The sequence below is a fragment of the Physella acuta genome, unplaced genomic scaffold (genome assembly GCF_028476545.2).
Source record: "Physella acuta isolate Inbredline_101_S28 unplaced genomic scaffold, ASM2847654v3 ptg001664l, whole genome shotgun sequence".
NCBI lineage: Eukaryota > Metazoa > Mollusca > Gastropoda > Physidae > Physella > Physella acuta.
Genome location: NW_026733177.1, coordinates 96,427 through 168,515, shown reverse-complemented (window position 1 = coordinate 168,515; position 72,089 = coordinate 96,427). Strand labels below are relative to the sequence as shown.

General features: G+C 34.4%; 4 protein-coding genes across 4 annotated transcripts in view; all 4 read left to right on the top strand.

Annotated features, from left to right (window-relative positions):
- Positions 1 to 10,594, top strand: part of LOC131929710 (ras-related C3 botulinum toxin substrate 1) — a gene marked incomplete at its 5' end in the record, with an annotated part of 21,747 nt that extends 11,153 nt beyond the window's left edge. Inside the window, 3 exon segments of the mRNA XM_059286049.1 lie at positions 3,917 to 3,979; positions 5,413 to 5,517; positions 5,833 to 10,594. Of these exon segments, the coding sequence (XP_059142032.1) occupies positions 3,917 to 3,979; positions 5,413 to 5,517; positions 5,833 to 6,009 (345 nt within the window). The 3' untranslated portion in view covers positions 6,010 to 10,594.
- A 5,451-nt stretch (positions 10,595 to 16,045) lies between these two features.
- On the top strand, positions 16,046 to 29,431 carry LOC131929709 (craniofacial development protein 2-like). Its single transcript, XM_059286048.1, has 4 exons — positions 16,046 to 16,090; positions 20,980 to 21,100; positions 28,391 to 28,936; positions 29,037 to 29,431. Exons 1-4 carry the CDS (start codon positions 16,046 to 16,048, stop codon positions 29,429 to 29,431), a joined length of 1,107 nt encoding a protein of 368 aa, XP_059142031.1.
- Positions 25,691 to 47,616, top strand: LOC131929712 (ras-related C3 botulinum toxin substrate 1-like). Its single transcript, XM_059286052.1, has 6 exons — positions 25,691 to 25,718; positions 34,239 to 34,310; positions 34,536 to 34,653; positions 42,587 to 42,649; positions 43,880 to 43,984; positions 44,327 to 47,616. The coding sequence occupies exons 2-6, from the start codon at positions 34,258 to 34,260 to the stop codon at positions 44,501 to 44,503; spliced, it is 516 nt and encodes a 171-aa protein (XP_059142035.1). The 5' UTR covers positions 25,691 to 25,718; positions 34,239 to 34,257; the 3' UTR covers positions 44,504 to 47,616.
- Positions 47,617 to 50,378: 2,762 nt separating this feature from the next.
- LOC131929711 (ras-related C3 botulinum toxin substrate 1) lies at positions 50,379 to 67,914 on the top strand. Its single transcript, XM_059286051.1, has 7 exons — positions 50,379 to 50,515; positions 56,383 to 56,428; positions 59,492 to 59,563; positions 59,740 to 59,857; positions 63,645 to 63,707; positions 66,062 to 66,166; positions 66,704 to 67,914. Exons 2-7 carry the CDS (start codon positions 56,394 to 56,396, stop codon positions 66,878 to 66,880), a joined length of 570 nt encoding a protein of 189 aa, XP_059142034.1. The 5' UTR covers positions 50,379 to 50,515; positions 56,383 to 56,393; the 3' UTR covers positions 66,881 to 67,914.
- The last annotated feature ends 4,175 nt before the right edge of the window (positions 67,915 to 72,089 follow it).

Here is a 72,089-nt window from a genome sequence, read left to right as displayed (position 1 = left end):
TAAGTCATTGGAAGGTCAAGGATGTTCTACAGACAAGTCATGGGAAGGTCAAGGATATTCTACAGGCTTAAGTCATGGGAAGGTCAAGGATGTTCTACAGACTTAAGTCATTGGAAGGTCAAGGATATTCTACAGACTTAAGTCATGGGAAGGTCAAGGATGTTCTACAGACTTAAGTCATTGGAAGGTCAAGGATGTTCTACAGCCAAGTCATGGGAAGGTCAAGGATATTCTACAGACTTAAGTTATGAGAAGCTCAAGGATGTTCTACAGACTTAAGTCATTGGAAGGTCAAGGATATTCTACAGACTTAAGTCATTGGAAGGTCAAGGATGTTCTACAGACTTAAGTCATTGGAAGGTCAAGGATGTTCTACAGACAAGTCATGGGAAGGTCAAGGATATTCTACAGACTTAAGTCATTGGAAGGTCAAGGATGTTCTACAGACAAGTCATGGGAAGGTCAAGGATATTCTACAGACAAGTCATGGGAAGGTCAAGGATGTTCTACAGACTTAAGTCATTGGAAGGTCAAGGATGTTTTACAGACAAGTCATGGGAAGGTCAAGGATGTTCTACAGACTTAAGTCATTGGAAGGTCAAGGATGTTCTACAGACAAGTCATGGGAAGGTCAAGGATATTCTACAGGCTTAAGTCATGGGAAGGTCAAGGATGTTCTACATACTTAAGTCATTGGAAGGTCAAGGATGTTCTACAGACAAGTCATGGGAAGGTCAAGGATATTCTACAGACTTAAGTCATGGGAAGGTCAAGGATGTTCTACAGACTTAAGTCATTGGAAGGTCAAGGATGTTCTACAGACAAGTCATGGGAAGGTCAAGGATATTCTACAGACAAGTCATGGGAAGGTCAAGGATGTTCTACAGACTTAAGTCATTGGAAGGTCAAGGATGTTTTACAGACAAGTCATGGGAAGGTCAAGGATGTTCTACAGACTTAAGTCATTGGAAGGTCAAGGATGTTCTACAGACAAGTCATGGGAAGGTCAAGGATATTCTACAGACTTAAGTCATGGGAAGGTCAAGGATGTTCTACAGACTTAAGTCATTGGAAGGTCAAGGATGTTCTACAGACAAGTCGTGGGAAGGTCAATGATATTCTACAGATTTAAGTCATTGGAAGGTCAAGGATGTTCTACAGACAAGTCGTGGGAAGGTCAAGGATATTCTACAGACTTAAGTCATTGGAAGGTCAAGGATGTTCTACAGACAAGTCATGGGAAGGTCAAGGATGTTCTACAGACTTAAGTCATGGGAAGGCCAAAGATATTCTACAGACTTAAGTCAGGGTAGATCCAGGGACCTAACTAAGTCAGAGTCCACCCAGGGACTACTTAATTAATTACGGGTACACCCAGTGATTTAATTAAGTCAGGGTACACCCAGGGACTACTTAATTAAGTCAGGGTACACCCAGGGACTACTTAATTAATTACGGGTACACCCAGTGATTTAATTAAGTCAGGGTGCACCCAGGGACTACTTAATTAAGTCAGGGTACACCCAGCTACTTAATTAAGTCAGGGTACACCCAGTGATTTGATTAAGTCAAGGTACACCCAGTAACATCCTATAGACTTAAAGTCAAGGTAGTCTAAGGGTGCCCTATAATGTTTATCAGTTAATTAATTTTACATCCATAGACATCCTACACATTGAAACACCTAACTTTGAACTAACAATCCTCTTCTACTTCCTCACCATACCATTCCACAACTCATACATTATAAATACATTAAACAAGGAAGTAAATTACTGTCATTAGCCCCTTCTCTGTTATGATTTCACTCTTGTTATTTTCATTTCATTTTAAAACACTTACCAGTTGCACACACTGTTAGCCATTAAATACAGTACGCCATCTGTATTTGTGTTATAATAGATTTAAGATGCACTTACAGGAGGGCGTGTCTGGTCACTGAAAAACTGTAATTTCAACTACTTATCCCACTTTGTTGCAGGAAATAAATGAGATCAACTGATTTGAAAAGTTGCATTGTTTTGTACTTGGTAGATAGGATGGGGATATGTTAATGTTGACCATGTACATTAGATATGTTAAAAATGACCACATACATTAGATATGTTAAAATGACCACATACATTAGATATGTTAATGTTCATTGTGTACATTAGAAGGTCATAATGACCACATACATTAGATGTTAAGTTTGACTATGTACAATAGATATGTTAACTATAACCACATACATTAGATATGTTAATTATGATCAAATGCATTAGATATGTTAATAATGACTACATATAGTAGATATGTTAATAATGACTACATATAGTAGATATGTTAATCAATAATGTTAAGGTTTGCAATGTACATTAGATATGTTAATGATTACCACACACATTCTGTATGTCAATTTTGATCACATTCATTATGTAAGTTAATGTGAACCATGTATGTTATGTATGTTAATGTTGATCACATACACTTTATGGACAGAGTGGTCTAGCGGTAGAGAGGTAGACTGCTAACCCGTAAGTCTCGAGTTCGAATCCGGGTTCAAGTCAGTAGACTGTCCACCCAGCTCTGATGGGTACCTAACTCACGTTAGGGAAAGTAAAGGTGGCTGGGCATGATGCTGACCACACTATCTCTTCATATGCTGAGGTCACAGAAACAAGTGAGCTCTACTTCACTTGCCCTATAGACCGTCAAGTTTGAAAAAGGAACTTTACTTACATACACTTTATATGTTAATTTTGTCCATGTATGTTATGTATGCTTTTGTTGACCATGTAGATTATATATGTTAACTTGCACAATGTACAATCTATATGTCAATTTTGATCATATTCATTATATAAGTATAGGTGAACCATGTGTGTTATGTAATATATTGTTAATCACATACATTATACATATTTATATGGGTCCCCTGAAAACTGTGCAGCAGAAAAATGTGCAAATACAAATTAATTATACTAAAACACTTTAATTTTTGTCATATTTCATGGAAATATGTTTTATTATGTTACGAGGTAGTCCGTCTTTGTTAATATGTAAGAAAACTAAAATGGCCTTGTGCACTTTTTTTTTGTGCGCAGCTTTCCGTTGTGCAGTTTTTTGTAGGGCACCATTGTACATTATATATGTTATTAGGACCATGTATGTTATGAAATATTTGAAGGGCTTTTATTAGAGGCCTAAAGTAGGAAAATGAAAGCCTCCATATTGGGCATTTGCACCTGTATAAAAGAAAAACTATTTTATTATTTTTTTGTCAAGGACCTTGTTAGTAACAAAAGATGGGGGAGATTAACGTTAAATTTAAGTACTTAAAAATTAAAATTAAAAGTACCGTTACCATAACATTCCTAGATATATTTTTGAGAAATTATTTATAAATTAGGTTGTTACAAAATTAAAAGGTTATCTTCTCTTAGTTAAGGGCAAAGTTAGGTTTACCATTTTGTTTGTTTTAGATAAGCTGATAAATCAATAAATCCAATTTAAAGTATCAAATTAGTCATTGATCTACTTTTAGATTTATAAGAGAATATGTCACAGGTATATACCATGATATATAAGGGGACAATAACATATTTGTGAAACTTTTTTATTGTTGTATAAGGTTTTAAGTCCATTTTAAATCATGAGATTATATCATGGATAGTATTTTTAAAAATAGATTTCTTTTAATTACATGGATTTTTATAGAGTTTTCTTTTGATTTAAATTCATACTTTGTTCTTGGTGTTTACATTTTGTGTTAAAGTGATTTTTTTTCATACCTTATATCTGATTTGTTACTTTATGTGTGCAATACTTTATATATTTAAAAATTTCATTTTTAGTTTGCTATTTTTATATATTTTAAAACTACTGCTCAATTTGCACTAATTGGTTTGTATTTTTCTTCTCTCCAATGCTTTAGGACTGTTTCATTCTCTGTTTCTCATTGTGTAACAAAGCAAGCGCAGACAACATCAAGGCAAAGGTTAGGATAAGATTTTAGAATAACAATTTGTTTAACCTCAGATTTTTTTTTACATGCAATTATATTTTCTTTTATAAGTGTATAGTATAAGTTTATTAAGAATCTCATTTGTTATTAAAACAAAAATGGTGATGCAAGACGAGGCATGTTTGCTTCTGTTGGATTTAGCAGTTTTGTATTCTCTGAAGGAGATTGATTTGAAACAGAGGACACTTTGCACTTTGCCTATTGTACCATCAAGTTCGATTTTCACGTTTTATTTTTAGAGAATTGTCAAAATCTAGTGTTAAATAGATCCATCTGCAAGGGATCCTTTCATGATGGTGTATTTATGTGTGTTTAAAAATATCATCTCAGTTTAGCTCTACTTCAGTTGTAACATTTAGACCTTTATTAATAGCTCAGACTTAGCATGATGCTTGTAAAAATCCACTATTGTATCAAGGTGGGTTTGTGTGGAACCACTTTAAGAGTTAGGACTAGGGTCATGATAAGAACTAGGAAAAGAATTTTAAATGGATAGAGGGAAAAACTAGTTTTTAAAAATTGATTCAAAGGGGTAGCAGAAAGAACCTATTTATGAAAATTGACTTTAATGGTATGGGAAAAAATCTATTTTAAAAATTTACTTTAATAGGTAGGGGAAAGAACCTATTTATGAAAATTGACTTTAATAGGTAAGAGAAGAAAATCTATTTTCAAAAATTGACGTTAAAGGGGTAGGGGAAAGAATCTATTTATGAAAATTGACTAATGGGCAGGGGAAAGAACCCATTTGTAAAGATTGATACAGCTGTTTGGGGAAACTCTACATGTGAATATTGACTTGGAAAGATGGAGAGCAAAAAAATAAAAACATATTTTCAAGATAAAACATCAATGTTTAATAGTATATTTGCTAGCATTATAAATATATGGTGTAGTCTAAATAAAAATACTTAAAATTAAATTAATTAATCTTTGCATTAATAAGATTAAATCGAAAAGAAATTAATATGTATTAATAATGCCCATATAATAATGCCCATATAATAATGTCCATATATTAATAATGTCCATATAATAATGCCCATAAAAATGGGGAGCCCAAATTCATAAGGGGTTAAGTGCCTTCAAGTTTTACAAAAAAAAAAAAAGAATATGAAAATTGATCTTACATTTTAAATCACTTAAACACCTTTATGTGCGCCAAAATTCAGTCTATAGCTGGAACTGGTGAAGGTGAATTTAAAAAGGGGCTTAACTCATTTTTAAGAAAAGTGTACTTAACCCCTTTTATTTTTGGGCTTCTCAAATAATGTCCATATAATAAGCCCCTAATGTATCAAATATATTTTGTAACTTGTCTTCATATTAAAATTATTATACAGCATGAACACACAAAAATAATAATGTATCATTAAATGTTTGAAATTTGTGCTTTATCCCTCTAGTGGTACCCAGAAATTCACTATCACTGTCCCTATGCACCCATCATTCTAGTGGGCACGAAGCTAGATGTCAGGCAAGATAAGGCAAAGCAGACTGATGGTAAAAAGGTAAGAAATTATTTGTGTGATCTTTATTGTTTTTATAGCTTTAAACCCTGTGTTTGCTTGGAAACATTTAACTTTGATAACCATGGCATAGGCAACAAGGTATTACAACCCACCCCACATCTTTTGGACTCTTTTGAAATAGCAATGCCGTTATGTTAATTTACAAATGGTAAATGTGTTTGTGTCTGGGTCAAAGCATAATTTTTCCACGAATGTTATGCATAAAATGGTTTTCCATGAATGTTATGCATAAAATGCTCAATTTATTTTGTAGGTCTGTACTTATACTGACTGAAAATATATTTATCATCCAAGGTCGTGTCCAAATCAGAAGGGGAGAAAATCGGGAAATCTATCAAAGCCAACAGGTACCTAGAGTGCTCTGCCTTGACCCAAGAAGGACTAAAAGACATTTTTGAAGAAGTGGTTAGAGCTTATCTGTACAAAAAACCCAAGCACAAAAGTAACGGCAAAGGATGTGTTATGTTATAGTTTTGTTTTAAATTATTTATTTGATTCATCTCTCCAACTGTTTTTTTTTTTTAAATAATTTTATTTTACTGTAAACAAAAAGTTGCTGAGTTTCTTTCAACATTTTTTTTAGAATAGGCAGATTCTAAACATTTAAATAATTGGTAAGTGTATGAAGTCTTAAACGACATTTTAAAAATTTGATATTTCATTCATCACCCCAAACCTAATTATTCTTTTTTAAATCTAATAAAAATTAGATTTTTACTACCTGTTTTGCTGCTAGGGTTATGGTCGGGATTAGAGAAACAGTTGTATTAGGTTGCATTAGGTGTTTGATACTTGTAAACATTTTGTTTGCATTTTAATAAGTAAAATATTTTGAAAAAAAAAACAATTAATTTTCAGCAAAAATATTTTATTGTCTTAACTGCATGTTATTCTGCCTACAGAATTTACTTTTGATTTAGTTTTTGTTTAAATATGTTTTAAATATTTAAATACACCAACAGTATTTATTATTGAAATATGTGTATGAAACCAGATGAATGCTGATGTTTTTTGACAGACTGAATGTAATTGAATGTGTATACAAAAAAATTTCCACCGAGCATTTACTCTGACTTGCCTATTTGCCCATGTGTAAGATGTAAGCCTTATTTTCTTTGTACTGACTGCTCTTAGGTTCACAAATTTCAATGTTTATCTGGCAAACTGCTCTGTATATACTATTATGGAGTAAAACAATTTGATACAAATGACTTTTTTTTCATCATTTGATACATATAAATTTAATATTTTTAAAATTATAATTTCAATCCAATCAGACTAATTCATAAAATACTTGAATCATTGTTTATTGATGAATAATTTCGTTAATTTTTATAGAGATCTGTACTTTATTTTATGTATATATTTTTTAAACACACCTTTAAATTTGTATAGCAAATCATAAAAGGTAATTTTGATGGTTACCAACAAAATTTAAACCATAAAACACAATATTAAAAGATGAAGGTGGATTTTAAAATTCACTTAAGGTAAAATTGCCTGCGTTGATAACCATCTATATAAACACAAAATCAAAGTGACTTACTTTATTTTGCATGAATTCGTGACATTTTGGTACGTCAACTATGTTTATTTTACATGTTTAAAATAATTATTTTATTTTCTAAATTAACATTAAATTTAATTTGAGATAAGTATCACTTTTTGTGTAAAGTATCTTGCAGGCTAAGATTTTATGGTCCAAACTTTCTCTAGATATAAAGATGCAATAAATCGTGGTATAAGTATAAACATGTAAGTTTACAGATTCACTATTGATAATGGTGGTTGCAAATTCATCAAGTCATTTAGTCTTAGCTTGTTATATGGCTAGGTTCATGTGGTAAGATAGTCATTTCTTGGACACTTAAGCTACTGACACCTAGGCTAATGGGTTCTCCTGACACTTACGCTACTGATATCTAGGCCAAGGAGTTCTAATGACACCTAGGCTACTGAGTTCTTCTCTGAGCTATTCCCTCCAACTGCGCTCAGTTGTAAACCATCTTATGACCACCCCCTCCCCCCTTCTGGTCCCATGTGGTTGTCCAAATATGATGTCATACTCCTAGAGGAGAGGGGCATTGAACTCCAGTGACAGTGTATGTTGAGGAGCCCACTATTAAATACGAAAAAAAAAATCCTGTTTTTATTTGTAAAAAAACCCACCTATTTAGGGAGGGTAGTGTAAATTGTGACATCATTTACATAGGCTTTTGACTTTAGTGACAACCTGTGTGTGGAGTATCATAAATTGTGACATTAAATAAGGGACGCTTCTCACTTAAGTGACAATATTGGATACTGGAGAAAGAATGATGAGTTTGTTTTAAAATACATGACCTCATGTATGGGCAACCTATAAGCCGAGTGTTTTCCAAATGAATAGAATAATCAGCGGTGCCTTCTCTAGGTTACACAATTATACGATGGCCCACAAATTTCATCAATTTCTTGTATTCCTATTAAAAATTTACTGAGCTTCTTTTATAGCTTTTAATCAGAGAATCATAAATCATTTCGAATAAGTTGTTTGCCTTGTAAATCGTCAAATTAAATTTGTTATGCATTTAAGATGTGATCAATTCATAAAAATACTTTTTCACATAGTTCACTACTCTTTTTTATGTTAATTGATACGTTCTTTTCTTATATAATTCATCTAAAGTATTAATTGTGTTCACAAGAGCATATTGAGGACAATTAATCCTTGTGGAGTGAAAAGTAAAAAAGTAAAGTTCCCTTTCGAACATGACGATCTATAGGGCAAATGAAATAAAGTTCACTTGTTTCTGTGACCTCGGCATATGAAGAGATAGTGTGGTCAGCATTATGCGTTTATGCCGAGCCACCTTTACTTTCCCTAACATGAGTTAGGTACCCATTAGAGTTGGGTGGACTCAGGGATGGTCTACTGACTTGAACCCGGATTCGAACTCGAGACTAACGGGTTAGCAGTCCAGCTCTCTACTGCTAGAACACTCTATCCCAGTGGAGTTAAATAGTGCAGAAAATATGGACTAGTTTATAAGCCATCCCTACTAATTCATATCATTAACATCACAGATACTTCATCCCTAATCTTAAGGGCTGTAGTGCTCTCATTAACAATATTTACAAGTGATTATGGTATGCATGTGGTTTTTTACTAATGATAAGAATTGAAAATCTGATGGCTGTGAAAATGTAAAAAAATATGCTGCATTGAAGATTGTGTGGAAGATGAAATTAGGGTGAAACAGGAATGTTTTTTAATAGCGCTAAACATTGTTTTTAGTAGAACCAAAATGTTTTTTTTCTGGGGACCAAAATGTTTTTAATGGAGCCAAAATATTTTTAATGGGATCAAAATATTTTTATTGAGATCAAATTATTTTTTTTTTATTGTGACAAGATGTTCTTATTAGAAATATGTTTTATGTTGAATCAAAATAAATCTTTTGAGACCAAAATGTTTTTAGTGGAACCAAATTTTTTAAAACTGAAATCTGATTGTTTTTAATAAACAAAAGATTTTTTAGTGAGATAACAATATTTTAGTAAACCACAAAATTTAGTTTAGTGGGCCTGAAATGTTTTGGTGAAAACAAACTGTTTTCATTGATTTGGATATATTTTTAAAATTTTTGTCTGTTTAAAATTTAAGAAATAATTGTTTCTATGCTATTGATTTGCTCTGACAGTAATTAAAGCAATGAAAATAATTATTTCAAATATGTTATACACTTCCAAAATTTAAATGTTTAAACGGTTTTAAAAATTTAAACAATTTTAAAAAATTATTGCTGTATTTTACATTAGTTGTATGTATTATAACCTCAAACATTTGCTTTATCTTTCTCGAAAAAAAAACCAAGTATCATTATAAAAATGAATTAGGCCTTAAAAGTTTTTCCCCTTCGCTGCCTTGAATTTATGCAAAAATAAATCTTAAACCAAAGTATTTTTGAATATACTTTTGTGCTACATGAATAGATCGTATAGATAAAGACATCTCTGAGAGCATCACTGAAATGTGTAATTAAAATGGAATAAGCCACTACATGTGTAATTAATTCTTGTTACGTTATGTACTAAGTTTTTGCATAACTCACACCTCATTAAATTAAACCATGACAAAATTATCATTCAATTCATCAGCGTAGTTAAAATTACCGTACTTTAAAAAAACCTGATTGGATGTTAAGTTGAATGGGAAGATCAAGACCGCTATTACTTTTTATTGGAGCTAGAGCAATAGATCCTGCACAGTGGCAAAGTCTATAGACTTTAAGCTTAGTAGGCTACATGACTTGTATGCAGGGGTCGTCCATATATTTTGTTTGTTCTTAATTGTAATGTTGGAAGGGATTTCTCCAACATTATTAAGTATTACAAGTCAACTTGTTATGCACCACGTAGGTCGTTGAGTCCAATTTCAGCCTGTTTTTCTTTCTGGATTCGCTTCCTTAGCCTTTTTCTAACCAAGAACAAACTACAAGGCAGCAGTTGTTTGTTTTCGGAGTTGTCTCTCCTTGGTGGGTTGCTGTCCCCAGATATTGACGCTTATCTGCCCGGGGGCTCGAACTCCGGACTTTTCAGCTAAGCAACCATGTGCCCCAACCACACAGACCCCTAGTCCATATATGACCTCATATATTTTAGCCTGTTTTTATACTCCACCCCCACCTACACACACTCTTTATCCAGAGTTTCTTTCTGGCATCTCTTTGAAGAACGTCTACACCCCCCCCCACCCATGAAATGGGTACTTTTACAAATGTCTACCAGAAAGTATCAAGTGCACCCTCCCTTCCCCCAGGAGAAAAAAAGTCTTAAAGAAACACTGACATTATGTTTTTCATCATTTTAGTTCTTTAATGCACTTTAAAAACATCAAACACATGTGCTGTTGATATGTCAGATTTTATTAAATCCCCAACCCCTTACCTCTAAATAACACATCTTCATAAAAGTTTGATTCCAACCCCTTTGTAGTATGACTTCATCAATGGACGACCCTCGGTATTATATCATTCTTGAATTCTGGATGAGAAGAATTGTAACAGAAACAAAATATTTGTTACTTGTATATTTCTGAAATAATTATATTCCCTGCAGCATTCTAAAATGTATTGTTTGTAATTTGTTTTTTTACCACCGCATGGATTTGTCAATAAACTTACTCTAAATTATGCTGTTGTTGTTGTGTTTTATTTTTGCTGTACATTTAAAGGGATAAATGTATTTTTAACTTACTTGACATAGGTTACATGTCACATTTTTACAGCTTTTAAACAGCACATACATGTGTTTGTGTGATAAAAAATGTATAATATCATTCAAACACATACTTTAATTTTTCTCTACTTTTAGATGACAATTTTTCAAATCATAAACCAATTTTTTTTAACTTTGCAAAGAGCTTTCTAATATAAGTATCTGTAATCAGAATTAAAGCCGCAGCATTGCAATAAAAATTAAATTAATTATAGCAAATACATGGATACTATAGGTTTAAATGATAAATTATAGTACCCAGGATGCGATTTAAAATAGCTAGGTCAATCAAACACAAATAGTGAAAAATCTTATTTATGTAGAACTTTAATGCGATGCTTTATGCCCTGCAGGCAGTGGCGTAGGCATGGGGGGGGGGGGGGGGGGTTAGGGGGGGGGGGGTTATAACCCCCCATGTACCCCCAATATGACTACCTTTTTACGTTAAGCTACAGCTATTAGGTAGTCCAAACTGGCGAAAAAGTGCGTTTTAGGGTCAGTTTTTGCGGTTTTCAAAAATAAAATTTCACTTCTTCTAGTTGTCCTATAAGAATAAAAATTATATGCCAATAAAGTTTAAGCCTTTATCTGTCGTAATCTGGTATTTTTATATCTGTAACACATGTTTGAATGTGTTTTATATTTGTTTGAAAAGTATCAGTTACGTCACCAAATTTCACCGTTTTGCGTGTACCGATCGACCCCACACTGTTTCATTTGGTTGCGGCTTCGCGACGAAGCATCGTAGAAGCATAATCTTAATGTCATTTTAAAGAGCGAATTCTAGTCTATCGTTTGATGTATAAATTGAAAAAATAACTTGCTTATTTCATTTTAAAAATTCAGTTTTTAAAATTTAAATGACGATATATACACGAAAACAAACTAATTCTGTTTCAATCTTTACACCGATGTAAAGTTCACTTTTATAACTACTTTGTGTTGTAAATTCAAGTCTTTCTGATTTACGGTCGCGAAGCCGTACCCTCAATAAGCATATAACCCTCGAGTCAACTTTCAGCCCCGAGTCAGTTGCTCGCCGAACGGTTTTAAAGGTTGACGACCGATGATGCTAAACGGATTTTACCCCTGCTAGAGCCTTCAAACAAGTTGTAAGTATCATTTTTAAAGTTTCATTTCCATTTTAATAAATGAATTTTAAGTTTGAATGTCAGTTTGGTTTAATTAGCACACGTTATTAATGTAAATTTGAACCCTACTAGTCCACGGTTTTAGCGTGTGAACTACGCTTGTACACATGGTGTGTTTAAACGTGAAGCTATTTAATTCAGGACATTCTAGGGACTTCAAATATGGATGCACTTAACTATTAGATGCTAGTGTTTACTAATTCTTTAAAATCTATCGAATGGGATTAATGATAGGGTCGCATTACTACAGTTTATCTGGACTATCGCGTCAAAATTATGAATCGACAAATTCAAAATGGCCACCAGACATTCTTAGTTACTATGTGGACGAACTCAATTATTTACAGGGAACGAAGGTTAAATACTTATAAAATATTATTGAAACACAAAAGAAACTTATAATTGTAATAACTATACATTTTTATCAATTTATTTAAAACAAACGACACTAAATTTTAAGGACTAATGTGATTAATTTTTAATTTTCTGTTGTGCACTTTGATTCTGATTCCCCTGCTGAATAATGTGAAATGGTCTGCGCCAGTCTCCTTAATGAAATGTACCAGATCAATTTTTAGATGGTGGTGCAATTTAATAAGATTGTACATGTTGTGACTTAGTTTTAAATATTATATTAGTTGTAAGTGTAAGTAGTACTAGTAGTATTTCTCATTATTTATTTATTTTATATGCATATAGTAACACTGAAGGACAGTTAAGTTGTCCTATATGATGTTGAGAACCACAGTATGGCATCTTCATCATTGGATATCTCAACCATTGTGGTACAAACAACGAATATTTCATTCAATAGAATTAATGTTCAAAATATACTATCAAGTATAAATTTCTTTAAACAAAAAGGTGTTTTCGGGCTTTTTCATGTTTCCAGCTACAGTCACAGGATAAATAGTAGGCCTACACAATAGGCTAGTAGTAAATCTAATTATATTTTATTAATCACTAAATCAATTATTTATTCCATAGCTGGAGACATTTATGGTGGCCTATCCAGAACTTTCCTTACAAGGGAAGGGAAGAAGGCCAACCCCCCCCCCCCAACCACAGTTCCCAAAACATATCACTTACTCTTGATGCTCCACAAGATCAAGGTTGGGGAAAACAAGACATACAAAGATGTGGAGTTGTCGTTTTAAAAACTGTTCCCCCAAATCAGTTATCAACCAAATAGGTTTGAATGTAGCAGCAACTGCTGCATTACTTGTAGGCATCACGTCTTTATTAGATTACATTACATTACTCCACTAAATTTTGATTCTGTTTCTCCTGCTCTAGATAACTGTGGCATTTTTTAAAAATAATATTTTAACTCATGTGATTTTTGAAAATAATGAACATATTATTCCTGTTAATGTTACCAACAAAATAGTTTTAGAGTTATTCTATGTCCAAAGCAAAAAAAAAAAAATAAAAAAAATATGAAAATAAAAGTGACCAAAACGCATTTTTGTCATTTTCAATTATTTTTTTTACCTTAGAAAGACTCATTTTAGATGACTGAAAAAAATTGGGCATATATATTACAAACTTTGCAGTAATTTTACCAATTTCTACACTTCTATGTTATTTAGTTTAGAAAATATGGGTTCTCAAAAATGGCACTTTTTAAAAATCAGTTTTTTACCAAATTTTGCTTTTTTAAAAATCGCATAACTTTTTTATTTATTAAGATATTTTTATAAAATTTGTGGCATAGAGCTTACAATTAAAAGCTCTTTCATGACATACTCACTCCAGAAGTCTGCAATCAATAGTTAATTTCAGTTTGGACTACCTACAGCTATTGATTCGTGTGGATATTATTTAGAGCTTAAACACTAAACACTTAAGCCTGGCAGCCTCTAGAAGAATAATGTATATCATTGTGACGAGAATGGCCTGTAGAATTTAGTTACGATTTTTATTATCGTGCTAAAGTAATGTATAATAATCTGGAACGCAGTAGGCCAAGGGAAAGTTGGCCAAGGTTAGATTAGTTAAGGAATGTCGAATGGGGAGGGGTGGGCTACGTGGGTAGGCCTTTGTTGTAGTGCAACCGGAAAGCGTGTAGAAATAAAAAAAAACAACAACAAAGGAATTGATTATTATTCGCATTGATGTTCTATAATGTGTATGTTTTTAATACTTTAAAACATTTGAAATTCATTTCACTAATGGCGGATGCAGTAGCGTACGCAGGGGGGGGAGCCATTTTCAGCAAAGTGGCGCCTTTTTGAAAACTTTTTAAATTCAAAGTTTTAAACAATGATATTTGTTAAAAAAATATTTTTGGTCGGCACATCTATGTAAATCAAAAGATTTCTTTTCATGCAGCAATTAAGCATTATTGTTCTAGTCTAGTAGTGTCTACGTTTACAACACGTATTAACAGCTACATCAGTTTACCTTTCTAAAAATAACCATTACGATGTATTGCAATGTTTAAAATACCTCTACGGTAGTACCACTTGGCAAGAGGGGTGTTAAGTTTAAGGCAACTGTATAATGTATTTGCTTACGAATAATTGAATTAGAAAATGTTATACATAAAACTTCACACATAACTACTTTATATATACAGTTTGAATCGTGTGATTAATTTAAAAAAAAAACTACAATACAGAAACAGTTGGGATTACGATTACAAATTATATGAAACAGTTACAACCCCCCCCCCCTCCCCCATGGACCCCTCTGTAAAAAAAATTATTGTCATAATACCACTGCTACTTATTTAAATCTATTTCTGTAATATATATTTGTGTAATATATATTTGTGTAATATATATGTATGTTTAGAACAGTCATCTAAAAACTGATGCTATGTTCACTCTGAGTTGGTTATCTAAACCCCCCCGCCCCCCCCCCCCCCCGCCCCCCCACCCCACCCCCACACCTCACCACCACAATTGTGTAGAGCGACATTAATGTCACACCTAGGTATACACTGGGTTGGATAATTGACCTAAAGTGAACGGACAGTGGTGCATGAAGTTGAACCCATCCCCCCCCCCCGTACCCACCCCGAACTGATCTGTTAAGTACATCTAGAGAACGCGTAATGATGTACCATAGTACCATGCCGCCAGAAAATTAGCTTTTTAAACGTAAAACTCTGTGAATATTGTTTTTGAAATTACCAGTAAAAAGGTGTGTGATCAATACAGTGATCTAACCCATACCTATCACTATGTTTAAAAAAAATGATCTTTAAAGAACACAAAGAAGCAGTACATAATTGAAATATATGAATTAGTACTGAAAGACCGATATTCAGTTATATGTAGGCTGTTATTCCAAATGTTTTTCTTATGTATCGAAAAGCGTGGTTTTATACCAACACTGATTTTAAAAACTTTCATTATGCTGTAATACTTTAGCATTTATGATGACGATATATTAAATTCTGATTATAGACAAAAACATTTTGTAAACACAAATAGTCTTAAACAATTTCATTGTATTCTAAAGTAATTATTTTTTTGTATTGACATTTACAATTAAATGTGTAAATATATACATATTTATATCAAGAGAGTGATTATTTCCCCTATTTCCCTTGTCTTAAATAATTTCCCAGGAGTTATTATGTAAGAAATTTTGTTTACAAGAATTACAAAACAGATTGTGTTACGTTCATTGTTTTTTTGTTTTTGGTTGTAGTGTATATATATATATATATATATATATATATATATATATATATATATATATATATATATATATATATATATATATATATATATATATATATATATATATATATATACATTGTTTAGATTGATACAATTTTTGTTTTGTCGGCCAACATTGTGTGTTTTTTCTTATTTCGTCAGAGTGCTACTTTCAATTTATTTTACATCATAGCGAATTAATGACATACAGCTATATATATATATATATATATATATATATATATATATATATATATATATATATATAATACACGTATATAGAACGTGTTAAAAATTCGGCGCCTTTTTTGTTCTTTTCGCTCCCCCTACAACGAAAACCTGGATACGCCTCTGGGCGGATGAAACAGGGAAACTGAAAAGTATTTAATTTTTAAAAAGATAAGTAAACTGAAAATGATAAAGATGGCAGAGGACACACGGTTATCAGTTAAAGGGTTTGACAGGGGGGTGAGGGTGGGTTTGAATATTGGTACGTCTCAATTACTACCGGATGCACATCTGGCAGGAAAGCGTGGGCTTGACTCACAATTTGTTGACACAAAACTTAGTGTTGGTAGATATAAAAACTGCGTAGGTGGTTAAATATAGACGTAGAGCCAGGAACTTACAGTAGTCACTTTTAGACAATCAGAAAAGGAAGACCAATAATTATTTATTTTCTTAATCGCATAGTCGTATTTTAATGTGTATCTTTTTGATACTTCAAGCAATTTAAATTCATTTTAATGATGTCGGATGGAAAAAGGAAATTAAAAACTACTTTATTAACTGATTTCTTTACAAAGAAAATAAAACTGAAAACTACAATACATCAAGAAATGTCCATAAATTCAGCACCTTTGACTGCTTCTTATGCAAATGATATCGGCAATTTTATCAAAGGAGTTATAACAGATGATACACGGTTGTATTTATTAGAAAACATCTGGCGTCCTGATGAACTTTTTAAATTTCCAGCAAGCGGACAAAGAAATTTAAAATTTCAATATTCGTGTCTACTTAGGTGGAACTGGTTGACTTATTCCAAATTACTTGATGGCGCATTTTGCAAATTTTGTGTTTTGTTTAGTGAATTATGATGGTGTAGGTAGTCAGCTTTAGGTAAGTTATCAAAAATTCCAACAAATTATAAAAATAAATTACAAAAAATACATTTTAGAATGCCGCAGCGAATATAATCATTTATTAAGAAATGTACAAGTAACGAATATCTTGTTGCTGTTGCAATTCTTCTCACCCAGAATTCAAGAATGATATATTATCGAGGGTCGTCCATTGATGAAGTCACACTACGAAGGTTGTAGGGTTCAAACTTTTATCAAGATGTGCTATTAAGAGGTGGGGGTTGGGTATTTAATGAAATCTGGCATACCACCAGTACACGTGTTTGCTGTTTTAAAAGTGCATTAAAGAAATAAAATAAAAACATAGTTATGATGCTTTTGTGAGTGAGCATAATGTCAGTGTTTCTTCAGACTTTTTTCGCAGGGAATGGGGGGAGGGGGGGCGCACTTGATATTTTCTGGAGGGGTGGACATATATTAAGTTTTACTTCTTTCGCGGGGTGGGGGAGGGGCGTAGACGTTCCCCAAAGAGATGCCAGAAAGAAACTCTGGATAAGAGTGTGTGTGTAGGTGGTGGGGAGGGAGTATAAAAGCAGGTTAAATATATGAGGTCATATATGGATTAGGGGTATGTGTTATCGGGGCACATGGTTGCAAAGCTGAAAAGTCTCGAGTTCGAATCTCTGGGCAGATATGGCTCAATATCTGGGAATAGCAACCCACCAAGGAGAGACAACTCCAAAATCAAACAACTGCTGCCTTGTAGTTTGTTCTTGTCCATATACAAGACAATTGCTCTAGCTCCAATACAAAGTAATAGCGGTCTTGATCCTCCCATTCAACTAAACATCTAATCAGCTTTTTTTTTAAGTACAGTAATTTTGACTAAGCTGATGAATTGAATGATAATTTTGTCATGGTTTAATTTAATGAGTTGTGTGAGTTATGCAAAAACTTAGTACATAACGTAACCAGTGGCGGAACTAGAAAAAATGGGCCACCCCGCAAATTTTTTTTTTGGGCCCCCCATATATATATATATATATATATATATATATATATATATATATATATATATATATATATATATATATATATATATATATATATATATATATATATATATATATACATACATACATACATATAATATAAACACAATACGAAGATAGGATACTCTTTTCTGGCCTGATCGGGTTTTGAAAAAAAAAATTCAATTAAATGTAATCACAACAACGTGTCATGTGTATGAGTGCATTGGTCTGTTTTGAAAATCTCTGTTTTTATTTATGTTTAAAACTCCTAATCATTAAGTCGGTCAAAAGTATATCAATCATGAAGCTATGTATAAGTAATGGTGTCTCGTGTTATGTTTATTTTTATGTTTTTTGTATTGATATTATTAATTTTAACTACGTTTCATTATTATACTATACCATCCTTTAGTACCTTTTTTAAAAATAATAATTTAGACCAGTAATTGCTGCTTAATTTAATTATTACAAATCTATTAAAAAGAGCTTTTGAGCGACCCTATTTGACTATTTGAAAAAGGGAAATAATTTATGGAAGGGGTTTGAGCGTTTGCCTATCTTTCACACTACAGCTAATGTGTATATTTTTTAAAATTTTCTTTTTACGCAATAGCATGCCTTAGCTACTATATAACATCACTACTGTATTAGATCTGTTATCTGTTTGTTATTTACAAAACCACTATCAAGGTGCCAGTGACGAAACTAATATATATATATATATATATATATATATATATATATATATATATATATATATATATATATTTATATATATATATATATATATATATATATATAACACGCTATCATTTGTGTATTTTTTTGAAACGTTAGCCTTGTTTTCTAGAACAGTGGTTATTAAACGTAAACAATGTCGGCACTTTATTTCTTGGATATTAGTTGTTGGAGCGTTAGTTTGTCTACACTACCACCGATACGAGTCAGCTTAGTTGTTGAGGCGATATCTATTCGCTTCTTGTAAGGCTAAGAGCGGGAGGGGAGGTCTGAGAAAGGAACTTAAAAGGGACAACAAAGCACCGATGTGCTTTTATCCATCAGTACCAAATGTGGGATGGTCTAAAAAAGCCATCTTAATATCTTAATACACATGTAGTGGCTTATTCCATTTTAATTACACATTTTAGTGATGCGCTCAGAGATGTCTTTTTCTATACGATTTATTCATGAAGCACAAAAGTATACTCAAAAATTCTTTGGTTTAAGATTTATTTTTGCCTAAATTCAAGGCAGAAAAGGGGGAAAACTTTTAAGGCTTATTCATTTTTATAATGATATTTGGGTTTAGTTTTTGAGAAAGATAAAGCAAATGTTTGAGGTTATAATACATACAACTAATGTAAAATACAACAATAATTTTTTTTTAATTTTTTAAACCGTTTAAACATTTAAATTTTGGAAGTGTATAACATATTGAAAAAAATATTTTCATTGCTGTAATTACTTTCAGAGCAAATAAATAGCCCATATACAATTATTTCTTAAATTTTAAACAGACAAAATTTTTAAAAATATATCCAAATCAATGAAAACAGTTTGTTTTCGCCAAAATATTTCAGCCCAACTAAACTAAATTTTGTGGTTTACTAAAATATTGTTATCTCACTAAAAACTCTTATGTTTATTAAAAACAATCAGATTTCTGTTAAAAACATTTTGGTTCCACTAAAAACATTTTGGTCTCAAGAGATTTATTTTGATTCAACAAAAAAACATTTTTCCAATAAGAGCATTTTGTCAAAATAAAAATATTTTTATCTCAATAAAAACATTTTGTTTTTAAAAAACAGATTTTGTTTTTACTAAAAACATTTAGGTCTCATTAAAACAAATTTTGGTCTCTTTTAAAAAATATTTTGATCCCATAAAAAATATTTTGGCTCCATTAAAAACATTTTGGTCCTGGAAAAAACATTTTGGTTCTACTAAAAACTGTTTAGTGCTATTAAAAACATTCCTATTTCACCCTAATTACATCTTCCACACAATCTTTAACGCAGCACATCATTTTTTACATTTTCACAGCCATCAGATTTTCTATTCTTATCATTAGTAAAAAAAAAAACCCACATGCATACCATAATCACTTGTAAATATTGTTAATGAGAGCACTACAGCCCTTAAGATTAGGGATGAAGTATCTGTGATGTTAATGATGAATAAGTAGGAATGGCTTATAAACTAGTCCATATTTTCTGCACTATTTCACTCCACAGGGACGGAGTGGTCTAGCGGTAGAGAACTGGACTGCTAACCTGTATGTCTCGAGTTCGAATCCAGGCTGAAGTCAGTAAACTGTCCTTGAGTCCACCCAACTATGATGGGTACCAAACTCATGTTAAGTAAAATAACGCGCCTGGGCATAAACGCCGACCACACTATATCTTCATATGCTGAAGGTCACAGAAACAAGTGAAATCTATTTCACTTGTCCTATAGACCTTCAGGTTTGAAAGGGAACTTTACTTTTTTACTTTTCACTCCACAAGGATTAATTGTCATCAAAATGCTTTTGTGAACACTGTAACAGACTGAATTATTATGTATATTGTAATTGACATGAAGTTGCGTGAATGTAGTGTACCTGGCCAACGGAAGTAAGTGTGAGCGACTCGTCATGTATTTACACGCTTTTTTGTGAGATCGTTCACTGACGTAAGGGGAGAGAAAGTGGTGTATAAAAGGTAGAGCGAAAGGTGAACGAGAGTGCTTGCTGTGAATATGAAGTAGAATGTCACCACGTCACTTTGATTCGCGACTGTACTTATACCAGTTGTTTATCTTCTACTATGGATTTACTATGGATTTATCATTTCACTGTATAAAGTGTAAATAAAGTTAAAGTTGCATAACTATTAACTGCTGTTGCTCGTGTGAGTATATCAAATGAACCCACAATAACACAATAACACAATTGATACTTAAGATGAATTATATTTTAAAACAAACTCATCTTTCTCTCTCCAGCATCCAATATTGTCACTTAAGTGAGAAGCGTCCCTTATTTAATGTCACAATTTATGATACTCAACACACAAATTGTCACTAAAGTCAAAAGCCTCTCTAAATGATGTCACAATTTACACAACCCTTTCTAAATTGGTGGGTTTTTTAAAAATAAAAACAGGATTTTTTTTTAAACAGGAGTTTTTTTCGTATTTATTAGTGGGCCCCTCAACATACATTGTCACTGGAATTCAATGCCCCTATCCTCTAGGAGTATGACATCATATTTGGACAACCACATGGGACCAGAAGAGAAGGGGGTGGTCATAAGAAAGATGATTTACCACTGAGGGCAGTTGGAGGGAATAGCTCAGAGAAGAACTCAGTACTCTGTTAGTAGCCTAGGTGTCAGTAGCCTAGGTGTCAGTAGTCTAGGCATCAGGTGTCAGTAGCCTAGGTGTCATTAGAACTCTTTGGCCTAGATATCAGTAGCCTAAGTGTCAGGAAAACCCATGAGCCTAGGTTTCAGTAGCCATAGTGTCTAAGGAATGACCATCTTACCACATGAAGCTAACCAAATAACAAGCTAAGACTGAATGACTTGATGAATTTGCAACCACCATTATCAAAAGTGAATCGTCTAACTGTACCCTAACTTACATGTTTATCCTTATACCACTATTTATTGCATCTTTATATCAAGGGAAAGTTTGGACCATAAAATCTTAGCCTGCAAGATACTTTACACAAAAAGTTATATTTAATTGTAATTAAATTTAATGTAATTTTAGAAAATAGAATAATTATTTTAAACATGTATACAGTTGAGATACCAAAGTGTCTTGAATTCATGCAAAATAAAGTAGGTCACTTTGATTTTGTGTTAATATAGATGATTATCAACTCAGGCAATCTTACCTTAAGTGAATTTTAAGATCCACCTTCATATTTTAATAATGTGTCTTATGGTTCAAATTTTGTTTATAACCATCAAAATTACATTTGATGTTTTGCTAAACAAATTTAAAGGTTTGTTTAAAAATATATACATAAAATAAAGTACAGACGTTTACAAAATTAAAGAAATTATTCAACTATAAACTATGATTCAAGTACTTTATGAGTTAGCCTGATTTGATTGAAATTATAATTTTAAAAATATTAAATTTGTATGTATCAAATAATGGAAAAAAAAGTAATTTGTATCAAATTGTTTTACTCTATAATAGTATATACACAGCACTTTGCCAGATAAACATAGAAATTTGTGAGCCTAAGAGCAGTCAGCACAAAGAAAATAAAGCTTGCTTAAACATCTTACACAATTTTATACACATTTAATTACATTCACTCTGTCAAAAACATCAGTATTCATCTTGTTTCATATACAAATTTTCAATAATAAATACTGTTGGTGTATTTAAATATTTAAAACATATTTAAACAAAAACTAGATCAAAAGTAAGTTCTGTAGGCAGAATAATATGCAGTTAACATTGTGTTTGAGAAAGAACAATATTTACCACCCAAAATCCTATTTTATAGCTCTACAAATAATGCAGATTCTCCCCAATAATAAATTTAAAAAAAATGAGTTATTAAACGTCACTATTCAGTCAAAGTTAAGCCATTGTTCTAAAACTTTAAAATTAATGTGGTTAATCTACCTTTGAATAAATCAATAAACTAATTTAGCCCAGTACATATTATGGAGGCCTAACATTAATCAATATCCAAAACAATTATTCTCTTAAGGCACCGCATTACCGACCTATCGATTTAATCGATTCTTTCATTGAAAGGTCTACTAGTCACCACTAGAAAAACAGCAACTAAAAAGGCATTGTATTTAAATAGCTTTAGCTAAGGTTTATTTTTGTTCAGTGGAAGTCACCTGACACGTATAATTTGTGTTTACAGTAGCAACGTTTGTTTATCTGCTCGACAGTGTGCTGGTGACGTTTGCCTGAGCACTTGTGATTTAGTTTGTCCATACACAGCAGTTTATTTTTTAGAGGTAAAATATGTTCTTCATTTTTTTTAATAATCATTAGCAATATATAAACAAACTGTAGCTAAAGAATATTTTGAAAACAGTGTTTTATTTTTTATAGTAAATTTGTAAACATAAACCTGTTCACATAAATACATGCAAATATACTAAGTAAAGTGGTACCTCGACATACGAATGCCCCGGGTAAAAATTTTTTTAGACATGAGCTGCCAATCTGGTTACAATTTGCTTTGACATACGAGCGAGATTTGAGATACGCTTAACCTAATTAGCGGGCTTAAACAATGCGTGAAAAAAATGTGAATTACAGTGATCGAAAGAGGTTTGCACTAACGAGCTGAAGCTTATTCTCTAATCTCCACTAATCTAGAACAGACCTACATCTCTAACGGCTTTTTCTGTAAGCTTAAGTCGTCTAATTAGCAAAGTAAATATGCTTTATACAAATAGTTTATTTCTTAAACTGGGATGAATTAATTTTGTTTCACTAGGGAAAATTTATTTGATATACTAGCAATTTGACAAGTGAGTAATATAAGGGTACGCATTAAACTCGAAGCTTAAGATACAACTGTATGTATATATATATATATATATATATATATATATATATATATATATATATATATATATATATATATATATATATATATAAACATCCATCGTTAAATATAAAGGTCAAAATTATGCATGTTTACCCTTATTGCATTACTGTAACTTTTATACCATCGCCGTTAAACTTTGTGGAGTTGCTGAGAACACTCCCGGAAAAGTGTGTGCAAAAACGTTTCCAACAAAAAAAAAATAATTAAATATATTTCGATCTCGAGGGCCCAAGAATAAAATTAAAATATCGCTGCTGTTTTAAATCAACACCACGTTGGTAGCGTAAAATGAACTGATGCAAATTAACTTTCCAAGCTGACAAAACTCGTTAAATTATATGGCATGCAGTCTGGCACCAAACGTGTTCAAGTTTGTCGTGATATTCAATCTTTTAAAAAATGTGATTTAACAAAAAAAAATCTGAAGTATCAAGTGCGTCTTTAAATTTCCACCAGAAGTCTAAAAATGAAATATATAAATCACGTGACGGTGTAGGTGTCCTCCAGATCAGAAATTATGCATGACGTCAGAGAAACTTTGTAACTCCAAAATCAACCCGTCCCATTTATTCTATTTAAATATTTAATTCAGTTGTATTATTATATTTTTGAACTTAACGTCAGCTATGGACTATAGAAAACAGGCACCCTTAAAATCAATATATTAAATGTTATTTAAAAAATTCTATATGCTCTAACTTGCTAAATTTCGCGCTCCTTAGAAGTCTTGTACAAAAAACATGTAGTTAGTGACTCGTATTAGGAAGTTATATGTCAATAAGTTTATAAGTTATATGTGGTGTATATAATCTAATTCCAAAATGTTGTTCATTAATAATATTTCAGTACAAGTGCATCTACTAATTACAAGTTCTAATTAAACTAAAACTCAATAAGAAAAGGATCGCATTTATAAAGGAGAATATTGTGTTACATTTCTGTTCTCATCCCCATTTACTAAACAAGTAGGTAGCCAACATTGTGTGGCTAATCTCTAAACATTACACGACAGCAAAATAAGATGTGCAAAACAATTTTCAACATAGAAAATGAATGTTTAGTAATATTAAGAATGCAGACGATAACTGTCGCGTTTTTATATAGAGGTAAATGAAAATTGGGCGCTAGGCGAATATTGTTTATTTATTTTGTTCTAATCCAAAACAAAACAATATCTTTACCCATAGCTCAATGTAAACTGCGAAACGGTAGCGTTAATTTAACTTGAACTAGAATAAAAACTAAAACGGTAAAATTTAAGGAACCAATTTAACCAGAAACGGTAAAATATACTCGGGATCGAAAATTAACATTGAGCGCAAACGATTATGTCATCGGAAACGGCAATTAACCATAATCTGAACTATAACCGGAATCAAACTTTAACTGGAATCGAATATACGCCGGAAACCGGAAAATAACATTGAAAAGGAAACGACATTTCAACTGAAAAAAAAATCTAAATTGGAACTTTAACCAGAATTTAAAAAAAAAAACTTATTTGACAAGAACTTAAATTGTAACCGTAATCCTATCCGGAAATCGAACCGGAAGTCATACTTAAATTGACATTTTAACCGAAGTCGGAAATTTGACTCGAACATAAATTTTACCTCAAACTAAAATTTAACCGAAAACAGAACATTAGTAAGTAGGACTACGAGATTTAACTTAAAACGGAACTTTTTCAAACCGGCATTTTAACCTCATCGGAAATGTAACTGATACGAAATTAAATTTTAAACAACCGTATTCGAATTAAAAAATTCAACCATACACGAAAATTTAACCCAACGCAGAGCTTTATTCGGAACCGGCATTTGAACTTAATCCGGACATTTATGTGGAAATAAAAAAAAATACCCTTAAACGATAATTAACCAAGAAAGTGAATTAAAAAACGGAAAGTTTATATCGAAAACTAACATTTAACCGGAATCGTAATTTAACCTGAAACAAAAATTTTCCGGAGACGAAATATGTAACTTAAATGGAAATTTAACCACAACCTTAAATTTAACCGGAATAAGAACATTAATTGGTACAACATTTGTTAAAGCTCAATTCTATTCTAATTAAACATTTGAAATATTTGTTAGTTTTTCTCCAGTTACTTACAAAATGTTAAAATATCAATCCCCCCCCCCCCTCCCCACCCGTTATCTATTTTTACTCCCAAGTTCCATACAAATGTTAAGATATCTATTTTTATCTCCCCAGATACGTCAAAAATCTTGAAATATCTATTTTTATCTCCCCTTTTACGTCAAAAATGTTGAATGTCTATTTTATTTCTCCCCTGTAACGTCACAATTTTTGAAATATCTGTTTTTTTCCCTCCTTAGTTACGTCAAAAATGTTGAATATAAAATGTGTGATCGTGGGAGGCGGGTAAGTACCTAAATTACGTTCTTTGTTTTAAAAGGGAATCGTCTTTATGTAAGTACCTATCTTTGTTTGAAAACGAAACGTCTTTATGTAAGTACCTATCGCAAGTCATTTGTTTGAAAAGGGAATCGTCTTTATCTAAGTACCTATCACACGTTCTTTGTTAAAAAGAGAATCGTCTTTATGTAAGTACCTATCTTTGTTTGAATATATGTCAACGGGGCCTATATGTTGTATAACAAATTGACACGTGATCTTGAACTTTGTATGTGCAGACCGCGCCGGGGACAACATTTAGGGGGGTGACACCAAGGCAAAAATTGCAAAATATATATAAAAAAATGTTCATTCCAGTTAAATAAATAATTAATTAGAGTTAAAAAGTCCTTTTAATTAAGAGCAAAATTGACAAATTCCAACACAAAAAGGGTGGGAGGGGAGGGGAGTAACACTATGGCGTAAACCTGCTAACGAAATAGACAACTATACTACATCAGGCTGTATTTAGAGCCGACTATAGGTGAGCATCGTTATTATCTGTGCACAATTTAAAGAGTGGAGTGTGAAACCAACTAAACGGTGCAAAAATTGTCTGAAGAAAAAAAGTTTTCTTGAAAATTGTAATAACGGACACGTCAATCCACGTCTGGGTTGGGGGTGTGAGGGGGGGGGGGGAAGGGGTATAAAATATGCATATATATATATACATATATATATATATATATATATATATATATATATATATATATATATATATATATGTATGTATGTATGTATATATAGGCCTATATATAGATTTTTTCGCGGGGGGGGGGGACACCATTAGTTGCCGCACCGGGTGAAACCCGAGCTAGCGACGCCACTATTAGTATCCTACAGTGATAGATAAACGGGACCAATAGGGTTTTCAGCAATGTGCAGACTATTGTAATGAAAGGTTTGTCTACTTTCTAGATGATGTGTTTATGTTGAGCTCATGCGTAATTGTGACCAATGCTTCCCGGAATTAATTCTCCCAGTTAGGCCTAAGGAAATTTTTTAAAAATTTTTAACCGGATTAATTAGAACTCTCGCTGGTGCTTAGAACACTTTGGGTTGGGTGGTGTCAAGGGTGATCACATGATACGTAATCACGTGACATCTTATCACGTGACATATTGTTACTTGACATTTCATCTCAGGGAACTTTATCACACGTTTTTACCAATCAGCGTTTTATAATTTGACATTTTATCATGTGATTTTTATCACAAATTTTATCATATATAATTTGTCACATGCCGTTTAAATCATGTGACACGGACTAGCGGCGATCCACAGACACATCATGATGTCACCTTGTCGGCGACATGACATACCACATCATGAAAGCAACTTGTCAGTGACATGATATACCACATCATGACGTCATATTGACATGAAGTTTCACATCATGATGTCATCTTTCCAGTGACAACATAATGACATCACCTTGTCATTGATGTAACATAATGACGTCACCTTGTCAGTGACATAACATAATGACGTCACCATGTCAGTGATGTCACATAATGACGTCACCTTGTCAGTGATGTAACATAATGACGTCACCTTGTCAGTGACATAACATAACGTTGTCACCTTGTCAGTGACATGACGTGCGCGGACGATAAACTACCGTGTGTAGACGTGCGACGTTAATCACTGAATTCGTTAGCTAATTAATTAATTAACGAGTGATGTTTGTTTCGTACCACACGATCGGTCGCCATTATGGTCACGACAAAGACTTTAAATAAACCACACAAGTGTACGTTGGATTAGACGTACCTAACCATGTAACCACTGGTTTTGGTGGTAGGTTTAGGGTTAGATTTCCGCAAGGAAGCTACAGAGCCGACCCCTTGTGACCTACTTAGGTCTTTTCTTTATTTTTTAATTTCTTAAATTATATAATTGACCTTGAGAGAGTTGTACGGTCACCTGAACTCCTCGGTCACCTGAACTCCGTCACGTCATGTGATTGGATTTTAATTGGTTGTTCCGATCCTTAGCAGATCCTCGACCAATGGTCTTATGACATTAAAGAACCTTAACAGATCCTCGACCAATAATCGTAAGACTTTAGAGTGATCTAGCTTAGGTTTTTGATCTTGTAAATAAACTTCGGCACGACAAGTCTATAGGCAGCTTGTTGACCTTGGACTTGGAGAGAGTATGTGCCGTAGGTGTGTGACGCTATCTTTGTGATTGTAGCGGCAATTTGTCTCTTATTAATATTTGTGGTATTTATAATGTCATGCAGTTGTTTCAAGTAATTTTCCATAATGGTGTTCAATATCCTATGCCACAGCTGTGATATCTTGTGATTTTCTTTAATTGTAAGTTGGAGTTTTGAGTTTATTTATTGTACTCTTAGAGTCTGTACCATTTTGTATAGACCCAGTGTAACTGTTTTTTGCACACTTATTAAAAGGTTATTGACAGTTAGTTTTAAATCGTATTGAGTCTCTTCAATTCGTCGTGCTTTTCCGCTAGATATCATTAACGAGCTCACGTCAAGTTGTTGTGTACTCAGTAGTAGTTGACTTCTGTCAGTGCCATCCCAAACGAACCCGGGGTGTTCGCTCCCTCCGCGGCTGTCGGAGAGCGATCATTACACCCCTTTCTTCAACCGAGGAAAACTAAATTCACAGCCCCAAAACTGCTGTCGCAAAAGAAATCTATCCTCATAGGAACATGGAACGTCAGAACACTATGGGAAGCAGGGAAGTGTGCACAGGCAGTGAAAGAAATGCAACAATATCATCTTACAGTGCTCTGCCTGTGCGAAACAAGATGGAACACCTTTGGAGAGACAAAATTCCAGACGGGAGAAACAATGTTATACTCGGGAATAGAAAATGAGGACGACCCACGAGAGGCAGGCGTAGCCTTGCTATTGACAAAGGAGGCAACAAAAAGCCTGATGGAATGGGAACCTGTATCTGATCGAATAATTAAAGCTAGATTTGAATCCAGGTTTCAAAAGACCTCCATTATCATGTGCTACGCTCCTACGAACAATGCAGACGAGGAAGAAAAAGACCGTTTCTACGAAGAGCTTCAATCGGTGGTTGATAAGGTACCCAAGCGCGACATGCTGATCCTCATGGGTGATTTAAATGCCAAAGTAGGCAAAGACAACAGAGGCATGGAAATGGAGATGGGAACCAATGGCCTAGGGGAAATTAATGAAAATGGTGAACTCTTCACAGACTTTTGTGCCTCAAATGAGCTTACTATCGGCGGTACACTTTTCCCCCCACCGAAGATGTCATAAAGTCACCTGGATATCACCAGATCATCATACCGAAAACCAGATTGAACATGTCGCGGCACGGCGTCATTGGAGGACCTCACTGCAGGATGTGAGAACAAAGCGAGGAGCAGACATAGGATCCAACCACCACCTGGTTGTTGCTAAACTGAAGATGAAGCTAAAGGCGAAGAAGAGGCAACATGAAATTGATCCACGAAGAAGATTTGATGTAAGTAAACTCAAGACGCAAGATAACAGGACAAATTTTCAGGTTACCCTAAAGAATCGGTTTGAAGCTCTACAGACAAAAGAAAAAGATTTTGATTCAGTTAAACACACCTTGGAAATATTTAAGCAAGCCACTATTGAAGCTTGCGAAGAGGCTCTAGGAGGTAGAGCGCCCAACAGGAAGCCCTGGATCACAGATGATTCATGACAGAAGGTGGAAGAAAAAAAAAGCCTAAAGAGCGAACTAAATCAAGCAAAAACACGGCAGCAAAAACAAGCAGCAGCCGCTCGATATAACGAAAAGGCTAAAGAGGTGAAAAGGAAACTAAGAAATGACAAGAGATTGTTTATAAATGAAATGACAGAGCCGGCCGAAACAGCTGCCAGTAAGGGAGATCTTAAGACGCTCTATGCAACAACCAGAGCTCTGAGTGGGAGGAAAACCAATCCCAACAGGCCAGTGATGAGCAAAAATGGTAAACTTCTAACGTCAATTGAGGAACAATTGGCACGATGGAGAGAGCACTTCCAGGAAATACTAAACGACCCAGCACCTCAAGATCCACCAGACCTGGAGCCAGGGGAACCTCTTAACATCAATACCGAGGAAATCACCAGACAGGAAATTCTCAACGCCTTAAATGGCTTGAAGAGTGGCAAGGCAACAGGACCAGATAATATCCCAGCAGAGGCATTAAAGCAAGGTGGAGAAGAAGTAGTAAATCGACTTCATAAATTACTTAACTTAGTCTGGAACACAGGGCAGATCCCAACCGATTGGAAGAGGGGCCTCCTTGTGAAGTTGCCTACGAACGGTGACTTGTTGTCCATACCAAGTAAAGTCCTTACCAGAGTTATTTTGGACAGAATGAAAGAGGTGGTTGACCTTAAGCTAAGAGAGGAACAAGCAGGGTTCAGGAAGGATAGATCTTGTACAGATCAAATAGCCACTCTTAGAATTATTGTAGAACAGACGATAGAATGGCAAGCCCCGCTTTACATCTGCTTTGTTGAATTTGAGAAGGCCTTTGATAGTGTGGATAGGCAAACAATATGGAATCTGTTGAGACACTATGGTTTACCTGCTAAGTTAGTGGAAATAACCCAGCAACTTTACAATGGATTTTCATGCCAAGTTAGCCATGCCGGGAACCTGTCTAAAAAGTTCCAGGTCAGCACAGGTGTGAGACAAGGATGTCTGCTGTCGCCCCTCCTCTTCTTGGTGGTTCTTGATTGGGTGACACGCACAGCCTATGCCAGTTCTAGAAAAGGTATTCATTGGACACTCACGGGGAAACTAGAGGATCTGGAGTTTGCAGATGATCTTGCCTTACTCTCGCATAGGCTACAAGACATGCAAGAAAAAGTTGATGTATTAGGAGCCATCTCTCAGCGCGTAGATCTAAGATCAACAAAGAAAAGACAGAAGTGTTGAGAATTAACAATATCCAGGAGGCCCCAGTGACCATAGATGGAAGACAGGTAAAAGATGTGCAAGAGTTTGTCTACCTTGGCAGCAAGATCAGCAAAACGGGAGGCACAGAAGAGACATACGTGCTAGAGTTAATAGAGCCCGCTGCGCTTTCACAGTCCTGCAACCCGTATTTAACTCTTATGTCAAGGCAGTTATGCTGTATGGAGCAGAGACATGGAGAGTCTCCAAAGCAAGCACAGCAAAGTTACAGACCTTCGTGAATAGATGCCTTAGACCAGTGGTTCCCAACCTTTTTCGGGTGGCGACCCCCTTTTAAAAAAAGAAAGTGACCCGCGACCCCCATAGAATTAAAAAGTCGAAATTAGTAAGGAAATTAATAAGCACTAAAATAATATTTTCTACTCGTTCATTTTCCCAGAACCTTCAGGGTAAGCTTATGTATGATACTCTCTCCCAGTGTTTCTTCTAGATTTTTTTCTCCAGGCGGGGGGGGGGGGGGGGGGGAAGGGCACCTGAAATTTTTGGTGAATGGGGCGGACATAATTTTTCTTGGGAGGGGGACACTGTTAAAAGTATATATATTTCCTACATAAATTCTATTTCGTTCGGGGGGGCGGGGGGGCGGGGAGGGGGGGGGGGGGCGGTAGACTTTCTTCTGGGAGGGTGGTTGGAGTGAAGCATGACAGAAACTCTGCTCCCTCCAACCATTCTTTGTCGTTAAAGTATATCAAAAGGTCTTATATCGTTTGCACTTACAAGAACAACTTGATTTTATCTTTCAATTAAAAGCACGATTTAATACATTTCGTTTGACTGCCAGTGTAGAAAAGAAAAACCTCGTGATCTTTATTAATGTCTTTGCGCAGTTCTTTATGGGCCCCGGAATTAGTATAATTTACGACTTTCACTAGCAATGGAGTCGGAAGAGTCTTGCTGGCGAGGACGTACCGGTGAAGCATGCAGTAGATTCCCCTTGTTTAGGGAGCTCAATCTTTTACTGTTTTCTGAAAGCCCGATTTTGACCTAAACATTGATGGCGCACCATCCGTACAAACCCCCACAGCCGTTTTAACCCATTTTAATCATCCAGTTTCAAATAAACGTATTTATTTTCTCCATGCTATTTTACCAAATAGCTACTCTTCTTTGCTATGATCTGGATGAATATATTTCACACAGACAAAGCACTGCGAACACGAGCTCACGTCTGTTGATTTATCAACTTGAAAAACCAACATTGGTGAAAGCTTGATTTAATTCAAAATGTGTTTTTTTTTACATTTACGGACATGTCTGCTATATGCCGCCGAATAGTATTATAAAACAGAGATATTTGTTGCATCTTTACTGTACTGGAATCCCTAAGAATTATTTTCACCATCTTCAACATGCATGGTTTGTTGATTTTTCAAATATTTTTTTTGCTTGGCAATTTCTATCGCGACTTTATATGATGTTGTGTTTCCTTGGTGAAAACATCCTTCACGCCGACGAAAGTACTTCATATCGTTTTTGGTACGTTCCGAATGACTCGTCGCAAAATGAGGTTTTAGTTTTGAAGATTTCCTGGGAACAACTTTGCACATTATGCATTGTTTCTTCTCTATTTCATTTCTAGTGATGTTTTTAAGGCCAAATTTCAGATATTCTTCTAAAAATTTAAGTTTTGTTTCTCAATGCTTAGGTTTAGTATACCAGTTTGCGACCCCCCAGAAAGCCCTTCGCGACCCCCAAGGGGGTCGCGACCCCCAGTTTGGGAACCCGTGCCTTAGACAGATATTGAAATTGTGATGGCAGGACAAAGTGCCGAACATAGAACTATGGAGGAAAGCTGGGCAGGAGCCCTTGAGTGTGCAAATAAGGAGGAAGTGGCGCTGGGTGGGTCACACACTGCAAAAGGCTCACCCAAATGTTACACGCCCAGCGCTTGAGTGGAACCCCCAGGAAATAAATCAGCTCACTTGTTGATGATTGTTGGAGGGGAGAAGGGGCGGTACTGTAATATGAAACACATGTTGACGATAAAGGAAAGTGTTGCTGTTGGGGGGTGGGGGGGGGGTCAAACCCCCTTTTAAGTACATCCTGTGATCAGCCAAGCGTTCTGCTCAATTAAGCATTACGTGTCAACGTCTTAAGCTCCATATGTTAATTTTGATTTCGGGGTGATTTTCTTTCTAGGCCTGCTTCCATAGCAATTGTCAACCCAAGAACATTTTGTTTTCGGAGTTATCTCTCCTAGATGAGCAATGTTTCTTCCGGTTCCCAGAAAGAACCGCAACGGAAAAAAGCGCAACGGAAAAAAGCGCAAAAGAAAAAGCGCAACGGAAAAAGCGCACACGGAAAAAAGCGCAAAGAGAAAAAAGCGCACACAGAAAAAAGCGCAAACAGAAAAAAGCGCAAACAGAAAAAAGCGAGATTCACTCAAGTACAGAAGAAAACGTAAATTCACAAAGCACTATTATATAGGTATAGAGTTAGAGTCAGTATTCTTGGTAGGTGGGGAGTAATTCCCTAGTGGGGTAATTGACAAGGGGTAGTTCCTCTAGGGGGTAATGTCGGGAAGGGTATATCCAGCATGGGGTAGGTAATTGAATGAGGGGGGGGGGGGCGGGATTAATGTCCTAGACCCATAGGAAAGGGGGGAGAACTGGTTATACAAATGTGACACAATTATCTTTGTTTTTTTAATATCTCTAGGACAAAAAATATATAAACTATTATAAAAACATTCTTTGATAAGAACATATATATGTACAGTGTGATTGTGAGGGGGGGGTGGGGGATTAGAAGATCTAACCACCAATTGTGAGGGTGGGGAAAAGACAGCAGCACGATCAAACGTGAGGGTGTGGGTGAATGAAGATGATGAAGAAGATCCAACATAGTCGAATTCAAAATATCATTTCTTTATTTACACAAATCAGTTACCTAATTCTACCTAAATAGTCTATACTATAGTATGCTGTCTACTAACACTAGCTAACTACAACTTCTATCTAACTGCACCCTCCCATGACCAACACTAACACACTATCTACATCTAAATCTCTACCTAACTCTACAATTCTCCGAATGTTCCCTATCGCTATCTAACAACCAACTGTCTGATCTAACTACTGACCCACGCTCAGTGGTCAGCAGACCGTCCCACGTGACCGGTCAGCTCCTGTATTTTCAATTGGTCTGTTTAGCTAACTAAGCGAAAGCCTGTTTCTAACATCTACCCTGAACCAGCTTCAACACAGTCAATAACAATTATTTCTATATTGTGAGAATCACTGTGTACACAAGATGTATTTTGTGAGAACCTCTAACATGATTTCTATATTGTGAGAATCACTGTGTACACAAGATGTATTTTGTAAGAACCTCTAACATGATTTCTATATTGTGAGAATCACTGTGAACAGAAGATGTATCTTGTGAGAACCTCTAACATGATTTCTATATTGTGAGAATCACTGTGAACAGAAGATGTATCTTGTGAGAACCTCTAACATGATTTCTATATTGTTAGAATCACTTTGAACAGAAGATGTATCTTGTGAGAACCTCTAACATGATTTCTATATTGTCACAGATCGGTAGGGAAAGCAGCCATGGTGCAACGTTTTTGTGAAGGCTCATTCCGTACAGCGTATTTCCCCCCAATGTAAGTAAATAAATAGTAATACAAATTTGTTTTTTTTTTCCATTTTGTTTAGAGATATCTTTTTTTTCCATTTTGTAGACAGATTCCGCACACCCATTTTTTGACAGTTTTTTAGCCATTTTGTTGACAGATTTTTTCTATTTTGTTGACAGAGTATTTTTGCATTTTGTAGACAGATTTTTAAAAATATTGTTGACAGATTTTAAAAAAAAATTGTGTTGACAGATTTTACCACAGCACCGTTGAAATGACAGTGGATGAAAAGAAGGTCAGCCTTGACCTGATTTCTACATCTGGTCAAGAAGATTATGACAGGCTGAGGCCTCTGTCATACCCTGGAGCTGTGAGTGGTTACTTAAGTAGTGGTAGCGCGGCTGGTGTTGGTATAGTGGTAGTGGTAGTGTTGATGGTGTTAGTTGAGTTGTAGTGGTAGTGCTGGTTGTGTTGGTTTAGTTGTAGTGGTAGTGCTGGTGGTGTTGGTTTAGTTGTAGTGGTAGTGCTGGTGGTGTTGGTTTAGTTGTGGCTGGTGGTGTTAGTTTAGTTGTAGTGGTAGTGCTGGTGGTGCTGGTTTAGTTGTAGTTGTAGTGGTAGTGCTGGTGGTGTTGGTTTAGTTGTAGTGGTAGTGCTGGTGGTGTTGGTTTAATTGTAGTGGTAGTGCTGGTGGTGTTGCTTTAGTTGTAGTTGTAGTGGTAGTGCTGGTGGTCTTGGTTTAGTTGTGGCTGGTGGTGTTGGTTTAGTTGTAGTGGTAGTGCTGGTGGTGTTGGTTTAGTTGTAGTTGTAGTAGTAGTGCTGGTGGTGTTGGTTTATTTGTAGTGTTACTGTTAGTGCTGGTGGTGTTGCTTTAGTTTAGGGCTTCTGGTAGTTTACTAGCACTAATGGTACTATTACTGCTGGTTCAAAAACACTTGTGCCAAAAGGTTCAGTGATGTTACAACCAAGGATATTTTATAGTCATGGTAGATCCAGAGATATTCTACATACTTAAGTCATGGGAAGGTCAAGGCTATTCTACATAAATCTTTCGAAGGTCAAGGATATTCTACAGACAGGTCATGGGAAGGTCAAGGATATTCTACAGACTTAAGTTATGGGAAGGTCAAGGATATTCTACAAACTTAAGTCAGGGTAGATCCATTGACCTAACTAAGTCAGAGTCCACCCAGGCACTAGTTAATTAATTACTGGTACATCCAGTGACTTAATTAAGTCAGGATACATCCAGTGACTTCAGTAAGTCAGGCTACACCCAGTAACATCCTATAGACTTAAGTCAAGGTAGTCTAAGGGTGCCTTATAACCTTTAATCAATTAATTCATTTCACACATTAAAACACCTAACTTTGAACAAACAATCACCTTCTACGTCTCCACCATACCATTCCACAACTGATATAACACCTTATAAAAACATGAAATAAGGAAGTACATTTCTGTCATTTGCCCCCTCTTTGTTATGATTTCACTCTTGTTATTTTCATTTCATTTTAAAATACTTACCGTTGCACACACTGTTAGCCATTAAATACAATATACCATCTATATTTGTGTTATATTAGATTTAAGATGCACTTACACGGGGGCGTGTCTGGTCACTGAAAAACTGTAATTTCAACTACTTATCCCACTTTGTTGCAGGAAATATATGAGATCAACTGATTTGAAAAGTTGCATTGCTTTTACTTGGTAGATAGGGTGGGGATATGTTAATGTTGACTATGTACATTAGGTATGTTAATAATGACCACATACATTAGATATGTTAAGGTTCATTATGTACATTATTTTAATGTTTACTATGTACATTAGATATGTTAATAATGACCCCATATGTTACATATATAATGTTCACTATGTACATTAGGTGGTCATAATGACTACATACATTAAATATGTTAATGTTCACTATGTACATTAGATGGTCAAAATGACTACAATCGATAGATATGTCAAGGCTAATGTGTTAATAAGTTAATGTGAACCATATATGTTATGTATGTTAATGTTGACCACATACACTTTATATGTTAATGTTGTCCATGTATTTTATGTATGCTTTTGTTGACCATGTAGATTATGTATGTTAACTTGCACATTGTACATTCTATATGTCATTTTTGATCACATTATATAAGTGAATGTTGACCATGTGTGTTATGTATGCTATTGTTGATCACATACATTATACATATTTATGTAAGTCCCCAGAAAAATATGCATTAGGAAAACTGCGCAATGGAAAAATGTGCAAATACAAATTAACTATACTAAAGCACTTTATTTTTGTCGTATTTCACGGAAATATGTTTTATTATGCTACGATGTAGTCCATCTTTGTTAATAATTAAGAAAACTAAAATGGCCTTGTGCAATTTTTTGTGCGCAGCTTTCCGTTGTGCAGTTTTCTGTATCGCACCATTGTACATTATCTATATATATAATTCTCTTCTGGGAGCCGCTAGAAAACAAGCTGTAAACGCGCTACCTGTCACCCCCACCCCTACATGGTCTTAGTGAGCTGTGTTCGCTCTAAATGTTTACAAACAGAGCCGGGTTTTGTGACGACTATCAGGGGCAGATAATTTAGTTTGACACAATTTTAAATGTAGGGGGGGAGGGGGGGGGGAAGGAAGGGGGGGGGGTTATGGTCCTTAACGAGCTATTTATAGTGTTTTAAACAAATATTTTCAGTGGCAGCGTTGGTACTGTCGAATTCACAAATTATGAATTACTGAAAAGTAGAAAAAAACAACAACTAAATAGCGGCGTATGTTATGCCGCGGGCCGGCTCGTATATGTTATTAGGACCATGTATGTTATGAAATATTTGAAGCGCTTCTATTAGAGGCCTTAAAAAGGAAATTGAAAGCCTCCATATTGGGAATTTGCACCTGTATAAAACTATTTTATTGGTTTTTTTTGGTCAAGGACCTTGTTATTAACAAAAGATAGGGAGATGAACATTATTTTTTATGTACTTAAAAATTAAAATTAAACGTACCGTTACCATAACATTCCTAGATATATTTTAGAGAAATTATTTATAACCTAGGTTGTTACTAAATTAAAAGGTTATCTTCTCTTAGTTATATATATATATATATATATATATATATATATATATATATATATATATATATATATATATATATATATATATATATATATATATATATATATATTTGTTTTGTTTAGATTGATACAATTTTTGTTTTGTCGGCCTACATTGTGTGTTTTTTCTTATTTCTTCAGAGTGCTACTTTCAATTTATCTTAAATCATACGGAAGTAATGACATACAGCTAGTAATTATATATATATATATATATATATATATATATATATATATATATATATATATATATATATATATATATATATATATATATATATATAGAACGTGTTAAAAATTCGGCGCCTTTTTTTGCTCTTTTCGCTCCCCCTACAACGAAAACCTGGATACGCCTCTGGTCGGGGTACACCCAGTGACATAATTAAATCGGGTAGAACCAGTGATGTCTTAACGAGTTAAGTCAAGTTAGACTTAGGGTGCCATGTAACCTTCAATCAATTAATTCATTTCACACCATGAACATCCTACACATTGAAACAATCACCTTCTACTTCTTCACCATACCATTCCATAACTGATACAACACCTTATAAATACATTAAATAAGGAAGTATATTACTGTTATTTGCCCTCTCTCTGTTATGATTTCACTCTTGATATTTTCATTTCATTTTAAAACACTGTTGCACACACTGTTAGCTATCAAATACAGTATGTCATCTGTATGTGTATTATATTAGATTTAAGATGCTCTTACACGTAGCTATTTGCAGCTTTATAAAACAAAATCTATTTTATTATTTTTTTTTCATGGACCTTGTTACTGACACAAGACTGGGGGGGGGGGGGGGTCGTTAATCTGAATGTACTTAAAAATTAAAATTAAAAAGACCACTATCATAACATTCCTAGATATATTTTAGAGAAATTATTTATAAATTAGGTTGTTACTAAATTAAAATGTTATCTTTTCTTAGTTAAGAGCAAAGCTAGAGTTACAATTTTGTTTGTTTTAGATAAGCTGAAAAATCACTAAATCCAATTTAAAGTATCAAATTAGTCACTGATCTACTTTTAGATTTATAAGAGAATATGTCACAGGTATATACCATGCTTTATAAGGGGACCATAACATATTTGTGAAACTTTATATTTGTTATTGTTGGATAAGGTTTTAAGTCTACTTTGAATCATGAGATTATATCATGGATGGTATTTTTTTTAATATATTTGTTTTATTACATGGATTTTTATGCGCTTTCTTTTGATTTAAATTCATATTTGTGTTATTGGTTCTAACAATTTGTGTTAGTTGTCACAGACTGTATTATTATGTATCTTTATTATATTGTGTTTTGCATGAATGAAGAGTACCTGGCTAGCGGAAGGACTGTCTGAGCGATCGTCATGTGTTTTTCCGTGTTTTGGGTGAGATCGCTCATTGACGTAAGGGGAGAGAAAGTGGTGAATAAAAGAGAGAGCGAAAGGTGAACGGGTGTTGTGTGCTAGGACTTGGGACTGGAACGATGGCAGTGAATGTAAGATGTCTCCATGACTTGGAGTCGTGATTATTATTTGTACCTATATCAGTTGATCTTCAAATATGGATGTACCACGGATTTATCTGTACATAGTGTAAATAAAGTTGTCATTTGAAGTTGCCACTGTTGCTCGTGTTCCTGTATGAAAGCTAACCCACAACAACAAAGAATTCATGTTGTTACATATGGTGTCAGAAGTGGAGGCAATAAAGTGATGTTGCTACATTGTATTACTGTTACTTATGATGTCACAAGTGGTTGAAGAATTGGTGCTACATATGTCAGAAATGGAGATATTACAGTCTGTGGTCTTCCACTGTTTACCAAGTACGTCAAGTTCTTGAAAGTCATCTATCTACACTCAAGTCAGAAGGGTTGCTGTAGTCAAGTCAGACGTTCTGTTCAAGTCAAGTCATCAACGTGATAATTTTTATCACCTTATTTCGATATTGTCTCACCAATGTCGAGTAAATATCGTCTGTGTGTTTTTTCTGTTTGGATTTAGCCGATCAAGTCTTAGTGTTTCTTTTCTACTGTTTGGATTTAGCTGTTCAAGTTTTTTCTATATGGATTAGCTGTTCAAGTTTTTCTACTATTTGGATTTAGCAGATGAAGTTATTTTTTGTAACTGTTCCTAAACTGTTCCTAAAGATGTCTTATCTAAAACTGGACAAATTTCTACTCTGTAACAGGCTACTAGAACTATTTTGAATTTTTTCAACTTTTTGGAAGCAACAAAGTGAACTATTTTTGGACATATATATGTACTATGAACTTTTCTTGGATTACCAGATGTCTGTAATCAACTAAAACAAGCCAGAAACCAAGAAAGGGTATTGTAAATTAATTAACATTTATCTCTTGTTAACTAATGAATTTATATTTTATGTCATAAATAGAAAACAGATCAAAATGTCAAGTCGTACATATTTTAAAGAGCTAATGAAGGAGCTCGACATTCCGATGGTCAAGATGTCAAGACTAGAAGAATATATGGAAATGGCGAGGGATCTAGGCATTAAGAAGATGAAGAAGAAGATAGCCTGGGCAACCAATCGACTTGAACAAGACAGAGAAGGAGAAAAAGAAGCATTAGACAAAGAAACAGAACAACCCCGACTAGTTCACGAAGCAGTAATTAGAGAATTAGATGATGAGATAGAAATAATGCGTGATAGATTAAGAGATGCTACATACACACATGAACCAAAATTAGAAAGTCAACAGGCAGAACTTGAAGAAGTAAATATTGGCAACCTTTGGAATGAAGAACAGAGTAACATAGTCCAGGAAGAATTGAAACCCAAGGATAAAACAGAGGTAGAACTTAATAATGATTTAAAGGTGACAGATACATTAGAATGTTTTAAGATTGACTCTTTATTGACTCAAACGCAGGTACACGAGAATATTATTGAAAGTTGTATCACAAGTCCATCAGAGAATGGCAGTCAACAAGAAACAAGTCCATCAGAGAATGGTAGTCAAAATGATTTAATAAGCCCATCAGTCAATGGCAGTGATGATTTAATAAGTCCATCGGAGAATGGCAGGAATCATGATAAACTAATGATGATTAATGAATCAGTGAACTTAATAAGCCACAATGAAGAGAACGTACCTATTGAGGAGTTACTTAGAAATCTGGAGTCAAACTATAAAGAAGATATACTAGAACTCAAGAATAAATTTAACAAAGAAATGGAGAAATTAACACAGAAATTTATGTGTGAATTAGAATCAATAAAGAAACACAAGGAAGTTAAGAAAGATGAAACAATACCTAGAAACTACAATGTCAATAAATTACAAACTGATAGTAAAAGAAACGTATCAAACTATGAATACAGTCACCATGTTAATAAAAATGTCATTAATGTCATTAATGCACAGAATGAAAGAAAAAGAAATTTAGCAAACTATGAATACAGTCACCATGTTTATAAGAAGCCAAAATCTAGATGTTTTTACTGCGGAAAAACAGGTCATTACCAAAATCAATGTTGGCATAGGTTGGCAAATCAGAGAAGAAACAATTATGTACACAGAAAGTCATGTGAGAAATACAGTAATTTAAGAAATAATGTATCAAGTTCAAATCAGAATAACAAAAGTGTGAATAGGTATACTAATGGAAGTTACCGACGCAACACATATTATGAGAGGCCAAAGCAATGCCATAATATTTATATTAAGTTGGTTGATGAACCAAACGAATGTACACAAAGTAAGAAAACAACTGACGTTGTTCAGATACCAGAAGAGAATATTAAAATAAATGAAGTAACACGAGTTACACGAAATCTAGGAAATGATTATGGTAGCACAGCTAAAAGCTACAATTTGAGGGAGAGATGGCATACAGGTCATCGTCAACTGCACGAGAACGATTACTCATGCTATAGAGGATGCTAAGATAAATTATCAATTGACAGTTTATTAATATTATACAGTCTGTAACTGTAATATATAAATATCAAATAATGTGTTTGAGTAAACATAAATTGTGTACTATATCTAAAGAATGTAAACTGTATTATGTTAAACCTATTCTATACTATTAACAGGGAATAATGTATAAAGTAAAAGTTAGAGACTATTTATTCCGCATAACAATAAGACGGAAGTCTCAATGATGAATTGTGTATCAGTCGATACCTGTGAAAGGCAAGAATGTTGTGTTGTGACCTAGATATGACTGAAATGGGTCGACTAGGGGAGACAATAAGGTATATTACTTATGTGTAGTAATAACATGCCTTGATGATAAGGAAGTTTTTTTTACTACATAGGATATAATTATTTAATTCATGAGTTGAATTAAGTCTTTGATAATTTCAACTATGTATTATAGTTTGGTAATTCACTAAACTCATTTGTCTTGTTTATACAATTACTTGGTAATTGAAATGTTTTTCTTTCTCATATTTGAATATATTACACATAATGCTTGTGCATTAGTCTACAAAGAATGTATCTTTCCATGTTTTTTGAGATGTATAAAAATTTTGTTGTCTGGCACATGATCCTGCCCTACCAATATTGTATTTATAAATTTTGTTACACAAAATTTTATTCGAAGGGGGGACGTGTCACAGACTGTATTATTATGTATCTTTATTATATTGTGTTTTGCATGAATGAAGAGTACCTGGCTAGCGGAAGGACTGTCTGAGCGATCGTCATGTGTTTTTCCGTGTTTTGGGTGAGATCGCTCATTGACGTAAGGGGAGAGAAAGTGGTGAATAAAAGAGAGAGCGAAAGGTGAACGGGTGTTGTGTGCTAGGACTTGGGACTGGAACGATGGCAGTGAATGTAAGATGTCTCCATGACTTGGAGTCGTGATTATTATTTGTACCTATATCAGTTGATCTTCAAATATGGATGTACCACGGATTTATCTGTACATAGTGTAAATAAAGTTGTCATTTGAAGTTGCCACTGTTGCTCGTGTTCCTGTATGAAAGCTAACCCACAACAACAAAGAATTCATGTTGTTACATTAGTCATTTTTTTGATACCTTATGTCTGATTTATTACTTTGTGTATGCAAGACTTTATGTATTTAATTATATATATATATATATATATATATATATATTTCAAAACTACTGACGAATTTGCACTAATTTGTTTGTATTTTTGTCTTTTTTTTTGATGATTTAGGACTGTTTCATTCTCTGTTTCTCATTGTGTAGCGAAGATAGCGCAGAGGACATCAAGGAAAAGGTAAAGAAAAAGATTTTAGAATTATGTTTTCTTTCATAAGTGTATATTGTATAAGTTTATTAAGAATCTCATTTGTAATTAAAACAAAAATGGTGATGCAAGACGATGCATGTTTGCTTCTGTTGGGTTTAGCAGTTTTGTATTCTCCGAATGAGATTGATTTGAAACCGAGGACACTTTGCACTTTGTCTATTACAAGATCAAGTTCAATTTTCACTTTTGATTTTCAGAGAATTGTCTAAATCTAGTGTTATATAGATCCATCTACAAATAACCCTTTCATGATGGTGGTGTATTTTTGTGTGTTTTAATAAATAATCTCAGTTTAGCTCTACCTCAGTTGTAACATTTAGACCGATATTGATAGCTCAGTCTTAGCATGATTCTTGTAAAAAGGCACTATTGTATCAAGGTGGGTTTGTGTGAAACCACTTTAAGAGTTAGGACTAGGGTCATGATAAGAAATGGGAAAATAATTTTAAATGGATAGAGGGAAAAACTAGTTTTTAAAAAATGATTCAAAGGGGTAGCAGAAAGAACCTATTTATGAAAATTGACTTTAATGGGTATGGGAAAAAATCTATTTTTAAAAATTGACTTGAATGGGTAGGGGAAAGAACCTATTTCTTAAGAGTGACTCAGTTGTTGGTGAAAAATTTTTATGTGAATATTGACTTGGAGAGATGGAAAACACATGTTTTCAAGATAAAACAGCAATGTTTAATAGTAGATTTGCTAGCATTATAAATTAATGGTGTAGTCTAAAAAATACTAAAAATTAAATTTATTTATCTTCGCATTAATAAGATTAAATAAAAAAGAAATTAATATGTATTAATAATGCCCATATAATAATGTTCATAAAATAATGTCCATATAAATGAGGAGCCCAAATTCAAAAGGGCTTAAGTGCCTTCAATTTTTCTAAAAAAAATGAAAATTGATCTTACATTTTAAATCACTTAGACACCTTTATGTGCGCCAAAATTCAGTCTATAGCTGGAACTGGTAAAGGTGAAATTAAAAAGGGGCTTAACTCATTTTTTAAGAAAAGTGTACTTAAGCCCCTTTTTATTTGGGCTTCTCAAATAATGTCCATATAATAATGTATCAAATATATTATGTAACTTGTATAACCACAGAGTTTTCATATTAAAATTATACAGCAAAGAAAACAAAAAAATAATAATGTATCATTAAAATTTTTAAAATTGTGCTTTATCCCTCTAGTGGTACCCAGAAATTCGCTATCACTGTCCCTATGCACCATTCATTCTAGTGGGCACTAAGCTAGATGTAAGGCAAGATAAGGATATGCAGGCTGGTGGTGAAAAGGTAAGATATTATTTGTGATAGCTTTAAACCCTGTGTTTGCTTGGAAACATTTAACTTTGATAATCATCGCAAAAACAGCAAGGTATTAGAACCCCACCCCACGTCTTTTGGACTCCTTTAAAATAGCAACGACGTTATGATAATTTACAAATGGTGAAGAATGTGTTTGTGTCTATTTCAATTCATTGTTAATGTTAACTGGGTCCAAAGCAGAATTGTTCCACAAATGTTATGCATAAAAATGCTCAATTTATTTTGTGGGTCTATCCGTTGTTTTGTTGTTTGTTTTTTTTTTTTACATAGTGTACGTTATACTGACTGAAAATATATTTATTATCCAAGGTCGTGTCCAAATCAGAAGGGGAGAAAATCGGGAAATCTATCAAAGCCTACAGGTACCTAGAGTGCTCTGCCTTGACCCAAGAAGGACTAAAAGACGTTTTTGAAGAAGTGGTTAGAGCTATTCTGTACCAAAAACCCAAGCACAAAAGTAATTGCAAAGGATGTGTTATGTTATAGTTTTGTTTTAAATTATTTATTTGATTCATTTCTCCAACTGTTTTTATTAAATAGTTTTATTTTACTTTGAACCAAAAGATGCTGAATTTTTTTCAGCATTATCTTTTAGAATAGGCAAATTCTAAACATTTAAATAATTGGTAAATGCTTGAAATCTTAAACGACATTTTAAAAATTTGATATTTCTTCATCACCCTAAAACTAATTTTTTTTTAATCTAATAAAAGTTAGATTTTTACTACCTGTTTTGCTGTGAGGGTTATGGTCGGGATAAGATAAACAGTTGTATTAGGTTGCATTAGGTGTTTGATACTTGTAAACATTTTGTTTGCATTTTAATAAGTAAAATATTTTTATTAAAAAAACAATTAATTTTCAGCAAAAATATTTTATTGTCTTAACTGCATGGTATTCTGCCTACAGAATTTACTTTTGATTTAGTTTTTGTTTAAATATGTTTTAAATATTTAAATACACCAACAGTATTTATTATTGAAATATGTGTATGAACCAAGACGAATGCTTTTTGAATGTTTTTGACAGACTGAATGTAATTGAATGTGTATAAAAAAAAATTTCCACCGAGCATTTACTCTGACTTGCCTATTTGCCCATGTGTAAGATGTTTAAGCAAGCCTTATTTTCTTTGTACTGACTGCTCTTAGGTTCACAAATTTCAATGTTTATCTGGCAAACTGCTGTGTATATACTATTATAGAGTAAAACAATTTGATACAAATGACTTTTTTTTCATTATTTGATACATATAAATTTAATATTTTTAAAATTATAATTTCAATCCAATCAGACTAACTCATAAAATGTTTGAATCATTGTTTATTGATGAATAGTTTCATTAATTTTTATAGAGATCTGTACTTTATTTTATGTATATATTTTTTAAACACACCTTTAAATTTGTATAGCAATTCATAAAAGGTAATTTTGATGGTTAAAAACAAAATTTAAACCAAAAAACACAATATTAAAATATGAAGGTGGATCTTAAAATTCACTTAAGGTAAAATTGCCTGGGTTGATAACCATCTATATAAACACAAAATCAAAGTGACTTACTTTATTTTGCATGAATTCAAGACACTTTGGTATGTCAACTATGTTGCTTATACATGTTTAAAATAATTATTTTATTTTCCAAATTAACATTAAATTTAATTTGAGATAAGTAAAAGTATCACTTTTTGTGTAAAGTATCTTGCAGGCTAAGATTTTATGGTCCAAACTTTCTCTAGATATAAAGATGCAATAAATCGTGGTATAAGTATAAACATGTAAGTTTACAGATTCACTAATGATAATGGTGGTTGCAAATTCATCAAGTCATTCAGTCTTAGCTTGTTATATGGTTAGCTTCCTGTGGTAAGATGGTCATTCCTTGGACACTTAGGCTACTGACACCTAGGCTAATTGGTTCTCCTGACACTTAGGCTACTGATATCTAGGCCAAGGAGTTCTAATGACACCTAGGCTACTGACACCTAGGCTACTGAGTTCTTCTCTGAGCCATTCCCTCCAACTGCCTCAGTTGTAAACCATCTTTCTTATGACCACCCCCTCCCCCCGTCTGGTCAGCATGTGGTTGTCCAAATATGATGTCATACTCATAGAGGTGAGGGGCATTGAACTCCAGTGACAATGTTTGTTGAGGAGCCCACTATTAAATACGAAAAAAAAATCCTGTTTTTATTTGTAAAAAAAACCCACCTATTTAGGGAGGGTAGTGTAAATTGTGACATCATTTACAGAGGCTTTTGACTTTAGTGACAATTTGTGTGTTGCGTATCATAAATTGTCACATTAAATAAGGGAGGCTTCTCACTTAAGTGACAATATTGGATGCTGGAGAAAGATGAGTGTTTTAAAATACATGACCTCATTTATGGGCAACCTATAAGCCGAGTGTTTTCCAAATGAATAGAATGATCAGCGGTGCCTTCTCTAGGTTACACAATTATACGATGGCCCACAAATTTCATCGATTTCTTGTATTCCTATAAAAAATTTACTGAGCTTCTTTTATAGCTTTTAATCAGAGAATCATAAATCATTTCGAATAAGTTGTTTGCCTTGTAAATCGTCAAATTTAATTTGTTATGCATTTAAGATGTGATCAATTCATAAAAATACTTTTTCACATAGTTCACTACTCTTTTTTATGTTAACTGATACGTTCTTTTCTTATATAATTCATCTAAAGTATTAATTGTGTTCACAAGAGCATATTGAGGACAATTAATCCTTGTGGAGTGAAAAGTAAAAAAGTAAAGTTCCCTTTCGAACATGACGATCTATAGGGCAAATGAAATAAAGTTCACTTGTTTCTGTGACCTCGGCATATGAAGAGATAGTGTGGTCAGCATTATGCGTTTATGCCGAGCCACCTTTACTTTCCCTAACATGAGTTAGGTACCCATTAGAGTTGGGTGGACTCAGGGATGGTCTACTGACTTGAACCCGGATTCGAACTCGAGACTAACGGGTTAGCAGTCCAGCTCTCTACTGCTAGAACACTCTATCCCAGTGGAGTTAAATAGTGCAGAAAATATGGACTAGTTTATAAGCCATCCCTACTAATTCATATCATTAACATCACAGATACTTCATCCCTAATCTTAAGGGCTGTAGTGCTCTCATTTACAATATTTACAAGTGATTATGGTATGCATGTGGTTTTTTACTAATGATAAGAATTGAAAATCTGATGGCTGTGAAAATGTAAAAAAATGTGCTGCATTGAAGATTGTGTGGAAGATGAAATTAGGGTGAAACAGGAATGTTTTTTAATAGCGCTAAACAGTGTTTTTAGTAGAACCAAAATGTTTTTTTCTGGGGACCAAAATGTTTTTAATGGAGCCAAAATATTTTAAATGGGATCAAAATATTTTTTATTGAGATCAAAATATTTTTTTTTTAATTGTGACAAGATGTTCTTATTGGAAATATGTTTTATGTTGAATCAAAATAAATCTTTTGAGACCAAAATGTTTTTAGTGGAACCAAATTTTTTTAAACTGAAATCTGATTGTTTTTAATAAACAAAAGAGTTTTTAGTGAGATAACAATATTTTAGTAAACCACAAAATTTAGTTTAGTGGGCCTGAAATGTTTTGTGAAAACAAACTGTTTTCATTGATTTGGATATATTTTTAAAAATTTTGTCTGTTTAAAATTTAAGAAATAATTGTTTCTATGCTCTTTATTTGCTCTGACAGTAATTAAAGCAATGAAAATAATTATTTCAAATATGTTATACACTTCCAAAATTTAAATGTTTAAACGGTTTTAAAAATTTAAACAATTTTTAAAAATTATTGCTGTATTTTACATTAGTTGTATGTATTATAACCTCAAACATTTGCTTTATCTTTCTCGAAAAAAAAACCAAGTATCATTATAAAAATGAATTAGGCCTTAAAAGTTTTTCCCCTTCTCTGCCTTGAATGTATGCAAAAATAAATCTTAAACCAAAGTATTTTTGAATATACTTTTGTGCTACATGAATAAATCGTATAGATAAAGACATCTCTGAGAGCATCACTGAAATGTGTAATTAAAATGGAATAAGCCACTACATGTGTAATTAGTTCTTGTTACGTTATGTACTAAGTTTTTGCATAACTCACACCTCATTAAATTAAACCATGACAAAATTATCATTCAATTCATCAGCGTAGTTAAAATTACCGTACTTTAAAAAAACCTGATTGGATGTTAAGTTGAATGGGAAGATCAAGACCGCTATTACTTTTTATTGGAGCTAGAGCAATAGATTCTGAACAGTGGCATTTGCAGCAGTTTATAGCCTTTAAGCTTTGTAGGCTACATGACTTGTATGCAGGGGTCGTCCATATATTTTCTTTGTTCTTAATTGTAATGTTGGAAGAGATTTCCTCCAACACAATTAAGTATTACAAGTCAACTTGTTATGCACCACGTAGGTCGTTGAATCCGATTTCAGCCTGTTTTTCTTTCTGGATTCGCTTCCTTAGCCTTTGAACCTGGGGTTCGAACTCGAGACTTTTCATCTTAGCAACCATGTGCCCCGACCACACAGACCCCTAGTCCATATATGACCTCATATATTTTAGAGTGTTTTTAATACTCCACCCCCCATATACACACACACATTCCAGACTTTCCTTCTGTCATCTATTTGTGAACGTCTACACCCCCCCCCCCCCACCAGCGAACGAAGTAAAACTTAATATATGAAATGACTACTTTTACCAGTGTCTGCTCCCTCCCCCCTTCCAGAAAATATCAAGTGCGCCCCCCCCCCCCCTCCCCGGGGTGGAAAAAAGTCTGAAAGAAACACTGACATTATCCTCACTCACAAAAGCAGCGTAACTATGTTTTTATTTTATTTCTTTAATGCACTTTAAAAACAGCAAACATGTGTGCTGGTGGTATGTCAGATTTCATTAAATCCCCAACCCCCTACCTCTAAATAACACATCTTCATAAAAGTTTAAATCCTACCCCTTTGTAGTATGACTTCATCAATGGACGACCCTCGATAATAAATCATTCTTGAATTCTGGATGAGAAGAATTGTAACAGAAACAAAATATTTGTTACTTGTACATTTCTTAAATGATTATATTCGCTGCGGCAATATAAAATGTATTGTTTGTAATTTTTTTTACCACCGCATGGATTTGTCAATAAATTTATTCTAATTGTGCTGTTGTTGATGAGTTTTATTTTTGCTGTACATTTAAAGGGATAAACTCAGTTTTCCACAACTTTTTAAAAGCTTTTATTTAACTCACTTCCTCTGTGGTCAGTCGTCAGTCTGTCGTCAGTCTAGATCGAAACGCAGGAGTGAAAATTCGGAAACTTCTACTTGACCGATACGATTCACATTTGGCACGTGGGTCAAGACATGAAGACAATGCAATCTGAAACTAAATTTGACTTAATTGGATGACTAATTAATTTTTTATGAATTAATTAAAATTTGGACCGAATTAGTAGGCATGTCTATCCAACCACACCACACGCGTCATCACGTTCCATAGCTGCGCCATCAGGTTGAATAGCTGCGCCATCACGTTCAATAGACGCGCATGTAACACTATTGTAAATACAACATGTAAAGTACTGAAAAAAAATTCATAAAAAAAAACGTTTTAATAACAAGCTTTTATGTAGATCTAGTAATGCACTAAAAAGTAGAAAATAAATTATACACTACTATTTAAATTACTTTAAAGAAAAGCGTGGGTCTCTTCTCAAATATTAGTAAAGGTATAAAATAGGTACTAAAGTACTTAAGTGACCCACGCTTTTCTTTATAGTAATTTAAATAGTAATGTATAATTTATTTTCTACTTTCTAGTGCATTACTACATAAAAGCTTGTTATTAAAACGTTTTTTTATGATTTTTTTTTTCATATTCCTTAACTTTTTCATTTTCCTAAACTTTTCCTCATATATGCCATACTGCCCCCCACCATTTAAAGTTTCAGTGATCCTTAAGAACTCCGGAGGATCATGTGTCATGTCTTACGTACACATCAACAGAGACATCCCTCTTACTACATTAGCAGAGACACCCATCCAACACATCCATCAACAGAGACACCCTATCCAAGACACTCCATGTAGACGCCCCTCAATCCCATTCAACAGGACACCCTTTCACCCAAAACCCCATCAACAGACACGTTTGCAATCACACCAACAGAGACACTCTATACACAGACACCCCTTCATTCTCCAACCCCCTCCCCCATCCCACCACCTCAATAGAGACACCCCCTCCCCTCAAACTAGTTATCGCCTTCCTTCCATGTGTACACTTAGCTGTATAATTCCACTTTCGCTGTCCTGTTTTGTATTGTTCCCTCGTTTAACTTCCTCAATGTCAGACCAATCACCCCGCATCAACGTTAAGAACCCATTTACTATAAGTACCTTCTTAAGCCTTTTCTCGAATAACAAAGATTTTAAATCCTTGTCTACACAAACTAGCAAATAAAGCACCGGTAAGTAAATATTTTTTGGTGAACTTTTTATCTTTTTTACATTAAACTGCTGAGTTATTTATAGCACAGGTGGGGGTAGGGGTGATAGCACAACATAATATTTTATTATATTTTTACTTTTTTTTTTTAAATTACGTAAGAAGGGCATTTTGTACTTGATTGAAATTACCACATTCTGACCGCCATCCCCGCCGCATTCCTTATTCACTTCCTCCTAAACTAGGGTTTCTTTCTCGCCAGGGTAGGGGGGTGGGGCGGGGGGGGGGGGGGTGGGAGTGGTTCACGAGTACGCCCACCTTCCCCCGGACAAAATATGGGGGGGGGGAGAAAAAAGATAAAATAAACGTTAAACAATTTCTCACCCCGAGAAATTTTAAGTGTGTTCCCTTATGCGCGATTTCAAGTGAGTGCATTTGCACATCTTTCCCGCATACTTCTGGGTGAACCTTCAAAAGAGGTTGGTAAAATTACAGTAATCCCAGCCTTGACACGTGCGTTAGTCGCGGTGTCTAGGTGGTCTGCAAGTCCCTGGTAAAGTTCTGGCCGAAGCTGCTTCTGATGTGTTCTTATGTAGTTCAGATTGTTAGCTTCAACTTGCAGATACGAATCTACAATCCATTGCTGTGTGAGCTTTCCCGTTCCATTGATTGGATTAAACTCAGTCCTTATGGCCGTTAAAGCTGATTTATATTGTGGCATTGAAACCTTATTTCTTTTAGGTAACATATATTATGTTTCTTAGAAGAACATCGGCGTTTCGGTATCTGAACTATTATGCTCTGCTATTACTACACCTAACCAAAATTCTGAGTTATATTACAAGTTTTAAAACATACTAGACTACCCGTTATCTAGTTAGATAACTGTGGGTTTCGGAGGTCATCCATAAATAACATAACGTCTGATACAAAATAACCAGACCCCACGGTTTTTTTTATCTTTTAAAAACATGATTTCGGCTGAGCATGGGTCTTACCACACTATCCCTTCACATACTGACGTCACAGGTGACCTACTCAACTCTACTGCACCTGCTCAGTGTTCCGCCAAGACTCTGACAACAAGGTTTAATCGTTTAAAAAAACTATTTCGGCCGAGCATGGCTCTGACCACACTATCCCTTCAGATGCTGAGGACAAAGAAATAAGTGAACTCTACTTCACCTGCCCTGTGTGCCGCGACGTCCCGATAGGCAAGTTCATCATTCACGTTTAAAAAAACGAATATTGAAAAAAATTGCTTTTTCGTGATGTGTCTCGAACCCGTACCACCCGCATGGTAGCTATTACACTACTAGGGGTACTAACTAATGTAAAATTAGTCCTATAATGTACTTCAAAATAAGAAACCAGTTACGCGAATATGTCTTATTATTTTAAATTTAATTAGGGGCTTATATCCCAAATTAGCTAATTCCATAGCTAAACAAACAAAGATTGATATAAAATAATTAAGGCCTGAAATAGTTTATTATATAGATTCTAGTGCTAGGTTCTATATGTAGAATTTACGTTAAGTCTAGATCTAGATGTAGAATTTACGTTGAGTCTAGATTCTAGTTTTTGCCGTAACTCTAGATCTAGATCTAGACCTAGATAGATAAATCCCATGCATTCTGGAATTAGATGATCATTGAAGCTAAACAAAGATTATATATAATTAAGGCCTGAAATAGATTCTAGATTCTAGATGTAGAATATACATTAAGTCTAGATCTAGAATTTACGTTAAGTCTAGTGACCTAGATCTAGATCTACTAGATATAGATTCATAACATTTTCTTCCTTCAACAGCTGATCTGTAGACCTAGAGAAATGTATTGTATAATAAATTAAAAAGAACTGTTAAAACATTGATAATATTGTTGAAACGTAATAAAAATAGCAAACGGATGTATTGTTAAAGTTATAGCCGACAGAAAATTAGCTTTATGACGCGTTAAAGATCTGAATGGGCAACACAATTTTTGATGGAACCGCCATTGTTGTTTTAAGTAATAAAAAAAAACCATGTGACGTCGCTATTCACTTTAGGTAAAGTCATTGTTTTAAACTTGTATAAATAATGTGGTTAATCAACCAATGAATAAATTAATAAATTAATTAACGTCTTTAAATAAATTTGTTATTAACAGTCCGTCTGAAAACAAAAATTGTTCTCTACCAACATACTATTTTACAGCTCCAACATGGTGCAGATTCTCTCCAGTAGCCAAACAGACAAACAAATAAATATTCAAACATGTAAACAAAGTTGAGTTTTAGTAGTATAAGATAGATAATGGAAAAACTTTAGTTTTATATTGGATACATATTTCGTTAAATTTTAAGTGAGTTCCCTTATCCGAATTTTCAAGTGAGTCGTCCTTACCCCCTCAACCCCCTCCCCCTCCCCCCGACCACTTCGTATCACCCCAAAACACAACAACCTTATCGATAACACCGGATGAACGTTTCCTCCCTGAGGTTAAGATCAATTGATTACGCCTTACGTGTGTGTGTGTGTGTGTGTGTGCAGGGGGGGGGTTGATTAATGTGTTATGACGGAAACCTTATTCACTGTGTAAGGGGTAGTCTATACTATGAGGAGTACGCGATACTATGAATAGGCAGAGCTTTTAGAGATATACGATACTAACCCAAACCCGAGTCAACACAATAGCACACATTTTTCGTGATATCATTCATGATTCCAACCCATGATACCAACCCTAGCCTAAATTAAAACATTAGCACACACATTTCGTGATACTAACCCATGATGCCAACCCTAGCCTAAATCAACACATTAGCACTATTTAGCGCACATATTTCGTAATACCAGTTCACTTTTGGAAGCTTTGATACGCACTTTTTTAGCTGAACATGAACACAACTGTTTCAGGTATCATAGAGTTAACACAGAGTTTTAGATCAGATGGTCCACATGGCAGATGAAATAGCGTTAACCTGTATCCATTAATCCCATTTAGAGCTAAGTACTCATTAGAGCTGATTGCGCGCAGGAATGCTATTCGGGTCTAAGAGCTCGAACTTTCGTGGTGGTAGTCTAAGGATCTACTGCTCAATCAGGTTAATAAAACGTATACAACCAGAGTTTATTCTCGTTTTGACGTATAAAGAATATGCGTAAAAAAAGTTTTAATAACAAGCTTTTATGTAATAATGCAATAAAAAGTAGAAAATAAATCATACACTATTATTTAAATAACTATAAAGAAAAGCGTGAGTCTCTCCCTAAATATTAGACACTAATATTTAAATTACTACAAAGAAAAGCGTGGGTCTATCTATAATAATAGTTTCGCTGTCTGTCTGACAAGAACCCTCTGTCTGACAAGAACGCTCTGTCTCTATAATAATAGTTTCGCTGTCTGTCTGACAAGAACGCTCTGTCTGACAAGAACGCTCTGTCTGACAAGAACGCTCTAGAGAAAACACAAGCAATTTAAAAACATGCACAGTAATTCGAAAAACGAAATATGACGTCGACACATTTAGCGTAGAGTAGAACATAATCTCAAACCAGAGAGTGCACACAGTAATGTAATGACGTCATTGATTCTCGCGTAAACATTGAAAAAAAGGAAATGTTGTCTAATCTAAATGGTTTGCGTGAAGAGTTTCTTGCATACAATTCTTCGGGTAGGGGCGAAGCCCCACCCCCCGCGTAAGAACGTCCCCAACTCAAAAGAAATTTCCTCATCGATACGCTATAATAAAATTACCGCCTAATTAATGTGTCTAATCTAAAAAGTGGTTTTCTTGCAATGGGACGGTAGACATGTTTTTTTGGGGGGGGGGGGGGGGGGGGGGGTGGAGGGGTGGGGGGTGGGGGGGGTGGTGTGTGTGGGGGGGTGGGTTGGTTTCAGTGTTTCTTTCAGACTTTTTCCTCCCCGGAGAGGGGTGGGGGTACTTGAAATTTTCGGGGGCGGGGGTAGAATTTTCTGGGAGGGGGCGGACACTGGAAAAAGTATATAATTATATTTCGTTGAATGGGACGGTAGACATGTTTTTTTTTGGGGGTGGGGGGTGGTGGAGGGGTGGGGGGGGGTGGTGTGTGTGTGGGGGGGGGGGTGTTGGTGTGTGGGGGGGTGGTGTGGGGGGGGGGTGGGTTGGTTTCAGTGTTTCTTTCAGACTTTTTCCTCCCCGGAGAGGGGTGGGGGGTACTTGAAATTTTCGGGGGCGGGGGTAGAATTTTCGGGGAGGGGGCGGACACTGGAAAAAGTATATAATTATATTTCGTTGAATGGGACGGTAGACATGTTTTTTTTTTGGGGGGGTGGGGGGTGGGGGGGGGGGCGGTGTGTGTGGAGGGGGTGGTGTGTGGGGGTGAGGGGTGGGGGTGGGGGTGGTGTGTGGTGGGGGGTGGGGGTGCGGGTGGTGTGTGGGGGTGGGGTGGGGGTGGTGTGTGGGGGGGTGGGTTAGTTTTAGTTTAGAGAAAAGAGACAGCACTATCAGCCTAGCGCCCGTTGTACATATATATATATACATATATATATATGTATATATATATATATATATATATATATATATACATATATATATATGTATATATATATATATATATATATATATATATATATATATATATATATATATATATATATGTATATATATTATATATATATATATATATATATATATATATATATATATATATATATATATAGATGTATATATATATATATATATATATATATATATATATATATATATATATATATATATATATATATATATATATATATATATATATATATATATATATGGTGACAGCACATGATTTCAGGCTAAAATATCCCAGTCAAAATATAACAGGGACAAATTTACTCAGGACGAAATATAGCACGACAAAAGATATCATGGGAAAAAGTATTTTAGTCAAAATGTCTCAGATAAAAATATGCCCCGCTATCCTCAACACAATCCCAATGCCTGTAATCACTATTGGATTAGACCAGGGGTCTCCAAACTACGGCCCGCGGGCCGAATGCGGCCCGCGATGTCCTCTCATCCGGTCCGCGGAGATCTTTTAGTCCACGGAAAAAAACGTTTGTTGATGATGGCTGAGGAACTTTGTCCAGAAAAAATCAAAGACATGACTGGAAGAAACTGGCCCTCGAAGTGAAATTTGATAGTTAATGCGGCCCTCGGACTGAAAAGTTTGGAGACCCCTGGATTAGACCTTTAAAAAACCAACAATCGTATCAGTTTCAATATTTTTCTAAAAGAAGTAATTCACGTAACGTCACGTTTCTCAACGTCCCCTACCCCCACCCCCCCCCCCCCCCCCCCCCCGTCTCCAACCCGTTACCACACCACGTAATTAACCCTATTGTCGTTCGAGGTCACGACCACGAATCTTAACGGTTTTCTATTCACACGAAAGGTCAACGTGATATTTCTATCATACAAGACTGCCTTGCGAATAATTTGGAACTGTTGGGTTTTAGATTACAGTAATTAACTCAAATCTAAACATTGTTAAGCACGATGATATAAGATATAATTTTAATTTTAGCATTGTTAATTGGCAATTAAAGACTCACCTTAAACTTGATTGATGGCTTCTATGAGTGCAGACTAACCTGCCGAGTACCTTCAAGTACCTGCTGTGGATTTTGCGGGGCACATAGTTGACGTTATTAGTTATAATGATATTAAAGCTCAATTTTACTCTTACAAACAATTTTAAATATTTGTTTTTTTTCTCCAAAGTTATTTACAAAATGTTAAAATATCTATCCCCCACCCCCACCCGTAATACATTTTTTCACCCTAGTTCCATAAAAAAAAATATTGGGATCTTTTTTTTTCTCACAAATTACGTCAAAATGTTGAAATTAATATTTTATTTTTTCCCAGTTACGTCAAAAATGTTGAATATAAATTGTGTAGTCGTGGGAGACGGGTAAGTACCTACCACATGTTCTTTGTTTGAAAAGGATATCGTCTTTAAGTAAGTACCTATCACACGTTCTTTGTTTGAAAAGGGGATAGCCTTTATTTAAGTAATTATCACACATTCTTTGTTTTAAAAGGGAACGTCTTTATGTTAATCAGTCAGGGCGTGCTTGATAGTTATGTTATATTGTTTATTTGTTGTCGAGTCGGTGATATAAATATTTTATGTTATATCGGTGTGGTGTAGTAGAAATTAGTATTGTGCAAAATAAGGGTGGGTAAGAGTATGCCCGACTTTGTTGTATAACGAGTGTACAGTGCCGGCGCCAGGTTATTTAGCGTCCTATGCAAAGCTTATTTAAATTCACCCCCCCTCCCCCCCCCCCCGCAATTTATTCTCTCTCAGCAAAATATTTTCGCCGGACATCACATCAGAATCTGCAGCGTTTTCTGAAGAACTTTATACGGACTTTTGGTGAAAATAATACGTTAGATGTTTTAAATGTATAACCACAATTTTATTTAAAGAAGAAAAATAAAAATAAAGGCGTATTCGAATGTAGAAAAACAGTTTTAATTATGTAACCGGAAAAAATGTTTATACTTGGGACAAGAACGCATTTAACAATGACGTCGCTTATTGTTTACACTTTAAAAAGAGCACGAAACTGATGACGTCATCTTCCGAGTTTAGAATAAAATAAAGAAATTAACTATTTCATTCAAATATGATTTAGAGCTAGATTCTACGTACGCTATGAAATGTATACAATACGATTTTCTCGGCCTAAACTTTTAAAAGTTTTTATATTATCTATTTGGATTCTAGATATAGATCTAGATCTCGATTCTAGAACTAGACTAGATCTACGGAAAAACTAGACGTAGACGCTAAGATCTGGATTTAGACTAGAATCCTGATCTATCTACTAAATACAACAGAACTACCATTGAACAGCCGGAGTTTTAAAGGAATCATTTAAGTCACTTAATCAGTGTGTGCCTGTGTTATGTTAAATGTGTCGGATTATTAGCTAATTAGTTATTTCTTTGCTTTGTCGGTAATATCATTCAGAGTGCAGTAATGCACATTACGTTTTGACCAATAACTATTTTATAAATTATTTTTGTCAAACAAATTCAATATTTTAAAATATATAGGCCTATAATTCACGTGAAACGGGCACCGATGGCTAGTATATATATATATATATATATATATATATATATATATATATATATATATATATATATATATATATATATATATACACGAACACAAATACATACACCCGCACACACACAGACACATGTGGGCTCATGCATAATTGTGGCAATACTTCCCGGAATTAGTTCTCCCAGTTAGACCTAATGAAAAGTTTTTTTTTGTTTTTTTTTTGTTGGTTTTTTTTTGTTAATTGGATTAATTAGACCCCTCGCTGGTGCTTAGTACACTTTGGGTTGTGTGGGTGGTGTCAAGGGTGATCACATGACACGTAATCACGTGGCATCGTACCACGTGACATATTGTTACTTGATTTTTTTATCTCAAGGAATTTTATAACACATTTTTAAAAATTGAGGTTTTATAATTTGACATTTTATCATGTGATTTTTATCATATGCCGTTTAAATCATGTGACACGGAATAGCGGCGATCCACAGACACATCATGAAAGCAACTTGTCAATGGCATCACATCATGACGTCACCTTGTCAGTGACATTACGCACCAATTAATGGCGTCACTTTGTAAGTGACATAACATAATGACGTCACCTTGTCGGTGACATTGACGTGCGCGAGCGTTAAACTACTGTATAGACGTGCGTTATCAATCACTGAACTCGTTAGCTAATTAATTAATTAACGAGTGACGATTGCTTCGTACCACACGATCGGTCACCATTATGGTCACGACAAAGACTTTGAATAAACCACACAAGTTTAAGTTGGATTAGACGTACCTAACCACGTAACCCCTGGTTTGTTGGTTGGTTTATGGTTAGTTTAAGGATTACGTGGAGGTAAGGTTACATCTACCCCGGAAGTCTCGAAGAAACACTGGTGTCACGTGATTGTGTAACGAACAGGACTGGCTGTTTTGATTCTGATTTATTACCGTCTCTTGATGTACTGCCCCTGTTTTCGTTCACCCCCCCCTCCCCAATTACAGATCCATCCCTTGATACTAAGAGCTGGCAGAGTGTTTTGTAAGTGCACTGTGCCTGATCGACATGGTGGTTGGGGGAGGGGGGGGGGCGAATTGTGTGCTACACAACACTCTTCAATGACTGTACTTCCGGGCGGGCAGGCTGGCCCAGCTGTGTGTTGTTGACTGGTGTGTGAGTCGTGTGTATGTTGTGGTTAATATATATATATATATATATATATATATATATATATATATATATATATATATATGCTAGTAAATCAGCTGACTTGTGGATGATTGTTGGAGGGGAGAAAGGGCGGTACTGTAATATGAAACACATGTTGACGATAAAGAAAAGTGGTGGTGTTTGGGGGGGGGGGGGGGAGGGTCAAACATCCTTTGATCACCCAAGCGTTCTGCTCAATTAAGCATTACGTGTCAACGTCTTAAGCTCCATATAGGCTGTTAACTTTGATTTCGGGGTGATTTTCTTTCTAGGCCTGCTTCCATAGCAATTGTCAACCCAAGAACATTTTGATTTCGGAGTTATCTCTCCTAGATGAGCAATGTATCTTCCATACTTTTTTTCTTTGAAGGGGGGGGGGGGGCGGACGGACACGATTAAAAGTATATATCTTCTATATAAATTCCATTTCGTTCGGGGGGGGGGAGGGGTGGTAGACTTTCTTTACCCACTCGACAACGCTGACCTATTAATTCGATTGGTTTCTTATTGCGATAGTTATTATTGATTTAGGTAGAACTTCGACACATGATTTCTATATTGTGAGAATCACCGTGAACAGAAGATGTATCTTGTGAGAACCTCTATCATGATTTCTATATTGTGAGAATCATTGTGTACACAAAATGTATCTTGTGAGAACCTCTAACATGATTTCTATATTGTCACAGAGCGGTAGGGAAAGTAGCCATGGTGCAACGTTTTTGTGAAGGCTCATTCCGTACAGAGTATGTCCCCATAGTGTAAGTAAATAAATAGTAATACAAATTTGTTTTTTTTTCCATTTTGTTTAGAGATATCTTTTTTTTCATTTTTTTACAGATTTTTTTCTATTTTGTTGACAGATTGTTTTTCCATTTTGTAGACAGATTTTTGAAAATATTGTTGACAGATTTTTAAAAAAAAAAATTGTTGACAGATTTTACCACAACACCATTGAAATGACAGTGGATAAAAAGAAGGTCAGCCTAGGCCTGTTTTCTCAACCTGGTCAAGAAGATTATGACAGGCTGAGGCCTCTGTCATACCCTGTAGCTGTGAGTGGTTACTTAAGTAGTGGTAGCGCGGCTGGTGTTGGTTTAGTGGTAGTGGTAGTGGTGGTGGTGTTAGTTGATTTGTGGTGCTGGTGGTAGTGCTGGTGGTGTTGGTTTAGTTGTAGTGGTAGTGATGTTGGTTTTGTTGTAGTAATAGTGGTAGTGCTGGTGGTGTTGGTTTAGTTGTGGCTGGTGGTGCTGGTTTAGTGGTAGTGGTAGTGCTGTTGGTGTTGGTTTAGTTGTAGCGTGTAGTGAACGAGTGAGGGGGGGGTGAATTGGGGTGAATGTTGTTTGCACTGTATACCCTATCCCAGGGTCTCCAAACTACGGCCCGCGGGCCGGATGCGGCCCGCGAGGTCATTTTATCCGGCCCGCGACAATCTTTTTGTCCACTGAATAAATGTTTGTTGGAGGTGGCTGAGGAGCTTTGCACAGAAAATTCAAAACAATTTTAAAATGTAGCTTTGGGTGGAAATACAATTACTCGCTGTGTTGCAGACATTGGTGAAAACATTGCGACTCAAATAGTGAAAACTTCAAGCAAGTTTCGCCATTTTTCACTTGCAATGGATGAGTCGCTGGACAGCTGTTACACCTCTCAACTGCTTGTGTTCGTTAGAGGTGTGGATTAAGACCTGAACATAACACAAGAGCAGGCTTCCCTACATATAATGTATGGCACTGTTACCGGAGAGGATATCTAACCATAGATAGTTCAAAGACAAACACAAAATCGCAAGATTTAACATATTTCACATCAGTAAGATTGCTAATTTTGCGAGAAAATTCAGAGTATCTAAGAAAAGAATTAGGTGACTTCCTGATAGTACAGGCATGTCACAGCCATTATTGTCTGATGAAGAGTGGGTATATAAATTGGCCTCTGCTGCAGTCATAACCAGTCATTTAATTTTTCTGAACCTAAAACGGCAAGAGAGGGAAATCTAGTTTCTGATCTATACACCCACCTAAAGGCCTTTAGATACAAACTTGTCATGTTTTTGGAACAAGTACCGGCTAACAACTTGACACACTTTCGGCAGTGCAAGGTCTTTACGGCTGAAACAACCACTGAGTTATCCACGTCATTTACATACGAGATCGTTAAAGACCTACAGATGCAGCTTCAGTAGCGATTTTCTGACTTGGATTCAAAGGCAGAAGAAGTGAGACTGTTTCAAAGCTCATTTAAAGCAAGTGTAACCAGTTGCAAAGATGAACTGCAGCTGGAGGTCATTGAATTGCAAGAAAATGACTTCCTTAGAGACACGTTCATAGAAGGGCGGATGGGTTTTCATACGTTTTTGCACAAGGAAAACTTCCCTAACATTAAAACTTTTGCATCAAAGTACCTATCAAATTTTCGAACAACATGCCTGTGTGAACAAACATTTTCAAGAATGAAATACGTGAAGAACAATTTGAGAGCAGACGTGGACCTCAGGTGGGGGAGGGGGGGAAGGGGGTGGACACTTGAAAATTGTATATATTTCTATATAAAATATAGTTCGTTGGGGGGGGGGGGGCACGACCCTGAAGAGATGCCTTAAAGAAACTCTGGCCCCCGAACTGATATTTGATAGTTAATGCGGCCCTCGGGCTGAAAAGTTTGGAGACCCCTGCCCTATCCCGTTCGTTATTGTTCAATTCTCGTGCTGTGAGTTGTAATAGTCCGGTTTGTACCAGTTTATGAAAGGGTATATAAGGTGTATGAAAACGTGTAGAGTTGTAGAGCGACATTAATGTCACACCTATGTATACACTGGGTTGTATAATTGACCTAAAGTGACCGGACAGTGGTGTATGAAGTTGAACCCACCCCGAACTGATCTGTTAAGTACATGTAGAAAAACGCGTAATTATGTACCAAAGTACCATGCCACCAGAAAATTATCTTTTTAAACGTAAAACTCTGTGAATATTGTTTTTGCAATTACTAGTAAAAAGGTGTGTGATCAATACAGTGATCTAACCCATACCTATCACTATGTTAAAAATGATCTTTAAAGAACACAAAGAAGCAGTAGTTAATTAAAAATATATGATCTGAACTAGAAGACCGATATTTAGTTAAATGTAGGCTGTTATTCCGAATGTTTTTCTATTATATCGAAAAGCGTGGTTTTATACCAACTCTGATTTTAAAAACTTTCATTACACTGTAATACTTTAGCATTTATGATGACGATATATTAAATTCTGATTATAGACAAAAACATTTTGTAAACACTAATAGTGTTAAACAATTTACTTATATTCTAAAGTAATTATCTATTTGTTTTGACATTTATAATTAAATGTGTAGATATATACATATTTATGTTAAGAGTGTGCATATTTCCCCTTTTTCACTTGTCTTAAATAATTTCCCAGGAATTATTATGTAAAAAATTTTTTTTTACAAGAATTACGTTACGTTCATTGTTTTTGGTTGTAGTGTGTATATATATATATATATATATATATATATATATATATATATATATATATATATATATATATATATATATTTGTTTTGTTTAGATTGATACAATTTTTGTTTTGTCGGCCTACATTGAGTGTTTTTTCTTATTTCTTCAGAGTGCTACTTTCAATTTATTTTACATCATACTGAAGTAATGACATACAGCTAGTAATTATATATATATATATATATATATATATATATATATATATATATATATATATATATATATATATATATATATATATATTAAAAAATACAAATATATAGAACGTATTAAAAATTCGGCGTCTTAACGAGTTAAGTCAAGTTAGACTTAGGGTGCCATGTAACCTTCAATCAATTAATTCATTTCACACCATGAACATCCTACACATTGAAACACCTAACTTTGAACAAACAATCACCTTCTACTTCTTCACCATACCATTCCACAACTGATACAACACCTTATGAATACATTAAACAAGGAAGTACATTACTGTCATTTGCCCTCTCTCTGTTATGATTTCACTCTTGTTATTTTTATTTCATTTTAAAACACTGTTGCACACACTGTTAGCTATCAAATACAGTATGCCATCTGTATGTGTATTATATTAGATTTAAGATGCACTTACACGTAGCTATTTGCAGCTTTATAAAACAAAATCTATTTTATTATTTTTTTTCATGGACCTTGTTACTGACACAAGACTGGGGGAGGGGGGGGGGGTCGTAATTTGAATGTACTTAAAAATTAAAATTAAAAAGACCACTATCATAACATTCCTAGATATATTTTAGAGAAATTATTTATAAATTAGGTTGTTACTAAATTAAAATGTTATCTTTTCTTAGTTAAGAGCAAAGCTAGGTTTACTATTTTGTTTATTTTAGATAAGCTAATATATCAGTAGATCCAATTTAAAGTATCAAATTAGACATTGATCTACTTTTAGCATTATAAGAGAATATGTCACAGTTATATGCCATTTTATATAAGGGGACAACAACATATTTGTGAAACTTTATATTTGTTATTGTTGGATAAGGTTTTCAGTCCAATTTTGAATCATAAGATTATATGATGGATGATATTTTTTAAATAGATTTCTTTTAACCACATGGATTTTTATAGAGCTTTCTTTTGATTTATGTTGTTGATGTTTACATTTTGAGTTATAGTGATTTTTTTCATACCTTATATCTGATTTGTTACTTTATGTATGCAATACTTTATATATTTAAAAATTTAATTTTTAGTTTGCTATTTTTATATATTTTAAAACTACTGCTCAAGTTGCCTTAATTTATGTGTATTTTCCTTTCTCTCCAATGATTTAGGACTGTTTCATTCTCTGTTTCTCATTGTGTAACAAAGCAAGCGCAGACAACATCGAGGCAAAGGTTAGGATAAGATTTTAGAATAACAATTTGTTTAACCTCAGATTTTTTTTACATGCAATTATGTTTTCTTTCACAAGTGTATATTGTATAAGTTTATCAAGCATCTCTTGCGATGCATGTTTGCTTCTGTTGGGGTTAGCAGTTTTAACTTCTCTGAAGGAAGTTGTACTTTGCCTATTACACCATCAAGTTCGATTTTCACGTTTGATTTTTAGAGAATTGTCTAAATCTAGTGTTGAATAGATCAATCTGCAAGGAATCCTTTCATGATGGTGTATTTCTGTGTGTTTAAAAACATCTCAGTTTAGCTCTACTTCAGTTGTAACATTTAGACCGATATTGATAGCTCAGTCGTAGCATGATTCTTGTAGAAAGCCACTATTGTATCAAGGTGGGTTTGTGTGATACCACTTTAAGAGTTAGGACTAGGGTCAGGATAAGAACTAGGAAAAGAATTGACTAAAAAAATATTTTTAAAAATTGATTTAAAGGGGTAGGGGAAAGGGTAAAACTCCATTTTAGCGTAATTTATTCCCCGCTTGTCGTTCACCTCCAGTTTAGCGTATTTTATTATAATAACCGAAACACACCAAAACATTAGAAAAATGTATTTATTTGTATTGTATTTTTGTTTTCACAAATGAATAAAATGAATGTTTAAAACACACGACTTATTTATTTGTATTGTATTTTTGTTTTAACAAATGAATAAAAAACAACAAAGAGACTGACTGAAGTGCTTTATTTGTTGGTTACAAAAATAGAGATGCACACTTTGTACAATTAAGTGTTCCAATTTCAACTAAACTGAATGAAAGTATTAAAAGGCACAATGATGCTGCCGACAGTGGGCCGGGGGTGAAATTTGGTGAGGGATGGCTTGGAGTGTTAGAGAAAGTGCGACAACTCACGTTGTCATTTTTAAAAAAAATAATGTTAGAGGTCGTCCATAAATAACGTCACACTCGTAGGGGGAGGGGGGTCCGTAATTTTGTGACGGTGTGTAATGAGGGGAGGGAGGGGGGTTCAGATGGTGCTACGTCATTTTGGGGGGGTCTTGCTTTTTTTGACGACACGCTTTTTTAAAAACAATTTTTACCTACCCCCTCCCCTCTGTTACAGGTTGTCACAAAAAGTCAGACCCCCCCCCTAAAATGACGTCACACCTCAGCCTACAACCCCCCCCCCCCCCCCCCCCCCCCTCGCCTCAAAATTTCTTTTGAATTTTTCTTAAAACCGATAGTTTTTCCAAAATCTTGTCAGAACTCTGTCAACATCGAGTATTTTGATCAATTCCTATTACAATTTATTAAAACCGTTTTCTAAAACGCGAAATAACGGCTAAAACACGTTTTTCTAACATTGCTTTTTTATAATGCAAAAAAGTGACGTCACACCATATGAAAGCCCACCCCCTCCCCCTCATCACACACCGTCACAAAATTGCGGGCCCCCCCCCCCTCTCCCTTACGAGTGTGACGTCATTTATGGACGACCTCCACATCATTTTTTTTTAAAGTCAGAAATTTACTCATACAAAAAATCATACTTGATACATATATCAAAATATTGGGAAGGATGGTAGATTTACTATGAATTTAAATAACATACAACTCTATATTAAAAATGTTTTTTTTCAGTTTTCGCAAAATTGTCAAATTAAAAAACACAGAGTTTATACATTTATTGCATAAATACAAAAAAAATATAATGCAGAATAATTAACAGTGTATCAGTTTCACCATGAGACAAATGCCTTTTTTTTTTTAAAAATACAATACAAATAAACAAGTCGTGTTTTTTAAATATTCATTTTATTCATTTGCTAAAACAAACACACAAAACAAAAAATAAATCGTGTTTTCCTAATGTTTTGGTGTGTTTTGGTTGTTGTAATAAAATACGCTCAACTGGAGGTAAACAAGCAACGGAGAATAAAATACGCTAAAATGGAGTATTACCGGGGAAAGAACCTATTTATGAAAATTGACTTTAACGGGTAGTGGGAAAAATCTATTTTTAAAAATTGACTTTAATGGGTAGGGAAAAGAATCTATTTATGAAAATTGACTAATGGGCAGAGGAAAGAACCTATTTGTAATGACTCAGTTAAGTTCAGTGTATAGCTGGAACAGGTAAAGGTGAATTTAAAAAGGGGCATAACTTATTTTTTAAGAAAAGTGTACTTAAGCCCCTTTTTAATTGGGTTTCTCAAATAATGTCCATATAATAAAGTATCAAATATATTATCTAACTTGTATAACCACAGTCTCCATATCAAAATTAGACAGCATGAACACACAAAAATAATAATGTATCATTAAAAGTTTGAAATTTGTGCTTTATCCCTCTAGTGGTACCCAGAAATTCACTATCACTGTCCCTATGCACCCATCATTCTAGTGGGCACAAAGCTAGATGTCAGGCAAGATAAGGCAAAGCAGACTGATGGTAAAAAGGTAAGAAATTATTTGTGATAGCTTTTGATAAACATGGGATAGGCAGAAAGGTATTAGAACCCGACCCCACCAGTGTTTCTTCCAGCCTTTTTTCTCCGGGGGGGGGGGGGGGCACTTGAAATTTTCGGGGGGGGGGGGGCGGTAGACTTTCTTCGGGGGGCGGACACTGTTAAAAGTATATATTTTCTATATAAATTATATAAATTTCATTTCGTTCGGTGGGGGGGGGGGGGGTAAGAATTTTTTCGGGGGAACTTCGCCCCCCCCCCCCCCCGAACAGATGCCTGGAAGAAACTCTGGACCCCACGTCTTTTGGACTCCTTTGAAATAGCAACGACGTTATGATAATTTACAAATGGTGAAGAATGTGTTTGTGTCTATTTCAATTCATTGTTAACGTTAACTTGGTCCAAAGCAGAATTGTTCCACAAATGTTATGCATAAAAATGCTCAATTTATTTTGTGGGTCTGTCCGTTGTTTCTTTTTTTTATACATAGTGTACGTTATACTGACTGGAAATATATTTATTATCCAAGGTCGTGTCTAAATCAGAAGGGGAGAAAATCGGGAAATCTATCAAAGCCAACAGGTACCTAGAGTGCTCTGCCTTGACCCAAGAAGGACTAAAAGACGTTTTTGAAGAAGTGGTTAGAGCTTATCTGTACAAAAAGCCCAAGCACAAAAATAACGGCAAAGGATGTGTTACGTTATAGTTTTGTTTTAAATTATTTATTTGATTCATTTCTCCAACTGTTTTTATTAAATAGTTTTATTTTACTTTGAACCAAAAGATGCTGATTTTTTTTCAGCATTATCTTTTAGAATAGGCAAATTCTAAACATTTAAATAATTGGTAAATGCTTGAAATCTTAAACGACATTTTAAAAATTTGATATTTCATTCATCACCCTAAAACTAACTTTTTTTAAAAAATCTAATAAAAGTTAGATTTTTACTACCTGTTTTGCTGTGAGGGTTATGGTCGGGATTAGAGAAACAGTTGTATCAGGTTGCATTAGGTGTTTGATACTTGTAAACATTTTGTTTGCATTTTAATAAGTAAAATATTTTAAAAAAACAATTAATTTTCAGCAAAAATATTTTATTGTCTTAACTGCATGTTATTCTGCCTACAGAATTTACTTTTGATTTAGTTTTTGTTTAAATATGTTTTAAATATTTAAATACACCAACAGTATTTATTATTGAAATATGTGTATGAACCAAGATGAATGCTGATGTTTTTGACAGACTTAATGTAATTGAATGTGTATAAAAAAAAATTTCCACCGAGCATTTACTCTGACTTGCCTATTTGCCCATGTGTAAGATTTTTGAGCAAGCCTTATTTTCTTTGTACTGACTGCTCTTAGGTTCACACATTTCAATGTTTATCTGGCAAACTGCTGTGTATATACTATTATAGAGTAAAACTATTTGATACAAATGACTTTTTTTCATTATTTGATACATATAAATTTAATATTTTTAAAATTATAATTTCAATCCAATCAAACTAATTCATAAAATACTTAAATCATTGTTTATTGATGAATAGTTTTGTTAATTTTTATAGAGATCTGTACTTTATTTTATGTATATATTTTTTAAACACACCTTTAAATGTGTATAGCAAATCATAAAAGGTAATTTTGATGGTTACGAACAAAATTTAAACCATAAAACACAATATTAAAATATGTAGGTGGATTTTAAAATTCGCTTAAGGTAAGTTTGCCTGGGTTGATAATCATCCATTTAAATCAATCAATCAAACAATCAATCAATGTGACTTACTTTATTTTGCATGAATTCAAGACACTTTGGTATGTCAACTATCTTTATTATACATGTTTAGAATAATTATTCTATTTTCTAAATTAACATTAAATTTAATTTTAGATAAGTATCACTTTTTGTGTAAAGTATCTTGCAGGCTAAGATTTTATGGTCAAAACTTTCCCTAGATATAAAGATCCAATAAATCGTGGTATGAGTATAAACATGTAAGTTAGGGTACAGTTAGACGATTCACTATTGATAATGGTAGTTGCAAATTCATCAAGTCATTCAGTCTTAGCTTGTTGTATGGTTAGCTTGATGTGGTAAGATGGTCATTCATTGGACACTATGGCTACACACACCTAGGCTAATGGGTTCTCCTGATACTTAGGCTACTGATATCTAGGCCAAGGAGTTCTAATGACACCTAGGCTACTGACACCTAGGTTATTGGCACCTAGGCTACTGAGTTCTACTGATCCATAAGCTACTGACACCTTGGCTACTGGCACCTGATGCCTAGGCTACTGACACCTAGTATACTGACACCTAGTCTACTGACACCTGGGCTACTGACACCTAGGCTAATAACACCTTGGCTACGGACACCTAGGCTACTAACACCTTGGCTACTAACACCTGATGCCTAGGCTACTGAAAGCTAGTCTACTGACACCTAGGCTACGGATACCTAGGCTTCTACCACCTTGGCTACTGACACCTAGGCTACTAACACATTGGCTACTGACACCTGATGCCTAGGCTACTGACACCTAGTCTACTGACACCTAGGCTACTGACACCTAAGCTACTAACACATTGGCTACTGACACCTGATGCCTAAGCTACTGACACCTAGGCTACTGACACCTAGGCTACTGAGTTCTTCTCTGAGCTATTCCCTCCAACTGCCCTCAGTGGTAAACCATCTTTCTTATGACCACCCCCTCCCCCCTTCTGGTCCCATGTGGTTGTCCAAATATGATGTCTTACTCCTAGAGGAGAGGGGCATTGAACTCCAGTGACAATGTATGTTGAGGGGCCCACTAATAAATACGAAAAAAAAATCCTGTTTTTGACTTTAGGCTTTTGACAATTTGTGTGTTGAGTATCATAAATTGTGACATTAAATAAGGGACGCTTCTCACTTAAGTGACAATATTGGATGCTGGAGAAAGAAAGATGAGTTTGTTTGAAAATGCATGACCTCATTTATGAACAACCTATAAGCCGAGTGTGTTCCAAATGAATAGAATAGTCAGCGGTGCCTTCTCTAGGTTACACAATTATATGATGGCCCACAAATTTCATCAATTTCTTGTATTCCTATTAAAAATTTACTGCGCTTCTTTTATAGCTTTTAATCAGAGAATCATAAATCATTTCGAATAAGTTGTTTGCCTTGTAAATCGTCAAATTTAATTTGTTATGCATTTAAGATGTGATCAATTCATAAAAATACTTTTTCACATAGTTCACTACTCTTTTTTATGTTAATTGATACGTTCTTTTCTTATATAATTCATCTAAAGTATTAATTGTGTTCACAAGAGCATATTGAGGACAATTAATCCTTGTGGAGTGAAAAGTAAAAAAGTAAAGTTCCCTTTCGAACATGACGATCTATAGGGCAAATGAAATAAAGTTCACTTGTTTCTGTGACCTCGGCATATGAAGAGATAGTGTGGTCAGCATTATGCGTTTATGCCTAGCCGCCTTTACTTTCCCTAACATGAGTTAGGTACCCATTAGAGTTGGGTGGACTCAGGGATGGTCTACTGACTTGAACCCTGATTCGAACTCGAGACTTACAGGTTAGCAGTCCAGTTCTCTACCGCTAGACCACTCCGTCCCTGTGGAGTGAAATAGTGCAAAAATATGGACTAGTTTATAAGCCATCCCTACTTATTCATATCATTAACATCACAGGTACTTCATCCCTAATCTTAAGGGCTGTAGTGCTCTCATTAACAATATTTACAAGTGATTATGGTTTGCATGTGGTTTTTTACTAATGATAAGAATTGAAAATCTGATGGCTGTGAAAATGTAAAAAAATGTGCTGCATTGAAGATTGTGTGGAAGATGAAATTAGGGTGAAACAGGAATGTTTTTTAATAGCGCTAAACAGTGTTTTTAGTAGAACCAAAATGTTTTTTTCTGGGGACCAAAATGTTTTTAATGGAGCCAAAATATTTTTAATGGGATCAAAATATTTTTATTGAGATCAAAATATTTTTTTTTTATTGTGACAAGATGTTCTTATTGGAAATATGTTTTATGTTGAATCAAAATAAATCTTTTGAGACCAAATTGTTTTTAGTGGAACCAAATTTTTTTAAACTGAAATCTGATTGTTTTTAATAAACAAAAGAGTTTTTAGTGAGATAACAATATTTTAGTAAACCACAAAATTTAGTTTAGTGGGCCTGAAATGTTTTGGTGAAAACAAACTGTTTTCATTGATTTTGATATATTTTTAAAAATTTTGTCTGTTTAAAATTTAAGAAATAATTGTTTCTATGCTATTTATTTGCTCTGACAGTAATTAAAGCAATGAAAATAATTATTTCAAATATGTTATACACTTCCAAAATATAAATGTTTAAACGGTTTTAAAAATTTAAACAATTTTAAAAAATTATTGCTGTATTTTACATTAGTTGTATGTATTATAACCTCAAACATTTGCTTTATCTTTCTCGAAAAAAAACCCAAGTATCATTATAAAAATGAATTAGGCCTTAAAAGTTTTTCCCCTTCTCTGCCTTGAATTTATGCAAAAATAAATCTTAAACCAAAGTATTTTTGAGTATACTTTTGTGCTTCATGAATAAATCGTATAGATAAAGACATCTCAGAGCGCATCACTGAAATGTGTAATTAAAATGGAATAAGTCACTACATGTGTAATTAGTTCTTGTTACGTTATGTACTAATTTTTTGCATAACTCACTTCAACTCATTATATTAAACCATGACAAAATTATCATTCAATTCATCAGCATAGTCAAAATTACTGTACTTTAATAAACCCTGATTGGATGTTAAGTTGAATGGGAAGATCAAGACCGCTATAACTTTGTATTGGAGCTAGAGCAATAGATCATGTACAGTGGCATTTGCAGCAGTCTATAGACTTAAAGCTTTGTAGGCTACATGACTTGTATGCAGGGGTCGTCCATACATTTTCTTTGTTCTTAATTGTAATGTTGGAAGGGATTTCCTCCAACACAATTAAGTATTACAAGTCAACTTGTTATGCACCACGTAGGTCGTTGAATCCGATTTCAGCCTGTTTTTTTTCTGGATTCGCTTCCTTAGCCTTTGTCTAACCAAGAACAAACTACAAGGCAGCAGTTGTTTGATTTTGGAATTGTCTCTCCTTGGTGGGTTGCTGTACCCAGATGTTGAGACTTATCTACCCGGGGGTTCGAACTAGGGACTTTTCAGCTTAGCAAACATGTGCCCCGACCACACAGACCCCTCGTCCATATATGACCTCATATATTTTAGCCTGTTTTTATACTCCACCCCCACCTACACACACTCTTTTTCCAGAGTTTCTTTCTGGCATCTCTTTGGGGAACGTCTATATCCCCCCCCCCCCAATCCCACAAACAAAATACAATTTAATATATGAAATGGGTACTTTTAACAGTGTCTGCCCCCCCCCTTCCTGGGGAGAAAAAGTCTGAAAGAAACACCGACATTATCCTCACTCACAAAAGCATCATAACTATGTTTTTATTTTATTTCTTTAATGCACTTTAAAAACAGCAAACATGTGTGCTGGTGGTATGTCAGATTTCATTAAATCCCCAACCCCCTACCTCTAAATAACACATCTTCATAAAAGTTTGAATCCTACCCCTTTGTAGTATGACTTCATCAATGGACGACCCTCGATAATATATCATTCTTGAATCTAGATCTAGGTGAGAAGAATTGCAACAGAAACAAAATATGTTACTTGTACATTTCTTAAATGATTATATTCGCCGCAGCATTCTAAAATGTATTGTTTGTAATTTTTTATAATATAAATTATAGTACCCATGATACGATTTAAAATAGCTAGGTCAATCAAACACAAATAGTGAAAAATCTTATTTGGACCTAGAATCTTAGGCAACATTC

What these genes read in the sequence shown, in the direction of transcription:
- LOC131929711 (XM_059286051.1), top strand. Translation starts at nt 56,394, where the DNA reads ATGTTGAATATAAATTGTGTAGTCGTGGGAGACGG. An exon ending in CAGACAACATCGAGGCAAAG is followed by an intron (nt 63,708 to 66,061) that starts GTTAGGATAAGA and finishes TTATCCCTCTAG; the next exon opens with TGGTACCCAGAAATTCACTA. An exon ending in AGCAGACTGATGGTAAAAAG is followed by an intron (nt 66,167 to 66,703) that starts GTAAGAAATTAT and finishes TTATTATCCAAG; the next exon opens with GTCGTGTCTAAATCAGAAGG.
- LOC131929709 (XM_059286048.1), top strand. Translation starts at nt 16,046, where the DNA reads ATGGCAGAGGACACACGGTTATCAGTTAAAGGGTTTGACAGGGGG. An exon ending in TTAAAGGGTTTGACAGGGGG is followed by an intron (nt 16,091 to 20,979) that starts GTGAGGGTGGGT and finishes CCTATCCTCTAG; the next exon opens with GAGTATGACATCATATTTGG. An exon ending in AGGGGAAATTAATGAAAATG is followed by an intron (nt 28,937 to 29,036) that starts GTGAACTCTTCA and finishes GGATATCACCAG; the next exon opens with ATCATCATACCGAAAACCAG.
- LOC131929712 (XM_059286052.1), top strand. Translation starts at nt 34,258, where the DNA reads ATGGTGCAACGTTTTTGTGAAGGCTCATTCCGTACAGCGTATTTCCCC. An exon ending in CTCTGTCATACCCTGGAGCT is followed by an intron (nt 34,654 to 42,586) that starts GTGAGTGGTTAC and finishes TTGATGATTTAG; the next exon opens with GACTGTTTCATTCTCTGTTT. An exon ending in TGCAGGCTGGTGGTGAAAAG is followed by an intron (nt 43,985 to 44,326) that starts GTAAGATATTAT and finishes TTATTATCCAAG; the next exon opens with GTCGTGTCCAAATCAGAAGG.